Below are 72,089 nucleotides of genomic sequence, written 5' to 3'. Positions count from 1 at the left end.
CTTTTATTTAAATTATTCGTTCCGTTTTCATTTATTTTCCTTTACTCATCCCTTCTTTCCGTTTATATTTCTAGAAGTTTTAAACCCACCCAATTAGGACATGTCATTCAATTGGCCAAATTATATGCATCTATATATATATATATATATATATATATATATAGCCACTTGACGACTTGCATATATATTCGATTGAACATTTATTTTTAAGTTCGACTGAATTTTATTTAATTTGCTTTGTAATGTCAGATTTGATAGAAATACATGTGAAGTACATGTAACAAATCGTTTTGTTCAAAACAGAATGTAATAAGACATATAAAGAGAAAGTGATGATCAATTTAAGTTTGTAAGCTTTAATTAGTTAAAAAATAAGCTATAAAATATAACAAAAATGTATATGTACAATAAATTTGTTAAATTTGACACTTCTTGTGAAGGGCATGCATACAATGAGGGGGGTTTCAACAATAAGCATAGTTCATACCGCATAATCAGCTATAAAAGGCACCGAAATGACAATGTAAAACAATTCAAACGAGGAAACTAACGGCCTAATTTATGTACAAAAAATGAACGAAAACAAATAAGTAACACATAACAAACGACAACCACTGAATAACAGGCTCCTGGCTTGAGAGAGGTACATACATACAACATAAAGCGAGATTAAACATGTTAGTGTGATCCCCACCCTTCCCCTAACCGGGGACAATGCTTATTACCACAAAACACAAAATCAAATTTGAAATTTGGTAGCGTCACTCTTACCGTTCATGAGGTATCATGCCCCTTTATAAACATAGAAAATGCTGAATTTTCGTTTCCGTTCAATATTGGGTGGCGTCACTTTTACTGTTCATGAGTTGTTAGATGTAAGAAGATGTGGTACGAGTACCAATGATACAAATGTCAACACGGGGCCTTAAGATAGGAAAAATGTTAAATCTGTTGCTTCCGTTATCTAACTTTGATTTGCCTCAACCAAATGTTATGAAACTTATACACAATGCTTATGGTCACAAAACGGTCAAAACTACGTGAATCCTGCATCTATACATATATGTGGAAGATTATTCATGTTTTTTTTTCACACTCGGGGGCATCTGTGGCCAATAGACATATACTACATTTCTTAACTTCTATTGAATTCTATTTCTAATAGAACTAACTTATATAAAAAAAAATCATGATCTCAATACGGTTGGTAACAGACAGTGATATTTCAAGTTTCATATGACCAGCATAACAAAGTGTGTCACTAGATTGAACTCTCTGTCTAAGTGTACTTTAAAGGTTCTTTGCACTGAGTTCAGTATATTGACATGCGTATACCTTCTGTGTGTCACAGTGATTTTTTTAAAAAGACGTAGAAGCAGACTATCCATATCTACATATCTATGAAATGAAAAGTAAAGTAAAATGATTGAAACATTTTGCATTATCTATCACAACTGGCAGCACATGGTACTACTGAAGCAATACATTTCTCTGTAATTTTTCACATAAATTAAAGGATTTACTTTTCATTTGAAACCAGCATTCTTAAACATTGAGAATCGAAATGTAGAAAGTGTTAAAGCGATAGTTACTTGACAAAAGAGCAGAAAGCAGTCGTAGGCCACCAATGGGTATTAAACAAAGAGAGAAAATCCCTCACCCGGAGATGGGCTTCAGATTGCCCCTAAACAAAATTTGTACTAGTTAAAACTCCAAAACATAAAAATGAACTTACGATTAAGAACATACAAGACTTTTAACAAGAGTGCACACGCTAAAATGTCTCGTATTCTTTACTAATCATTGGTATTATGTTGATAGTCCTAAATACAAAGCTTCACTACAACTATCACATAAACTTAACATTAACCAAGAAAACTAAACATTGACCAATGAACCATGAACCATGAAAACGAGGTCAAGGTCAGATGAACCATGCCAGGCAGATATGTATAGCTAACAATTTTTCCATACAACAAATACAGTTGACCTATAGTTTAAGAAAAACAGACCAAAACACAAAACATTACCACTGAGCATTAAACCTTAAAAATGAGGCCAAGGTCAAATAAAACATGAGCGACTGACATATATAGATCATAAAATATTTCCATGGTCCGTGTAACACTTATCAGTTCAAAGTTTTAAAAAGATTTGAAATTTTAGATTTTTGGAATTTTTATCAAAGTTTTAAAATATCAAAATTTCAAATTGTGTAAAATTTTGAAAATTTATCCAAATTATTAAAATATTAAAATATTAAAATTCTAAATATCGTTTATAAATTTGATAGTTTAGAAATTTGATCAAACTTTTAAAAATACTAAACCTTACGTGCAATTTTGATTATTTCACTTTTTGAAGTTTGATTTTTTAAATTTTTGATTAAGATATCAAAGATAGAAAAGGGGCGAAAAGAGGGGTTACCGTACCTGTAAACACTGATGTAAACACGGCTCTGATAACAATCATTCTAAGTTATAAATAAATAGCACGAAATACATCAAATAATTTTTAGCTCACCTGGCCCGAAGGGCGCAAGTGAGCTTTTCTTTTCACTTTGCGTCCGGCGTCCGCCGTCCGGCGTCCGCCGTCCGTCGTCCACGTCTTCGTCTTCGTCGTCGTCGTCGTCTGTCGTCGTTAACTTTTACAAAAAACTTTTATTTAAGTTCGATCTAAACGTTTACTTTATTTGGCCTTTTTAATTTTATATGACGAGTGTATGTAGATACATTGTAACAGTATTTTGGCTCCAATCTACTAATATTTGATCTTAGTACTCTTAATTTCAGCGTAAATAAGATATATATATATATATATATATATATCAAAAACCTCCCACATTGTAGACTAGCATAACCTTAATTGGGACACCATGCATTCAGTATTCCTACCGTACCAAAAACATATCAACTAAAATCATTGATACAAGGCAATATAATTATGATCGTCAAACAACCGATAAAAGTGAAAACATAACGTTAAAAGTTACGACCAAAGCGCTTTTCTGGATCGACCTTCTTAGGGAACGATGAAAGCTGAATATTTCGGGCCAACAACTTACAAAGAATAGATTAAAACGTTAAAGATGATCGTTCATAGTGTACATGGAATGATAAATTCTTTATACAACGTGATTGCAGAAAGTAAGAAGTCGTAGAGCAAAACAGAAAATGTGAAATCAAAAGAGATAATACACCGAGTACTGAGCCCTTTTATTGCTTAGAGTTCAGTAGAAAATATATATACATGCTCAACCTAACCATACTATTTGACCTACTGCGAGTTGTTCAGTTTTTACTGTTACTCCTGTTTCTCTTAAAATATGGGTGGTAGAAAAACCAGCAAGTAAAATGGCCAATATCAGAGCCGTATATCAGATTTATTATGGTTTATTTAAATATATTAAAAAATCAACTTCACAAAAGTAAAAAAATATATATTCGAACACTTATTAGTGCATTAAAAACAAATTCACATATAACATTCATAATGATTAAATTCGATCCCTATTATGCTTGACCACCAGCCTTATAGAGATATACTTTAAAAATCAGCACATGCATACCTATTAAAAATATTCAATTATCAAGGCAAAACTAAATTGACTTTTTGACATGCCATTTAAACCATTGAAGTTACACACGAATTGTTTAATCGCTAAGTTCACATCATTACACGTGGGCGCTGGTTTTAAAATAGAAATGAAAAGAGAGAATGTTAATGACGCAACCCCGCTGAGTTACCAAAGAGAAGTTCGTGTCTGTAGGTTTGGAACTAATGATATTCTAAATTATTTACAAACTTATTATCTACATGTTTTATTTTTACATCGTAAATTCGAAATGATACGGATCATTAAAAAGACATCCGCCGTTATGTATTAAAGTGCAGTAAACATGGTAAAGGTGGTACGCTAACGGTAGTATTTACATTCCGAAATTTAAGTTGCTCTTATACAACATTTCTTTCAGTCAGATTAACTAGAAATAGAGTTGGCAATTCAAACATTCCTCCTCAATCGACATGTTTTACTTTTTGCTGCTTTGAAACATTATATATTTGTTTTGTATTAACCTTAAGTAAAAGTGGTATGATGAAAAAAAGTGAAAATCTGCCAGCTGGGGTAGGGGTATATTCTTTAAATTTTGTTTGTAAAAGACTAGTATTCTTTATTGTAATATGTTTCCTATTAAGAAGTCTATGCATCATAGGTGTCATGACTGTTTTCAAGTTTGTGATGTCTTGGTTAAGGTGGCACGGTAGTATTCGGAATTTAGGTTGCTCTTTTGAAGCTGCTCGTATTATTACTGGTCTTCGACGTACAACTTCTCTTAAAAAATATACACTGAAATAGGTCTTGAAAAATTATCAGACAGAAGGAAGAAGCATAAACTTACTACATATAAATGTGAAGACAATCAACATTATTTTTTTGATTGTCCATCATACACTTTTAACGGGATCACACTCCTTAATAAACTGTCTGCTTATGGAGTTGATATTGATTTAAAGTTGATACTATTTGGCGATCAATCTATGAAGACAATGTGCAGATAGTTAAATCAGAGAGATTTGTATAATGAAATGTATTTTATAGTCTAAAACCAAATTAACTTTTACTTTGTATGTCTGTATTTTATATCCTAGACCCAAACCAGCTGAAAAATGATTAAAATTCAAACAAAAGTTAATAATGAAATTCAAATTATTAAAGTAAAAAGCTAATAAATGCACCTTTATTTCTATATCATTCATATATTCAATTTGTATATCTTTAAGTTCTTAAATCTATTTTTTTTTCTCTCTCTTCTTATTATTAACATTCTAAATTCTTTTTATATTATTATAATTCTTTAATGTATCAATATAGTTACTACTCGCTGTCGTTTTTCTTCAGGTGGAATAATTTAGTAAAAATAAGTACATGATATTAAACATGTTGTTTTAAAAATGAGTTATTAAGTTTATTATTTTAAATAGCTGACTGGATACCATTAAATTTAATGTGATACCTCTAAATCAATGCTGGAGCTTATCACCTAGAATATTAAAACTTTTTTCATAATTTATTTTTTCTTATTTTTGTGAGTTAACATTTGAAGCATTTTAAAAATAGTCATACTGTTGATCTGAGTTAACTATTTGAAACATCATTCCAGTCACCTAGGAGGTATTACATAGGCTATGCATGTTGCCCAATCCAATTCAATGTATTTGAATAAAATATTGTTTAAACTAAACGAAGCTACTGAAAAATGACCAAAGTGTTTGACCTGCCCATTTAAAATATTGCCGTCCATATCTCTATTTAGCTGTACGAATTTCCACGTTCATGTATTGCCATAAAGCAACACCATAAACAGAAAAAAGTTTAGACACCATCATTTGCAATGACCATACTAAATTCCATCAACATTTATTGTAGAAAAAAATCAGAAAAAAAGAAGCGTTTTAAAATTTCACCCAAGTTTAAATAAGCTGATTTGATTTTTTTTAATGTAGATACATATAGAACGAAATTCATAACAGTGTGGTCGACAGTAAAACGATTATTAGTAATTGTACTGAAAAGTTTACCTTTAACTTGTTTGTCGTGGGCGATGATTTTATGCTCACTCAGTCTATCGGAGGCCTTCAAGTGGGGATTTAAATAATCATTTGTTACACATTTTGATACATAAAATGAAACTTTCTTTTCACATATCATTTAAGGAATTTATTTTAAATAATTGTTATACCATCACTTACAACAGTTTCACTTTTAAGAATATTAATGTCCAGAGCTGATATCAATAAATAATAATAAAAAAAAAGAAGTTTATTCATGGTAAAAAAAAATACAATAAAACTTTTAAGTTAATAGGGACCCGCGTTATTTCAGAAAATATCTTATTGATTAAGAGAACAAAAACTTCTACGTTGTGATCATTTAAGAGTGTCCTTCTATTTATTCAATGCTAACCATGTGGGCTTTTTTTTTATATACCATAAATCGATTCGTTCATTCAGATATTTGTCAGTTTGCCTTGGCTCTTCAAGTCCAACACACAACTTCTCACGAAATTGGTATTTTTCTTAGAAAAATTACATCCATGTGATGTATTCTTTTCATGGAGAATGAATGTTGCAACTTATTTTATTTGTTATCGTTTTTTTTGTGTGTGTATCATTGACGTATAAGACAACCTGAATCTTCTTTATTCAAATTTGAAACATACGAGATGGCAATTATGACGCAAAATAACTAAATTAAACTTACAGCAGAAGAAAGATAATGAACATCGCTTTTATAGTCTTCTAAATATCGAAGACGCGTGGTCTTTTTAAAAATGATGTAAATTTATAAAGGAAACAACAAACAAAATAGTTCGAATATTTATATTGGAAAAAGTAACGGTGTGTAAATCATAACAATTATTTTATTTCAATGAAAATCAAACTGTTGATTTTTTTCCGCTGCGAGCAAATTTTTAATTTTGGTCGCATTTTGAAAATCAATAAATCTTGTATTCTTGTTGGAAGCTGCACTGTGTAGTTTATACCCGTTTTTTTTCAATGCCACACAAATCCAACACAGACAAAAAAAAAATGATAGGTTCAAGAAATAATTTATGCAAACTATACTTTATTGTAGTTTTAACATGGGTAGGCATTATATTCGTGATTATTTTTGCCCGAGCAATATCGAAAAACTATTATAAAAAGTGTCCTAGTTCAGTGAAAATGTACGTCATACTTATTTCCTAAACAAATAAATAAACAAACATTAATTAACATACAACACCACCAAAGGCCAGAGACTCCTTACTTGTATGATTTTGTAAAAAAATGCATCTTTTTAAAACAGTCGAAAACAAAATTGTCTGTCCAATGGAAAAGTCGAAGCCCAAAAAAGATGAACAGTGCATTATAGAAACATAGAAGCTGGTTGCAAAAGTTGACGACAAGATCTATTTTATAACTTGAGTATGGCCTAATACTATTAACCCGAAATAAATATATTTATAGCAATTCCCTTGATACGAAAGATCTACATGTTGCCTTGGGCTTTTTTTTTCTTTTTTTTTTTTTTGCTCTTTGGTTGGGTTTTTGTCTCAATGACAATTCAATTTTCATTCTTATCATAGATATAACTGCATGTTAAAATAAGAATATGAAGTGTGATAGGCAATCAGACACATTCTTTCCAGGGACCAACAGGCGCTATCAAGCTATAGGTCCCCGTATGGCCTTCGACCATTAGCAAAATACACACTTTATAGAATGAAAGCTCCAAGAGGTCTTGGGATAAAAAAAAAAAAAAACAAACGTAAATGATGAGCAAAAAAAAATCGGGATACCGCATGGAAATTGGAAAATGGTCCGCAATATCAATTTAGTCAACTCACTTTGTTGAAATTAAAGACCTGGCGAATTTTAGCCTTTTGCAATGGATGTGATGTTTAAAAAAAAATCATGGTTTGTTTGGACATTTTTATAAATCAAGTCTTGTTTTTAAATTATTTGCAAGTAAGTTTTAAGTCATGAACAAATAATCACTCACAGAAAGACGTCAAATCCATCAACAAAAGAAAAAAATTAATAGACGACCGACAACGCATAGAATATCATGTATGTGTTCCGGACCATATGAGTATTTGGACCATACGCATATATCATGACCATAAGGGTAAACTAATATGGTCCAACCATACACGTATGGTCCAAATACTCATAAGGTCCGGAACATATTTTATTTGCGATCACAAATGCACGAAGACGTCCATTTCTATGTAAATTGGGTCGATTTTTTTATATAGATAAGATGAATGCGTTTCTGTTGCCAAGTGTTTTTTCACAAGTATAGTAGCAGTATAGCAGAACGGTTTAAGTTTCCTATATACACCAAATTATAAATTTTGCAAATACAATAACGTAAATGCATGCAAATTTCACAAGGTTTAATCCAAATAGCTTTCTTACTATCCAATAACTTTCAAGTACGAAAAAGACAGGGCAGAAGTATATTTTGTCTTTATGTTTCGTATTTGCACAACTTTTGAAAGTGGATTATGCATTCGTTCTAAAATAAAATTAGACCAGATACAAGTTAAAAGATTACATAACTCGACAATCGCAATTGTTAAATCCGAAAAAGATAATCAATCAATATATGCATTCAGTAAGTCATTCTTTTTTTCTGAAAGAACATGGCTTTGCGATATCTTATTATGAAAATTGATTGTCGAAACATAACAAAAACACAAGTAAAGGACGTTTAATTAATCAATATAAATCAAAACACAAATTCCTGATTAGTATTTCGAATTATTTTATATAGGCGTTGAGAACCTTTGGTGACCCCACGGTTTAAATGTTTATATTAAGGACGTCGTGAGCAATGGGCGTTATAGACGAACGTTCACCTAATCTGTCCCAGTCAATGGGATATTAAAGTGCGCCAATCAATGTCCATAGCCACACTGTTATGAATTCGATACTACATCTACGACTATTAAAAATAATGTTTTAAAATTCTCCAGCCAATGACACAGTAAAGTTTCTGGAGTGTATCAATAATATATATATATATATAATATATATATATATATATATATATATATATATATATATATATATATATATATATATATATATATATATATATATATATATATATATATATATATAGATAAACTATATATATTAAAGTAACACGTAGCTGTACTCACATTTTTAACGTGACATATTCCGAAAAAAATATACTTGTGTTAAAACACTAGCCTTTTGAATTAAAAAAAAATGAAAATTTATTTTTCTCTTCTTTGTGCGTACTTGTTCTATTCGGTTTTTGGTTTTAGAAGATCAGATTATAGAGATGGAGAATTTACTGATAGGATAGTATTCACAACATCAAGAGAAGACGATCCAAAAATATGGTTTAATAAGGAACATCCAGGATTTGAGTATATTGACCAGGTAGGATACAATGTAATTTTTAAATGATAAAATTACTATATTTCTTATGGCAGGGTTGGATTACAATGTATGTATATGAGAATAAAGACGGGTGTTTGAAAAATATCAAGCAGTCACAATTACTTTATAAATGACGTGAGAAATTAGCGAAAAATAAAAGAGTATTTCTGGTAATGGAAATGATATGGATCAATCGTATTGTCCATATATCATGATTATTATGATGCAATTATCTAAAGTAATTAATTAATTTCAACTCTCATATCGATTATAAAAATGTATTTAGAAATTTGAAACATTTAGATCAAAGAAATATTCTATAAACATAATATGCAACATATTATTCGAAGTAATACTAGCTATAAAGAGGACTAAAATATAAAACAGTTTAAGAAAAAATCTGCAACGAATTGATAATTTATATGCTACATTAAATAAATATGAATAATTAATATTGAACTTTTGTAAATTAAATTAACTTTTTTCATCCACTTTTGTTGCGAGAAGGGGGGGGGGGGGGGGGGGGGGGGGGGGGGGAGGCATGTTTATTTTCGATACATTATTTGATTCTAAATTTAAATTTAGAGATAAATTGAAAAAAAAGTTTTGTTTCCATTGAAAACTAGGGATTAATAATACCAACGTTTAGTTAACAAACAAAAACTTCTTGTTTCTATATATGTTGTTGAAAAAATATTTTGTTTTTGATTAAAATCTTCCCCGAGGTTAAAAAAAAGGAAAAAAAAAAAAAAAAATGACCCACACAAAGTTTGAATGGTAGGTGCCTAACTGAGAATAAACTCATCATAGATACCAGGACTAAATTTTTTTTATATACGCCAGACGCGCGTTTCGTCTACAAAAGACTCATCAGTGACGCTCGAATCAAAAAAAGTAAAAAAGGCCAAATAAAGTACGAAGTTGAAGAACATTGAAGACCAAAATTCCTAAAAGTTTTGCCAAATCCAGCTAAGGTAATCTATGCCTGAGGTAGAAAAGCCTTAGTATTTCAAAAATGCAAAATTTTGTAAACAGTTAATTTATAAATATAACCATATCAATGATAATTCATGTCAGCACAAAAAGTGCTGACTACTGGGCTGGTGATACCCTCGGGGAAATAAATCTCCACTAGCAGTGGCATCGACCCAGTGGTTGTAGAAAACATACCATTTAAAAATCAAATAAAACTTTTTAAGCACTTCTCAACAAGAAGAGCTTCCTACAGAATAATTATAAATTCACTCTTGAAAAGCTGTTTACGATTTATCAGTGGTCAATCAACAGCTATAGATCTATCCATTAATAGACCTTTTCAACATCTCTCGACACCGACTAATGACACCTACAGTTTACAGGTAAAATGGATGGGTCGTCTCAAAGACAAAAACCATCATGATTATCATTACGTAACATATTGGATTGGCGGTTTTATACTGTTTTGACTATATAGTTTAAGAATATATATCAACCAAATAAATAAATGAATATATGTATGGAGGCCGGATTCGGCCATCTATTTCGCCTTTTCGCGTTTTCGTGACTTCTACTTTCATTTTGCAAACGCGAAATTGGGAATTCGAGAAATCGAGAAATTGAGAAATCGAGAAATAGGGAAATCAAGAAATTGGGAAATAGATAAGATCGGGAAATCGAGAAATCGAGAAATCAATAAAGCAAAAACGCCAAAACACGAAAGAGAAAACGAGAAATGAATTCTTGATTTTGCGTTTTTGCTTTTTCTATTTCTCGATTTCCCAATTTCTTGACCCCTCGTTTCAATGTTACAACATTTAAGTGATTGGTGAAAACAGAATTCAAGTGGAATACCAAATTGGTGAATTGAAATGAAACAAAGTATTGAGTACATTATGGAGGCATCCAAGGCCAAAACTAACAGACATGTACCGCCCTTGTCAACCGACATAATCATTGTTTAATTAAATATCAACTACAATAAAACATGATTTGTTCTTTTCGTTTTCCAAATTCAACCAGGACAGCCAGAAGCTAAAAGTCTAAAACGATGAAATGTGACTTAAAGTCTATCATTTTCTTTATAATAAATTAAAAAAAAAACATGTCATTTGGACTCTGTAGGAAAGTTTTATCATTGACAATGATTGAAAGCAATAAAATCAATAATTATCTCATTTTTTTTTAATTTTTGAGACGACCCTTCACATTTTACCTGTCGTAGTCGTTCTCAACTGTAGGTGTCGAGAGATGTTGAAAAGGTCTAATAGTTATCCCACAAGGACGCGGTGTGTCAGTGTAAGATCACCCCGATGGCCGGAGGCCAGAGGGTTATCTAACACTGACACACCAAGTCCGAATGGGATAACTATTTTACATTCCAGCTGTTTTAGATTAGACAGAAAACCATTTACAATTCATAAAATCTAGTTTAGAATGCCACACAACCATTACAATATACTTTATATATTACTATATGATGTATACCCTTAATGACCCTCAAACACGATGAGTAGATATCAAATAATGTCAACTCGCCACACTTGCCAATCGGCCGACACTATATCGCCACTTCATAAAAAAAATCGCCCCACTCTTGTTTGCCGACTCGCCCCACTTTTGAAAAAGTGTAAAATCAAATTGAACAATCAGTCTGAAAACTCACTTATTCTTGTTATTAACGAGAAAGGTTTAAATCCCCTGAATGAAGGTTTGACAACTCGTCCCACTTATAAAAAGATCTTGCTTCCTTTAAGTATGTCAAATTACTATAAATTCGTATCCAGTCGTCCTGGTGTAGTGGTATGTGTCGTGGCTTAATATGCTAAAGGTCTTGAGTTCGAATCCCAGCATTTACACTGGATTTTTTCTACCTGAGTTTTGATAGCTTTTTCCGTATAATTAATTATAAGTTTTATAGTGGAATTGACATTCCCGCCAAAATGTTACAGAACAAAGGAAAGCATGCCTAACGAAGAAACTCAAACTGGGGTGATCTGATAAGGGTGATCCGGCTCAGATCACCCCTGTTAGAACAAAGGAGCTGGGATGTAACTCTTTTTATAAATCAAAAGGTCGGAGAAAGGTAATTAATTCTCATCAAGATCTATTATAATAGTAAATTTTATAGATTCATATAGGTCATTGCTTATATCGTTTAGTTGATTTAGATCCTCCATATTTGTATTCCGAAAGATCACACTCGTTAAAGAAGCGCTTTCAGTTTTCCATGAGGTATATCCTGAACTTTTCGTCAAATGAAATTTATAATTTAGATTATACGGTTTTCTAGATGTCCCCAACTACTATAACTAAAATTGTGTAAGATATACTGTTTTCTGTATATCATCAACTATTATAAAGTTGAGTTAACTATACGGTTTGTCTTTTTTTTTTAAATTAATATAATATATATGAAACTAATTGAGGCAACATCGGTGTTCACATATCGTTAATTAATTTTGTAGTGACAAATCAAGATAAAAAATTAATTAATGGTATAATTTAAAGATTAACCCAATGCATACTGATTGCATAAACATATTAGAAGCACACCTCCAAAGGGATTGATTGTTTTTGAAAAGTACGACCTTGTGAAATGGCAAAATAAAACAAACGACAGGATGCAGGGATTTATAGTTTTGATAAAAAAATTAATATGACGTTCTTCAAACGCTTTGAGTACACACCCGTGGTAAAATATGAATATATTGCTTTGGGTGTTCCGATCATTCTCCCACGGCATATGCTTTTTAACCGGATTTTTGTGTTATTATTATTATTATTATTGATTTGGGGATGTATGGCGGTCGGTCGGGCGACCGGGCAGTCGTGCGGTCGGTCGGGCGGGCGGCAACCAAATGTTGTCAGTGCATTTACTCATGAACCGTTCAACCAAAGCTTTTAAATTTTAATATGTTGTTACTGACAACAAAATGAAGGTCAAGTTCAATAATGACGATTTTGACTTTTACCGTTCAGGAGTTATGGTTCTTGGAAAATTGAAAAATGGCATTTCCAGTCGTGTCCGTGCATTTACGCATGAACTGTTCAACCAAAGCTTCCCAAATTTTAATATGTTGTAAATGATGACAAAATGGAGGTCAAGTACAATAATGTCGATTTTGAATTTTACCGTTCAGGAGTTATGGTTCTTGAAAGATCGAAAAATGGCGTTTCCATTCATGTTGTTGCATTTACTCATGAACCATTCAACCTAAGCAATTCAAATTTTAATATGTTGATACTGATGACAAAATTTAGGTCAAATTTGATATTGACAATTTTCACTTTCACCGTTCATCAGTTATGGTTTTTGTGATATTGGCAGGACACAAATAAATGTAAATAAATCCGGTTTTCTGTCGTTGTGACAGCCTCTTGTTTATAAATGAACTACCCGACGTCATTGCACGAGGACGTAAGAATATAAGCAATTTACGAGAAAATGCACGGTTGTGAAACGGAAAATCATCACAACAAGGAAACGTTTACATATATGTAAAATTATCATTCAAATTCATCCAAACCTATCTAAATACGTTCTTGTGAATGGTTTAAGCATGCCACTAGTCCAGTTTGCTCCGTTCTTTTACGTCAATGTAATAGTGCGTTTATTTACGGGAACGGCAAATATTTTTGCCTTCAACTAGAGCGCTTCGATCCAAAAGAATTGCCATATTTGTCCTATTAGAATAGAAATAATTCATGGAGGCTTGAATTTATACCGCTCTCGCTCGTGGTAAAATATTTAGCATAAAGGACCAACCCGTGGTAAAATCAGTATAACTTCAAGCCCACATGAATTATTTCTTAAATATACTGGAGTCAAAATGAATAATACATTTCGCGAAATACTGGTGAATTCTTAATCCATATTATTCGTTGGCAAAAAAGGACTTTACTGCCATAACAACTAAAACGTACAATACATGCATGATCCGTGTAAACTCATCGAACCTTTAACCTTTTCGCTTTTTCCCCCCAAACTTGTTAGTAAATGTTATCTTACCAATGTTGTAATTAGATCTTTGAATATAGTTTACATTGGCACAAATATCGATTTTGTCATCAGCAAATTCAAACATAACTAAATTTGTATTCTTTTCAAACGGTTTTTTTTCTGGATGTATAAATATACATCCATGATCACCCTATCTATGTATAGAATAATACATATTTATTAAAAGGTTAACTCCTAACTTATCTACTACCTGTCGATACTTTCATTTTGACATTGCACAGGTCATGTCTTCTTTGACTGTCCATGACATTAAAAAATTAAATCCCTGGGATGTGTTTTAGTTGATTTTAGTCTCTGATGCATGATTTTTTGTTTATTAATTGTTGTTGGCTTTTAACTAGCTTTCAGTAACTGCGAGAATTCTCAAATCGTACTTTCGTGTTAATTTGACCTGTTGACACAATTTGTAATGCATTTTTGTTATTTTTTAATGTTTACTTATTTAGTGTTATATATCATGTATATCTCGTCTCACTATTTTTATTATATATATACCATCATTGGTAAGTGTTTAGTATGACGATAAATTTTCACTTCTGTTTTCGTACTATGAACAACACAATTATTTATTTTGTAAAGAATATTTCCGTACTGCATGTATACCTTACAACAAAATTAATTTAATTTAACTGTGTACGTTATTTTATTTGGCGGCATTATGTCCAAGATTATGGTTGTCTTTCTGATATTGTTTTACATCTAACCCCCCATTTTTTTGTATTAATTTTGCACTTACATTGAGTCATAGATCAAATTTATTCGTTCAGTGTATGTTCACTTGTTTTTGTTAATATGTCTTTTGATTGAGTTAAGCCATTGCAATGAATTTTGTTTAGTGTGTCTTTCTAAGCTGTGATGTTACTCTATTGTTTCAGGTTAGGGTGAGGGTTGGCGCCTATTAAAATGTTTAAACCCGCTGCATTTGTTTTCACCTGTCCTTAGTCGGGAACCTTATGTTCAATGGTTGTCGTTTATTGATGTGGATCATAAGTGTTTCTCGTTTTTTATATAGATTAGACCGTTTGTTTTTCTGTTTGAATGGTTTTTAACTAGTCATTTTTGGGGCCCTTTATAGTTTGCTGTTCGGTATGAGCCAAGGCTCCGTGTTGAAGGCCGTACTTTGACCTATAATGGTTTGCTTTTGAAGGTTGTGACTTGGATGGAGAGTTGTCTTATTGGCACTCATACCACATCTTCTTATATCTAATTAATAAACAATGATTTTTACTTTAAGTCGAATATATAAAATAGTATTAATTTAGCTATTTACAAAATTTAGAATTTTTTGAATTACTAAGAAGTTTCTACCCCGGTGTATTTGTCAAAACCTTTCGAAATTTTGGGTCCTCAATGCTCTTTAACTCCGTATTTTATTAGTCCTTTTAACTTTTTGATTCGAGGCGACACTAATGAGTCTTTTGTAGGCTTAACGCCCGTCTGGCGTACACAATTTTAACCCTGGCAATGAGTTTATAGCATATAGATGATCATACCAAACACAGGTCTTACATAATTCAATAGATATTTTTTTTTAATCTCATTAAACTGTTTAACAAAGAACACACATATATTTGCAATTTCACTTGTTTGCGTAATAAATTAATCAAATCGTTACAAATTAATAAAAAAAAGTTTGTCTTATCCTTAAATTATAAGGTACGCGATTATTATGGGTTTAAAATAAATGAAATTGATATTATTTCAGAATGCCCGAATGTCGATTGATGTTCACTCATTTTTTTCGACTTATTTCAGTTTCGGATAGGACAAGAGGTATATATCAAAGCACGGATCAGACAGACAAGAACAAAAGAAAAACTGAGTACTCTAAGAGAAGACACTGATGTAGATCTATTAAGACGAAGTCCAGGGGTAAGACTATTTATGTATTATAGTGCTGTTATATTTCCTTTATCACGTGATTACATTTACTACCCATGATGATGCGGTTCCATATTCACGGCCGACACTCGGCTAACCGAGGGATTGGTCGGTTAATCTATATTGAGTATGCGGCTATATCGGCGGTTGGTCTGTTAATCGGGTTGGCTAAAGTCTGTTAATCAGGTGTTATCGAGAAAATCATTGAAAACTCAGCATGTTTTATTGTATTACCTTTTAAATATATTTTTATCATAAAAAATATTTATGTCTAACAAAACTATTCAATGTACTGAATTCAGTGGTGTAATTATTATTTTTCTAGCTTCTATGTACGATCTATAAAATAAAAAGGCAAGTTACTCATCAATAAATTTATACACATTTTACACACACAAAATGTACACAAAATGACACTTTGGTTGAATTTACTTGCATGCAATATTTTAAACATCGACAAAAGACAGGCATTATGTGTGTTAACCAAATTGATATCATTGTGTGAAAAATCTACACGTAAATCTGTATTTTGGTGACATAAATCAATCTTTATTTAAAACCTGGTCTGTTAATGGGTCGGATGTATAAAACCCGGTCTGTTAATTGGTCTGTTAAGAGTTATGAATGACAATAAAAGTATAATTTTATTACTTTATGGTGTGTTAATTTGACGACGAGCGGCTAAAATATACGGAAACAACACTTGAGCAATGGAACATAAAATATATACGGAAACAAAACATGAGCAATGGAATATAAAATATACGGAAACAAAACACATGAACAATAATTAACAATTTAGGCAATGGATATGGAAAATTGATAAAAATGGTTTCAAAAAGGTGTTAAATTAAAGTAAATTTGATTTTATCCGAGAATGGTCGCATATATCATGTGGATTCTGTTTAATTGTCATGAATGACACCAATTTGTCATCTACATTGGTAACCAGTATTAAAGTCGTAATGTAACTAAACATCAGTAAGTAAAATATATTGGAATGCCTAAACATAAAGAATAGAGAAAAAATAATGAGTAAGATAAATAAAATGTAGAGAAAAGTAACATAACAATTTAAAGAATACAGAAATAATCAACACCCCCAATCCGAACCCTCATGGTATACACGAGAATCTGGATGGAGATACAGAATATAAATAAAAGATAAGTAGAGAATAAACTCATCATAGATACCAGGACTAAATTTAGTATATACGCCAGACGCGCGTTTCGTCTTCAAAAGACTCATCAGTGACGCTCGAATCCATGTGATGCATTGCTAAAAAAGAGAGAGAAAAAAAAATAATTGTTGAAGACATGAAACCCCCTGGGTGTTGAAACAGTAACGGATTGCGATGTACTCATATTGGTGACAAATGCTTGAAGTTTACATGTGGACAACTACAGTTCTCCTCTGCACATATGTAGAAAAGGAACTAAACGGAATAAAATGAATTAAAACTTAATACAACCAAATGTAGCTGCATTCGCTCCTTTCCATTTACTTTTTTTATAATTATTTGTAAACAACAGATGATCAAGTAATAGAAGAAAAGAACTAAATGGATGATGCTGACGAATTAGGGTTAAACGTCCAGTGACAAATATCATGTGCATATGAGAACGACAACACGTTATACTGTACCCTGTGTTGTATTAGAATTACACGTTCAGTCGGATTTGAGAACATGCTACTTTGAGCAGACACAAAAATTAAGGCCGATTGAAATCGTTAATAATAAATTCATGCATATTCCAGCGAACAACCCAGATCACGCTATATTGAAGTGACACACTCTTCAATAAAATGCAAAGAACGACAAAATAAAAATGCTTTTACTCAAGAACATCCCATTCTTAACTTTTTCATAAAGGTAGCAAAACTATTTTCGTGGCTAAATAACTCTTAACTGACACAATTTCAATTGTCCAACCCATTAACAGACTTTATTGCCATAATTTTCACTAAAACGTGGTATTACTCACGTTATTTTACAATTATGAAATATTTACTAATGTCAATTATATTTAAGAACCAAAGTAGTATTTTGTGTCTTTTAAATGATATCTAAAATTGTTTGTTTCGCCTTTTATTAAAAAAATTGCTATGCGTGTAATCATAAATACTACATACTTGCGCGACGCCTTTTACTTTTGCCGAAAACTGCGCAGACTATGAAATGTTTTTAAAGGTGGAAAATGTTCTATGATAGATATCATTTTGTCAGACACTTATCTTTTTTTGATTTGATTCTTATAATATGCCAAAAATCTGTATATTTGATAGAGTTTAACATTAAATTGTGCGTTTTACTCTTACCAGACGTATAGCCAACCCGATTAACAGACCAATCGCCCATATAGCCGCATACTCAATATAGATTAACCGACCAATCTCTCGGTTAGCCGAGTGTCGACCGTGATATTACATATATCGAGGAGCATATATATCTGCACTGTTCACAACGTTGCTGTGTTAAATTGATGTTTCTTCAATCTGATTAAAATACAGAACCTGTGTTCACGCTTTCCTTAAACATTTTTACAACGCTCCATTCTATTTCTGTTTTGATAATCTTTATACATGTAGTTTGTATACCAGTCAATAAAAAAAATTCAGCCTTAAGATTTTTAAAGGTGTGTATCATTTGGACAACACCAGAGACTCTAACAAGGTCTTTAAAACAGAAATGAGAACGAAGCGTTGTAAGATACCTGCATGTAAGGTATGCATGGACGCATGGTATGTATTTCAATCAGATAAGAACGTCTTTAAAGCGTTATCAGAACAATTTAAACTACTCGGCCATTCGCGAGAATAACCGTTTATTAAAACACAGAAATGTTTGTTTGTTCGATCTTGATTATACTAAGTAATTGGGTTAATGCATATGAGGAGTTCTTCCATGCATTAACACTGATACTCCAAAATGACTACGTTCGTATTTTAACATTCAATTTGGTTTATATTTAATTGTAGATTAAATGGGTTCAACAAGAAATAGGCCATGTCAGAGTACCAAAAACTGTGGATACAGAGTGGAGTAATCTTTGGTATTTGGTAGGTTCTTCAATTACAAATGTCGCAGGCAAACTATTTGTGCAAAACTACTTTTTAAATTCAGATATAAAAGCATTTTGTTTTCGATGTCTTATGGAAAAAAGTACAAAGGCCAAACAGTCAACGTAATGTCATATTTAAAATATTAGCGTCAAATTCTTACTTGGTACAATGTAGGTTGTAAATCTGGTTTCTTTGATTTTTGTTGAACCAAATAGAAAAATTAACAAATAGTGAGACATTGCGTTTCCATTTAGGAATTTACTTTTGTATAGTTTCTTTTGCAAATGAGAACATTGGTCCGTTTCTGTGTGTGTTACATTGTAGTGTTGTGTCGTTGTTCTTCTCTTATAGTTATGCGTTTCCCTCAGTTTTAGTTTGTTACCCCGATTTTGTTTTTTGTCTCAATTATAAATTGTGAGGAACGTTCATATCAAACATTATCACAGCATGTGCTTTATTGACATTCTAAGTTATCAACTTATTTGAAGTCGCTATCGAAAATATTAAGCTTCCTTCTGTCGCAAAAGTTTTATATTTTCCTTTTTTTTACTATAAAAAAAAAAGAAGAAGGAAATTGTCACTGTATCTCTCGAAATACGAGATTTGGAATGATCAAATGTAATTGAATATTTGCATGCCATGTAATGAGTCTTTCTAAACTGTGATGACTGTCTCTGGTGAATAGGCTCTACCTATGGTTAGACATCACGTTTAGAGGAGATATGCAATTACGGTGTTCGAATTATGTGTATCCAAACGATGCAATAAAAATTAGATTAAGAGTTCTCTCAATAAAAAAGGAGAGATGAACAATATATTTATATACACTGTGTATGTGTGTGTAGTCTTTCTGCACTCAGAGAGTTGAAATGTTAATGTTATAAGATTTGTTATTTGCTGGTTAAGAATGATAATCTCGTCTTTTAAGGAATATAGCATCTACCAAGGAATAACAGTACTTAAAGTTCGGGGCTAGTCTGGTAAATGACGATCGCAAAATTAATACATATAGGTTCTACAAGTGGTCTTTTTCTGTTTCTTGTTAAATTTTTGCTTTTAAGGTTAATTGTCAGTAATTTTGAATCACTTGGCGTCCATCTGCGTCGTTTACTTTCAGAAAGATATTTTCTTCTGAAACTGTTGGGCCAAATTTAACCAAACCTGGCCCCAATCATGATGGGGTATCTAGCTAGTATCTAGAAAAATGTGTCCGGTGACCGCTTGTCAACCAAAGGGGCCAACATGTTAAAACATAGAGCATAAGGATAAAATGCAAGAGTTGTTTATTATGTTTAAAAATGGCTATAAGATAAAACAAAATATGACAAGGTCAAACATTTTCAGAATGTTTAGATCTACCTTATGTGGTTCGTTTATCTCAAATTTCCTTTTATTATATCAAACTCGTGTTAGAATACTTAAATGTTTTCCCTCTACACTTATATTAATTAAAGAAGTTAATAAACGTGAAAGATAACTTAAATGTGTTCTCACTACACATATATTAAGTAAATAGGTGTATATATACATAGATTCTTTTAAATTTAATTTTGTCTAATTTAAAAAAAAAAATGTATTTTTTGAAGCTTGCTGAGCATTTTAGAAAATTCATATTTCAAAATATCATTATATGGAAAAAAAGTGGTAAAACCATTATCGTATAGTTTATTGAAAGACCCTGATAATATTATTCGGATATTATTTTTCGGGAAATCATATCCAAAATTTAATCAACGTACGTTCTTGAAAAAAAAGTGTCACGAATCGGTTAAATGCACAAAAAGTTAAAAAAATGAGAATCGCAATTATCATTTTTAGAATGACGATGTTACTCCAACAATGAAAGTCAGTAACGCCTGGTCAGCAGGTTACACTGGTGCTGGTATCGTCATTGCAGTATTGGACGATGGATTACAAACCGACCATCCTGATCTTGCTGCTAATGTTGTAAGTATCAAATATGACATTTATTATAACAAAACCAAAAAAATGTAAAAATATAAACACGTATCTTATTTATATCCTATCCGTATCAAGACGAAACCTCAATTTAATCCCGAGAAGTCTGCTCGTGGCATTACATCGGTCGAGGGCTGAGGGGTGTTTTTGAAGAAAAGTTATTATGATACCATGAAATCTTTATTATACTTGAAACAGACATATTTCTGATTTATGTAATTGATGTAGCTTTGTGACCATAACTGATATGGATATCTTCACGGATGGCTGATAAAGAACGATTGCCATTGATTCTATTACACCTATAATTCACTTGTAAAACTTACTAATAAGTTTTTTAAAATTATATATTTCATCCTCAGCATAGTCAAGGCTTTTCGTGATCAATTAGCCAAGTAAGGGGAAACAATGACAATTTAAATATTGCTGGCTTACTCGCCTTTTGCTTTGCTTTAAAAGTCAAGAAAAAACAACATACATGTACTTATTAAGTTAGGTTTTATATTGACAAGTTCATTTACCAATCGCTTTCTGAAACAATGTATTGCATTCAGCACTTTATCATTCATAAGGACACCATTTTATGTAAATCATGTATTCTATAAATATATACAATAACACTCGAACTGAACAATCATTTTATGCTGAAATTCTAATAATATCTCCAACCTCAATGACATACAAATCGTTTGTGTTAAACTGCACGAAACCCTTCCAATAATGCAGTGTTTCCTGTAAAATTTAAAAAGGGCATCCATGAGTTTGCTCTGCAACACAATTTTAACGCGAAGAAATAAAGTTCTTTCCAAGAAAACCAATTTTGTTAAATTTATTATTTAGGACCGCTAAGTATAACTTGAAAAATTATTTAAAAAATTGTAATGCTTTTCATGTATAAAGAAGGTGAGAACCTTTATCTTTACTCAGATTTTGATACTCAAAAGTTACCTTAAATCTGAATCCACAGTTTTCAACAATAAGCATGTGTTTAATAAATAAAGGCAACAGTAGTATACCGCTGTTAAAACTGTTTAACAAGTTATGATCCCCTGGAAGTCAACCAATTTGCAGCATATTAAACAGAAACATGCCAGATGTTGTTAGTGTGTTGCTTTCTTTTAATTAAATACAAGCAATGTTGTCAGACATGCGAGTCAAGGATTTCTAAGATATATCCCAAATCATGTGGAGATTCCTAACATAAATATGGTATATTCATTAATGAAAACTTTTGTGTTTCAGGATACTGCCAATGACAAAGACATTTATGGTTATGATAATGATCCATATTCAAGTGCTGGTAATAGGTAATAATTAGCATTCATATATGTTGTACGATATACAGAAGATCACCTCGAATGTCCCAAATTGATAAAGTATTAATATCTATATTTGATGTCACAGTACTCTGTTGAACATTTATGAATACTGCAGATTACTGCAACATCAATTGTTGAGACCGTTTAGAAGCATGTACGAAAACACAGGAAGCTGTACTTTTTCATTGTTTTTATCATCTAAAAAAAATAACACGAATATCGAACAACAAGGTATATTAAAAAAAGGGGGGAGTCCATTAAAATTAACAAAACCAAAGGTAATCAACCAACGGAACGGGTGATTTTTTTGTGAAGATTCAAACGACCATCGTTAGTCCTCATTAAAGACTTTTGATAGATTACACTAACAAAGCTTTTATGTCCCCATGGTTATGCATAATTACTACGGATAACCAAAATTGGGGCGAAATGACCAAGGGCGAACACTTATCAGTGCAAAATTCCCTTAGATTGCGAATAAGAATAGGGTCAAACTGCCTAGTTCCATTAAAGTAAATGCAGTGTATACGTCAATGAAATGACATCCCGACTATACTAAAAAGACAACACCTCAAGAATCCTTATTCTGTGCAAAATTAATATTATTTTGTGTAGTTAAAACAGTATCAGTATCATAATGGGGGGAAGGTTGTTAATTCAAAACAAAATAATTTATACTCATAGCTATAACTTTTAAAATATTTAGCTATTTTGGTGCATTTGTATCAAACGGAAGCTTAATGCCTAGGACTACTGTATAACCCTTTTTGAGTGCTTACTTTGAATAATAAAAAGTTATATAAAATTGAAATAGGCGGGCTTAAAGTTCATCATAACAAATCGACAAAAATAGCTGCATTTCCACCTCAAAAACTACTCTGTACTCAGCGTAGTTTTTGAGGTGTAAATACAGCCATTTTTGTCAATTGGTTATGATCAGCCTTAATTTGCCTGTTTCTCAGATCCTGTTTTTGTACAACCGAAATTCCGGAAATCAGTCCGCTCTTATATGCAATTAAAGATGTGCTGATTTTTCCATCACAAGTCACCAAAAGGTTTGGAGTGGAAAGAGTTTCACTTAACTTGACATGATTTTGATGTTCCTGCAATTTGAGAAATCGACCGAAAGCTTTGTCCCAGCAATAACATTAAAATCGAAACGGAAAGGAACTGGCATTTGTAAGATATCTGATGAGTATTTTACAATTACACGGAATACAAAAGGATCTGGAAGAGAAATTGCACATATTTCTTGTGTGTATATGGTTTAAATATAATTTTATCAATGTTACGCAAAAATTTGAAATTTTTGTCATTTTATTAGCATAGATGTGAGGGAATTCTATCGAATGTTCGATACATTTTCAGGGAATGTAACTTTTTATGCGACTATCAGCGTTTAATGTCCCGCTTTTGACCAGATTTATAATAATAATAAAATCTTTAGGATAAAATCTTATCACTTGCGACTGGACATAGCTTATCAACTGATAAACATATATTATTGAGTAAAAGTGAATTACCCGTAAAATATGAAACGACAACTAGTAACATACATTTTTGTAGGAACTTCTTTCAATGATTTCAGTAAAACAAGCTAGGTAAAATTATGCTTTATATAGAATTATCAATAACAATATATTAAATGTAGATGTCCGAAAAATTTGCTCTATTATTTGTTGAAAAAAAAAAATAAATACCAAAAATATCGAACTCAAAGGAAAATTCTAAACGGAAAGTCCTTTATGAAATGGCAAAATCAAAAGCTCAAACACATTAAACAAAGAAAAACAAAATTAATTCATAAACAAAATGGACGCTCTATAGACTATTGTTATGAACTCTTTATCGGGTCCAACTTGTCAAACGTTCCTAAATAATTTTCGTTCATGTCATGTGCATTGAACACACACAAAAAAAAAAACAACATTTAAGTATTTCAAACTCTACTATGTAATCTGATTTCATATTATAACATATTTTATTTCAGTCATGTTACACAAATCAACATGACTTATCTTACCTACTATACATTTCTAGGAATATAATTGGTTAAAAACAACCGCGTGAAGGCCGTGCATATTAGGTTAGTAGGCGGGGCTTATTTCAATACACGATTAGTAGTGGTGTAATGTACCTTAATAAAAACGAAACGGTACCTTAAAGGTTTCTACAGACGAAGGAATTGATTAGATGATGAACGGTTGAAATAGGTTCATAAAACACATTTAAAGCTAACAAGTTATTATTGTACAGACCAATGGAAGTCGTTTCTTAGTGCTAATGGTTTTGAACAATTGATCACTTTGATAGGTCACTAGTCTAAATACCACATGTTTTAAAAGATAGTCGGTAAGATACATTCGTTACATAATGTGCTAGTGACCTAATACGATATATATGGGGTCAATAAAATATATATCGTATTTGGTCACTAGCACGCTATGAAACCAATATTATTATTTTTCAGTCATGGTACGCAAGTTATCATACCATATAATATTTCAGTCATGGTACACAAGTTATCATAAACAAGTTATCATGTAATATTATATTTCAATCATGATACAAAAGTTATCATGACATATTATATTTCAGTCATGATACAAAAGTTATCATGACATATTATATTTCAGTCATGGTACAGAAGTAAGTGGATTAATTGCAGCGGTGAAAGATAACAATATCTGTGTAGTTGGTGTCGCATTTAGTTCCACCATCATTGGTGAGTATGAAAATATAGGTTATAACACCAATCATGCCAACAATTCCTCTCACAAAATTCCGGTGGACCCCCTATGGCACCCATTCGAAGTTAAATATTTGATTTCAACAAATTAATTTATGACCTGCATGTACGTGTCCCTTAGAACACGGTCATATACCAAATTGTCAATATTTATTATCCGTGTAATTTGCTCTATGGGATGTTTGCAAAATTTCAACGGAGGAAATTTCATGGCTGGCATGTTTCAAGAAATATTGGCATGGACATATAAGGGGGAATTCTTAATTGATATAAAATTTGGTTTTAAAGCATATGTTAAAGTTAAAGGCACTTTTAAAATTACTTTAAATTATTGGTGAAAACAAAAATAAATACAGATCTTATTCGGAAAAGTTATTCTAACAACTCAAGCATGAAAATAAGATAAAGGTCATTCAATTATTATATCAGCTTATAGGCTAGATTTCACGCCACCCCTGTTACACAATGTTATAGGTAAAATAAAAACGAAGCATACAGTTTTTATATATATCGCGTGTTATTGGAACACGTTGTATGCCCGAAACCGACAGTCTGGACATCGCAGTGGCAACTTTAGTTTTAGTACACATTTTATTATTGAAAAGATATAGACAAAATGTATCATTTAGAAACTGGCTACTTTAGTTGTATCAATACCTTCAGAGACTGATAATCTGCCAGAAGTAGTACCGACCTAATCGAAGTATATAACATATGATATAGATTACATTGTGCATGGCACGTGTTTCTGGAATAAACTTAATCAGATATGCTCTTGACAGAAAGTTTTGTGAAAAACGTTTAGCATTATAGTTTCATTTAAAAGATTTAAAATGGGGTGTTAGGTCATTAATCGGAAACCCTTTGAATAGAAGTACACCAATAAATGATAATTCGGAAAGTTTGCGAGTGATTTCTATGCAGAAGGACAAGATATATAATCGTTCAAACAATCATTGTCTACAGCCATGTGAATGAGTGAATATGTATTGCTGTAAAGAGGAACCAACAAGATACTCAAAATGAAATTAAAGGAAAACGAGAAATATCAGAAAATAAGGAAATTGCAGATTGGTTTAGAAAAAAACAATAGAGAAATTTAAGAAATAGTTCATGCAAGCAACGGCCTAGGCCATGTGAAAATGATGACAAATTATGGCTTGCATGAACTATTTCAATTCTATTAGGACAAATACGGTAATTCAAAAAACTGAAACGAAGGTAAGATTGTCGTGTGTACTGCATGTACTGATTTTGTGTCCTGGATTGGCACCACATATCCTCTGTTTTACTATATATTGCATAGTAATGATACCTAAACTGTTATTGTGATGGACAGTAACGTAATCAAAGTAAAGTTTTGCAACGCCAACGCATATTAGAGATTTCCAATAAAATGACATACGTACGTAACTCGACGTACGGACCTAATTGGACTTGTTATTGCCATCTATTGAATTTGGTTAAATTCGTCGCTCAAGTTTAAACCAAGTATTCCAAGACTATTAAAACCCATACACTGTAATTTTCGTCCATATCAAATAATGTTTACGGGATATAAAATGAAAGAAATCAGGTATTTCTTATATATCACAGGGTTCTCCAGATTCCCACCTGAATTTTCTCTGATATAAGATCACGTAAAGACACGTATCACTTACCTATTATATTCCATCGATTTGAGTTATCTTTCATGGTTTTGATACTGAGATTTATTTTGTAATAAACATTGCAGATGAACGCTCCATTATTCTTTATATTTAAAATCCAAACTGTTTTGGTTATCCGATGTTCTATCTTTTGTCTTTATCCATTTATTTATATTTTGTGGGTAAAATATGTTTTAGAAGGCCGATATTTTGTTGACAAGTTCAGAAATATCGAAATCATTGTTTGTCTGATTTGTCGATGATTGATTGAAGTTGAAAATTAAGATAAAGTATTGCTTCCAATTCATTTCTAAGTTTAAAGTATTTTCCATTTTATTATAAAATTAATAAATGAAAAATTTCCTATAGAGTTTAAACTTCAGGAGATGCGCTCGATTAAGGATTGTTATGTGTTGTCTTATTTAACGGGAGCGACAGTTTAAAATGCTGTACGAATCAAATACAATAGACAAAAGAAAAAATATTTTATATCCCTCGGAATTCCTTCACTTATAGTATTTTATCCATTTATTGATAAACAACTTATAGAGTGTCAGCGTTTTTTTAACTGCACAAAGCATTGTAGTGCATGAACCATAAGTCAAACAAAAAGAAAAAAGATGATATGATTTCGATCGCAATGCAGTCCAAATGCACGCTAATATTTTCCTTTTCGGTGTTTTTGCTCCCAATGCAGTTTAGTAGATCACAACTTTGCGCAACGCTAAAATATAAGTATCAACAGGATGTTGGACAATAAGTGTTCATTGTATATGTAGTTTGAATATGCATATTCAGGAGGAGAAAATGAATTTGAACCCGACTTTGTACTAGACCTACACGCTGGTCCAAATTATTTAACATGCTAGTTCACAGGGTCCACAAGATGACATGACACTCTACCCGAACACATAATTCTGACTATACCATATATTGCGTGAAGCCAATCTTAGATTTGAACCAGTCGAGTATCGAATCCAGGACCTCCCGCACCCGCGGCGAGCAAGCCACTACAGGACCACAGACTGAGGCGGTTATGAATATTGAAGATATACGTACATGTGTGCCCCCTGTCATTATCACATTTCCATGTTCAGAAAACCACTTAATTAGATTAAACCCTTATTTGGCATATTTAGTTTATAACAGTACAAAAAACACAACATAGATACATTGTAACCAAAGACTGAGCAACAAGGGCCCCTCCAGAAACTGAGGGTGATCTGAGATGCTCCGAAGGGTAAGCAAATCCTGCTCCACACAAGTTGGTAATAAAGATAAAAGAATCCTACTCAACAAAACTACAACAAAAAATTCCATACATGTCTATGTCCGTTTTTCAGACGTATTTGTTTAAGTTGCACACCAAACATTTCACAAAAATAATTTGTGAGTAATGACGTTAAGTTATACCCATGCATCTTTAAAAAAAGAAGGGCAAAAAATACTGATTTAGTAAAGTGTAATCATGTTTTTCTTGAAGATGCATTTCAATAAATTCCATATTTCATTTTATAAAATTCTACAGAAAGATGCCAAAGTGTTGTCAGATAGACGCATCTGTTATCTGTATTTTTGAGTCGGACAAAAGTATCTTGAAATAAATTACAGAATTATGTTAGAATAAAAAATAAAAAGTTATTCGTGTACACCTTTTACAATCCGGCGTGTTTGAAACTCTTATTTTAACATCATAACTTATAAATCAAAAATGAGAATATCATCTCGCTTCAGATTTTATAATTTTTATAATTTCAAACTTTAGTGGTTTTGAAAAATCCTCATTTGAGAACTAAATATATGGGTCAAATGAAATGACGCAGTAATGATCGGTTTATTTGATTCCAGTAACTGGATTGTTTATTCCCTTAAAGGTTGTTGTCAATAAAATCTTCCACAATTTGGTAACAACATGTTAGCATTCAAAATAGCAGATTGGGTTAATTTTGGAATAACATCTATTCTAACATAATATGTGTATTCAACGAGCAAAAATATCATGCAGTCTATGCTCCCCTCTGTCATGCTTCACTGCAATAGGCCGAGATACGTTCAGATTTGTTATGTAGAGCTATGTCATTTTATTGGAAATATCTGTTAACAGCAACCTCTTCAGTGTTCCTAAGTGTTATTCATCACTTTGGAAGTATCATTGCAGAGTAAATTGTGAGATTATTTTACACATTTTTTTCTAAAGCGAATGATATATAGTGATGGTTAGTTAGACTAACCGTCCACATGTCCCGTCGTTCGTCCGTCCGTTTGCCTGTTTGTTTGTCACTTTGCTTCTCCTATACCCCTAATCATAGATAAACGAAACTTTCTCAGAATCTTAACCATACAATATCATTGTGCACCTCCTATTATGTTTTCTGTCCAAGTTATTTTCGGGGTTTCCCATACCAAACATGAACTTTGTCCTTGTTTGATTTAGGGTGTACTCATTTTGTATCCGCAATTACTTCCTAACCTCTTATCAAAATGTACTAAAATGTTCGCACAATCTTGAACTTTCTAAATTCGATTTTTGACCAAAATCATTTTGGAGTTTCCCTCACAAAAGCACTTTGCTATTGCTTTACTTAGGGGGGACCAATTTTGTTCCGAAACTCTACATAAACCCCTATTTACAATTAATGCTATTGTGCACCTTCTCTTGTTTAAAAAAAAATCAGAATCACTTGTAGGATTTCGCTAATTAAATCATTGACTTCGTCATTGCCTTTTAATTGTACCCATTGTGTATCCGAAACTCCTTCTAAACCCCGTGTTACAATATATGGAAACTTTCTCACAACAATAATTATATAATTGTATGTATGACCAGCATTGCTACAAATACCTGTATCATGGTTGTGATGCTATCTGTTTTTGTAGTATCTTATTTTATATCTAGCAGGTCACCAATGTATGTCCGATGTATATCTGGTGTTCTGTGTCTAGTACTACTTTGATCTGGTTTCAAAATAAACTAAAACGTTGTTAGTCTTCTTTTCTTTGAGTCCAGTTTGCCTTATTATGACTCCCTGTTTTCCTCTATAAATGTGTTACTTGTGCTATTCAAGTACGGTATTTTCCATTTAGTAAAATTGAGAATGAAAATGGGGAATGTGTCAGAGACAACAACCCGACCAAATAAAAACAACAGCAGAGGGTCACCAACAGGTCTTCAATGTAGCGAGAAATTCCCGCACCCGGAGGCGTCCTTCAGCTGGCCCCTGAACAAATATATACTAGTCCAGTGATAATGAACGCCATACTAATTTCCAAATTGTACACAAGAAACTAAAATTAAAATAATACAAGACTAACAAAGGCCAGAGGCTCCTGACTTGGGACAGTAGTTAATATATTTGATATGGTGTAGTTATACATCAATGTATTAAGTTTTGACCGAGTCCCAGCTACAATAGGTGTAGAAACATTGATTTTAGAAAATTTATGATATTGAACAAATATGACAACTTGGTTGTCGACTATGCCATTTTCATATTTGGTGTTTCTAATGAGGTTAACATTGGTGATAACACTAAAATTATACATAATCTGAAATACTTTTTCCTTGTGATGGTGCTAATGATAGTTTATGATTAATTGTTATAGTATTTTTAATATTCGTACTTTTTTCATCCATTTGATGTCTTAAGCTTGGGTTTTCAAAATATTCGTTCAATATAACATTTAATAATGTCTTGTTTACAACTTTTTCACCATGCTATTTTACTGTTTGTTTCTAACTTTGTTTCTCCTGAAGTAACACTGTCTTTATGTACAGCATACATTGATCTTTTGCCTTCGAGGCGTTTGTGGAAAATTTCTCTCTAACTTTATTCTCCCTAGCGTTTTAAAAGACTGACAAACTCAGAACTACAAACAACTGTCATACAATTGGGATGTTTAGGTATCTATAGAACCACGTTTAACCAACTGTATTTTCTTTGGACAATGCATGTACCAAATAGATAATATGCCAATTGACCGTTTCAGAATCTAAAGCATCATGGGTAATTTTATTGTTCGTACTCCAAAATGAAAATAACGCCACGTCATTGGTTAAATTTCCATTGTTTATGACATTTTCAACCAATCAGGACGTTTTGGTGTACACTTTTGAAAATATTACCCAGGATGCATTAGATTCTGAAACGGCCAATTGTTTTCTATTTGTACGGTTGGTTGATATAGTCCAGCGTTTGATTTTGTTAGGTTTTCATGACTTTTTGTTTTTTAAATTTACACTGAATTCCGTTTTTTCGTTAATACTATTTTACACACAAATGTGCCTCTTTAACTCTGTTTAAAGATTACCGAAAAATACATCAGTATCAGATAAAATAAGAAAAAAATAGTCAAAAGATGCAGCGAACGAAATGCATGATTAACGTTTTCTTTTTAGCCCCCTCTTAAAATCAAATAGTTGCTCCCTATTATGGACAATAGACAATTGTATGATAATTCAGATAAATCACCATTCTAGCTTAAGAGTATACCACTATGGTCTCAAGACAGTAAGTTGTGAATTACCTCGATTACTTACTCGTAAGTTGAAAATGGTCTAAATATCCGGAAACGACGTCCTTCAGTTGTTGATGCCAGTAACATAATATGATATCATATCACAAATAGTGAAAAACACTGATTTGATATTTATTTACGTCTAACAAAGGTGTTATATCAAATAGTCGCTCATCCTACCTCGTTTGCAAGCCCCGGATGACGTTTGGTAGTTACCATTAAATTATGCACCAAATATTTGAAGTATCGCATTAAAAAACCCACAAAAGCTAAGTCAGATATATCAATTAAATCTTGATCTCACTTCAATTTCAACCCAGTCAAAAGTATTTCTCGCTGTCATTGCATATTCATGTATCAATAGATATGTTATGCTTTACAAACACTGTACAGCCTAAGAGACACGATTCATTTCTTTTAAAAGGAATTCGGATATTGGGAAAATACCCTATAACAGATTCAGAGGAAGCCCAAGGTCTTTCTCACTATCTGTCAAATGTTGATATATACAGCAATAGTTGGGGAGCTACTGACGGTACTGGTTTTACTGGCCCTGGTTCAGTGACAAAGGCAGCATTGCTGGATGGAGTGACGAATGTAAGTAGCCATTTTGTTCTTTTTTGTGTCGTTTGGTTATGCCTAATTGACATATTGTTCCGGTTTAAGTAGAGTACAGATTATGAATCTACAAAATTTTACTCGCTGGCGTTGGAAATATACTTATCGCATTGACACATTTAGCCTCATTTTTCTTTTTATCTTCTGCATCTCTTCAGATATATATCAAATCAAAATTTCGAGGTTTTGAGCGTAATAGGATTATAAGAAAAGATATTCGGTAAAAGTCGAAATACAACAACATAGCTACAAAAATAACCTAACGACATCTAGAGGACAACGTATAGCCTGCACAATAGACAGGTGTAAAAAGATTTAACTGAAACAATCAAAGATCTGTCATTAACAGTCAATTCTCCAATTGACGAAAAAAAAATTCAGATACGATAACTACGGACGAGGTTCCAAACTGAGGACAGTCACATGCAAATGTGGCTCGGTTATATACTAGCTGTGAGATCTCAACCTTATCCATTTTATTGATCTATATTTGCAGATCAACAAAAGTAAAATTCAGAACAGTACAAGAATTCAATCCACTTTTACTGGTTACACACGTTAAAGCTGTAACATTGCAACTCTATTTCATTATATATTCTACCTATTTCATTTCTTCAACTACATGTCAAAGCATGGAATAATATCAAACGAACCGGATTAACACGATATTTTTACAGTTCGAAATTCACCAATTTTACCTCAAGTTGAATTTTTAATGTTTTCAAAGCTATACAAACACTGTTGACAACAGATAAAGAAAGCTATCTTGAAACTGTCAGTGAAATTACTTTTACGGGACTTCTATTTAAATTAACTTTAAATCAGACTTATGAAGGAAAATTCGACACAATAATAGTATCTTTCAATTTACAATGCAGTTCTCAATCTGTTTGAAATCTAAAGTATCGACATACTTTTTTTTTCTCTCTAAACAATTGTTCTATTGCTTATAGTACTACTATTACTTTTAGACATGTTACGAAAGGGTATATTGTCGTCGCTGAGGTTGACAAATTGGACTTTAATTAGGGGACTCAAGTCGAAGACAAACTGAGTTCAATTTGTCGTTCCATTTCTTTTTTTACATTTTTTTCTCTTTGCTCATGGTGTATCTCATAGTTTTTTCCCGAATGAAATTGGTATAACAGAAATTTCGATTTGCCTTAAAGTTTTCTTTAAAAAAGACGAAGTTATAAGCAAACTAAAAACGAAAATGACAGGGTATCCCCATATAGCATGTTACATGTGGATACAAACGTTCTGCAATGTTTAAAAGTTGAAAATAGTTTGAGGAGTTTATGATGCAAAATAGGCACCGTCTTTTCCCGATAGAAAGCACGTTTAACCAAAAACGTAAAAAGAATAAATAAAAATACTACGTACATGTATATAATAATTTGTAGTTCTATATTTTTGAGGAAGATGGAGAAAAGGGGGTGGGGGTTCTTTCGTGTCGTACTCTTTTTTCTCGGCTTTCCTTCTCTCTTTTCTCCTAGATCTATTTCCGTTATGTAATACCCTAATCCTTATCAGTGAACTATTATGGAATTTATATTAAATATTCATTTCTCACGGAATAAATGTTATGGAATATTCGTTTCATAATCAATATTTATAATGAAATTGTCAATAATAATGTTTCCAAAGGGACATCTGAAATAAGGAACAACTGTACGTTGACATTTAATAATGTTCAGTTTAAACATAAGGTCCAATTGGTACACAGGAAATTGAAAGCTTTAAATCAATTTTATTTTTTAATACGATATATCCACTGTTTGCAACAGCATTAATTGTTCTAGATAAAAAGGATGTTCTTATCCCAAGCATAAAAACATAGCCGTATTTGACCCAACCTTTTTCAACTTTTGATCTTTAGTGCTGTACAACTTTGTTCTTTTTTTTTTCGCTTTCGATCTTTTATATCTGGGCGTCACTGGTGAGTCTTGTGTAAACAAGGCGCGTTTTTGGCGTATTGAATTTTAAACCTGATTCTTTTTGTTATTCATTAATCATGTGTTTCTTTGTCTAATACGTTCTGCTATTTATTTGTATTGTAGTCCTGTAATATTATGTTGTCATTTCAATGTTATATTTAACATTGCCATTAAAGTGCGAGGTTTGGCATGCCACAAAACCAGGGTCAACCCACCATTTTTTCCTTTAAAAATGTCCTGTACTAAGTCAGGAATATGGCCATTGTTATATTATAGTTCGTTTCTGTGTGTGTTACAATTTAACGTTGCGTCGTTTGTTTTCTCTTATTTTTGAGTGTAAATTGACATTGCGATAAGACGTGTAACGGTACTTGTCTATCCCAAATTCTTGTATTTGGTTTTGATGTTATATTTGTTATTCTCGTGGGATTTTGTCTGATGCTTGGTCCGTTTCTGTGTGTGTTACATTGTAGTGTTGTGTCGTTGTTCTCCTCTTATATTTATGCGTTTCCCTCAGTTTTAGTTTGTTACCCCGATTTTGTTTTTTGTCCATGGATTTATGAGTTTGAACAGCGGTATACTACTGTTGCCTTTATTTAAATATATATTTGTCAACCTCAGCATCGGATATCTACCATTTCGTACCACGTCTATTTATAATAATAATCAAATTCTTTATAATACAAAAATTTCTCAAAATCCGAATTTGCAGAGAGCATGCACTCATCGATATGTTCTATTTTTATAATACACGCGAAGTTTCAGTTTTAACCACCGGACCACGATTTTAAATCTAAATATTGTTTTTCCAAAAAATAGCAGACGGAATAGAAGACACCTGTTTATTTTCTTCGCAAAATATATATCGTCGTGGAGTTGAATATAACTGGTGCTTATTCGGAGGTGAATAAAGTTAGATTCGGAGAGATAAAGAAAGTTCATATATATATTCATGAAATGAAATTGTACATTCGCGATATTTTCGCTGTAATACTTATTATTATTATACTAAGTCTTATAGTTTGTTCTTGCTGTGTCGCGCCAAAAGCGTCAGAACGCTTTATAATTTTGTTAAGTTGCACAATGCTTGTAATACAAAGAGCTTATATGTTTAATCCATGTCATGTAATAACGGAGTCTAATTCCCCTAAATCACTAACATATATTTATCCTTGTTACATTGTCACAATTGAATAATAACCGGATAAAACCTCACAAATAATTTTTTAACAAACCAACAGCACCCAATAAAAAAATAAAATAAAACACTGAGCCGCCGATTCTTTGACATATTTAATGTTATAAGCTATAATGTGTCAGATTAAATTTTACATAAACCTTGTTTCGGTAGGGGAAGAGAAAATAATGTAATTATCAGTATCCGTTTTGTTTTGATCTTAATCACGTTTATTATTGTATTCTGTTAACTACACTTAGCGCACAAAATATCATGGAAATGTAAGAAATATAATCTAAAGATAATTTCTATGTAAGCCTGAAGCAATCATCATTCAAGATTTTATAACAAATTATATTTAAATCTCTATTTTCGATGATGAAATACACATGGTAATTGGCATACATGTCATATCTTTTAAAGTTCTCATTTTGTACTCATTGATTGATTAATTATTGATTGTTCACCATCTAGTGGCAAGTATTTCATGCAATATTAAAGGAAAGGGCTTATTAACAATATATCCGTTAATATGTAGGTTCTACAAAGTAAATAGACCGAGACGAAGGGAACTAAATTGAGTTTGCCATTGTGAAAGGCTGATATGTTGGATCGATAAGAAATCATAGTTTGCCTCTCACCGGGGTACCAACCACGTCCCCGTTTTGATCAAATGAATATTTTAATATTATTGCTTCCATGATAAAAAAAGTATAATATTTATTGAAAATATCGTATGGCAATACACGTATATCGTTTAACATGTGTGTACCTTAAAAAAACTTACATAGTCCATCGCGGCGATGTGATTCAGGTCTATATTTTAAAAGTATTTAAATCCTTTAAATGAAGCCTGTATTGTGAATATTTAACTAAATTTATAACCAATGATAAAAGGTTTATCATCTAAATAGATGAATCGAAACGTGCTAACAGGTGTTAGAGAAATTGACAACTTTGTTGAATGTGTAAGACACTCGAAATCAAAAATTGTGTGTTTATCCAATCGATATCGTATTTATTTGTTCAAAGTCCGAAACTCGGCGAGAATAATCATCCGGTTATCGACATTAGATAATTTAGATAATCCACGAGTAACTATGAAAGAACATTTAATGATTATCAAATAAATTCCCACTGGTACCAATTTTAGAATCTACATGGATACTAGTATCTAGTAACATCAGGACTGTTAACAGTGAATAAATTGTCTGAAAACATGACCTCCACCTCATTCGTTATGAGCCTGCCCCAAGTCAGGAGTGTATAGTTCGGTGGATGTTGTTGGTTTGATGTCTGGCATATTTGTTTTTCGTAAACTGTTTTATTATAAATAATGCTGTTAGTTTATTAATTTTTTACTTGTTTCAAATTTTTCATGTCGGGTTACTTTATAGCTGACTATACGGTATGGGTTTTTCTCAATGTTGAAGGCCTTACATCCACTTTATTTGAACTTTGAAGGATAATTGTCTTATTGACAATCCTACCACATCTCCTTATTTTAATATTGCAAAACAAAATCTACAATAATGTTTATATGACTGAAACCATCAAATGACTCGATATGCAGTTATTGCACTATACAAAATTTTAACGAACTTTGATGTTTTTGTACATCATCTTGAAAACAGTAATGGATAGAGAGATACTGTAAACAGTCGGAAAGCTGACCCCGGTTTGACCCCATTTCCTCAAAGTGAACATTCTTGAGTATATAAGAAATATATTACTCAACTCATTTATGGATTAAACTCATTTTTTTCTCTCAAAATGTGTCTTCAAAGTCAAGGTGTTGACGAAAAAAATTGGTCACAGAAAATTAAAATCGTAATTTTCTTTCTTAACTTCTCGGGAAGCTATGCTGAATTTAAATTATGTTATGTAACATAACTTGGACTATAATATGTAAAATTTGTGCCAGTTGATATGCTAAGATACGCAAATGTGCCAGTTAGATGTTTCGATATTTCTGACGAATCGGGGCCGACGGTAATTCATGAGTTACGTCCCTTTGTTTGACACTTTCATGAACAAACTATTGTTATATCAAGCACTATATGCTGTTATTTACATGTGGATATTATTAAAATAATCTTATTAAATATATTTTGATACTGTAAACATGTGCCAAAAAAATAGAGAAACACATTTTATCACTTTTCAGAACTCAGTCCAAGTGAAATACGTGTCCCTATGTGCCATAATAGGGTTAATAATTGTAAAATATTAATTTAATATTCCAAGAGTTAATTTAATATTCATGTTTTGGTAAGTATTTTTACTGCTGCTACCAAATTATTTTGACACAGAAATAAATATCTACTTAATTTATACAAGGGGTAGTCTAAATATTCATGAATAATGGATCAAGACAGTATTAACATGATAAAAAACAGGAATTCCTTTTCATTACTGACACTTGCAAGTTGGTCCTACCTTTTTCATTTAAACTTAAAAGAGATCATAATGAAAGTATCTGAATGTAAATCTTCATCATTTTAAATTTATAAAGGGAAAATTAGTTTGCAATCCTTGTATGAACAAACTAAATATAACAATACATGTTGTCTCATTGATTTCATGCAAGTTATAGTTCTATAGTGCCTAACAAGATTTTGTGAGGGAATTCGATGTTTGCTATACCACTGTTCAATTAAACGCACTTTATGACAATACTACTATACCAATTGTAATGAAAATGTTTGCAGTGTTTTGAGAAATGATTTTACTTTGTAGTCACGTATTGGTTGTGAAACATTTTATGTTTTAAAAGGACGAATTTCCTGTATAAAGTCAATAATTATGTGGACTTTTGAAGCCCAAACTTTGTATTGCCTTAAATACATACATGAAAGTTCCGAAAACTGTACCAACACACAACGACATGTTTATGAAATGATAGCAAAACTTTGGTTTGACAAATTTTTATTCGTTATTGCAAAAAAATAAACTTTGAATATCTTACATTTTCTCCCTACCCAGTTTACCCCTATTACTTATTCTGATGTGGACCGGTCATTGTTATTGAAAATTACGGAATTTGATTGGATTAAATTATTACTAGTTTACCTTCAAACTGTTTATGCTTTTCGTACATGACTATTGGTTAAATCAGAACGTGCATGAATGTGACAGTAAGTAAAATGACCTTCAAACTGGACACTGGATGAGTCCATGTTATGTTTTATCAATGGAAGTATAGGTACGGAAGGTAAGAATTGCCAATTCTCCTATTTTCACAATTTTCTCCAAATACACAGTAGATAGATTATTTTTTAATAGGCAATTGCGGAGAAAAACAGAAAAAAGTTTAGAAATAAGAAGTTTTATTCCAATCAACAAGTCATTTTTTGAAGAGAAATGCCAACATACATTTTACGCACGGCTACGCCAGGTAAACATATTATAATCTTACAAAAAAAATATCATTTTTCAGTCTCATAGGAACATACTAATTACAATAAATCCCAAACTAAAGAAGTCATTATATAACGTCAAAATATGTCCGATCTACCTATGTTGGGACCCAAAAAGTCAACACGATCGTTTTAAGGTCAATTTCGTCTACCTCACAAAATCTTATTAGGCACTATAATGAATGGACTCAAATTATAAAAGTAACACTAAACCAATAAATAAATGGTGCTTATCATGAACTTGAAAATGAATAAGCAAAATAGACTCAGTAATATTTTTCTTTTTCTATTTAAAAAAATAATAATAACATTAAAAAAACTATGCATTTTTACATTTGTATAAAAGTATTTCAGAGTAGTTTCTGGGGGCTAAGTCAACAATTATGTTTTAGATCACCAGTCAAAATTAAGTCACACTTCATGTCAGTATGATAATGCTTTGAAGATTGATTAAAATGATACTCTGAAAGAGATTGTTTGAAGGCAGCAAACATTTGTTTTCAGGGAGGGGGGGAACTATGCATTTTTTCCAGACAAGTTAAAAACAATTCTTCTCTTTCAATTTTAGCATTTCATTTAATGGCAGCTGAGGGTAAAACAAACATTTTTTTTCTCAGGTTCGAAAAAAAATTATTTTTTATCCAAAAATTGGAAACAAACTTTTTTTTTCAAAACAATCAATAGCCACCACCCCTACCCCCACCAGAAAATCAAATGGTTGTTGGCTGTCTAAGTTCTAATTTAGGACAATACTTTCTCATTTACTTTTGCAGGATTCCTTTATCACAAAAAAAAAATATATTATTATAAACGACGAATGTGTTTTATGTCAGTCATCTAAAGCAGTTAAGGTTGTGCAAAGACAGTATAAGATTTCCTTACCTTGTTTTAGTTAAGTCATACATTTCACTGACTTAAAGAGAATAATTAATCCAGTCAAATATTCACAGCTGATATCGCCATTATTTTTTCAAACAAACATACTAAATGTGTGTACATTGACTGTGTTCAGATGCCAGGTGACATCGATGTGTAAGACCGAAAAACTACAATGTCAAAAAATGTCTTTCTTTTGGAATTTAGTTCAAACGGGGTTTCCCAAGGGGTAATAGAACGTTATACTTGATGCTTTTTTTTTAATTTTGAGATACGTATTATTAATATTGTTTGTATAGTACATATAGTATATATGTTAATCTGTGAAAAATAGAAGAAAATAATTTTAAACGACGATCAACGGCATTACGGGATCGTTAAAAGACGGCCAATTTGACATGTTTGAGATTTTTTTTCCTTTTGATAATAAACTCCATGCTTAACAAATCGAAATAAATCTATTTCAGACCCAAATGGCAAGTAGGAAACTGAAAAAAAGATAAACTTCCAAATTGGCGCCAAAAAAAAAAATTCCGCGAAATTAACGCAATTTCAGAATGGCGGGTTTTAATATCAGTCCCATTGTTGTCTTAAGAAAGTAGCAACAACGGTCGTTTCTAAGGGCTTGCTTTCCGACTGTAAACCTTGAAATAAGTAAAGAAAAACGTGGGATTTACAAATAATTTATTGTGGTCTTTGGTATCATAGTTACTCTTCTTAGTGAATTCTTACTCAAGGTGGTACCCAACACTACAGGGAGATAACTCTGTAAAATCAGCTTAACGTTTTAATCATATTGTATTAATGTTTAGAAAATATTAAGCTTCTCAATGATCAAATTAGTGTTTGTCAAACTGTTATATGTCCAATGATTTTTTTCTGAGGAAACGCTTGGTTCAAGTTTTTTGATTTTTTTTATATTTTTGTCAAAGGGTCAAAGTAAATATTTTGACAAAGTTTTATGAAAATTAAACGCGCCAAATTAGTCAAGGTGTTAGGTACCACCTTAAATCGACAAAAAAGAAACAAATCAAGGTGCATCGGAAAGGTAATCGTTGCTTCTGTTAAATGTTATGATAAGTCAAAACAATATAAGTCAACTAATCATACTAATGTCACTTTGAATCTTTGGTGGAATACCTGAAAAAGAAGATATTCAAGTGTGTGTTGTTTGTGCAACTCAATGTTTGCCGAACGATAAGCGTTTCATCAGAAAAAAAAAGAATTCACAGAGCTGAATGTGTCATGGTCCTGTTTTTATCAAATGTGGTTTTAGTGCTAAGACCAGATTTCACTCCAGACAATGTATTAGCAAAAAATCAGGCCAAATGTGCAACAGAACCTGATACCCATACATTTTGTTTAATAAAACACAATTGTCGATTTCAGTGCATGTTGGAAATTTCAAACACTTCAGTAAATTTTATTTTTGATTGTTAAAGTTCTTGAAATGCAAGCTTTTTTTTGTAAAATGCCTGAAAAAATTCGTTAATATCTTACACAGACATGTTAGAGAAGGCCTATAAAGTTTTCAGGCATTTCACAAAATACAACATTTAAAAAAGAAAACTGGTAACATAATTATATTAACTTATTAGAAGTTTGCCGTTTTAGTGTCTGAAAGGATTCGTTGTTCCAACACAAATATACTTTGGTTGAGTCGTGTAAACCACTCGTACTAGTGGGATATACTAGTTATTTAAGGAATGACTGTAATATTTTTTCTGTCTATGAAGAAATAACATAAAAAATTTGGTGCACACTGAACAACGCGCGTAGCGGGTTATTTAACAGTGTGCACCACATTTTTTATGTTATTTCGTAGAAAACAATGGAAAAACGTTGATGACGTCACGGTCACATGACTAAATTATGTCTATGGGCTCATAACAAAATAACGTCAGCCAATCAGAAGACGCGTTGCATCCAAAATTAAATTATAAAACATTACATAGAAAGAGTTTGATTATGAAACATTGAAGGAAGATGCATTCAGTCATTAATCGATTAAAAATACCGGTTATTATGCTGAATACAAATAGATATTTTATATTCATAACATATTATATATCTACCTAAAACATACTGAAAATGATCGGTTTTGACGTTGGCATCAATGTATGTTCGTACTGATGTAATATTATATTGTTTCATTGCTTGTATGATTGAGATATATAGATAAGAAGCTTTTAAAGATGTGGTATGAGTGCCAATGAGACAACTATTTATCCAAGTCTCAATGTGCAAGTAAACAGTTATAGGTCAAAGTACGACCTTCACCGCGGAGCCTTTAAGTTCAACTTGAACTTGGCTCACATCAGCAAGTTTATATTAAGAGCCCAAAAAAGACTAGTGTAAAACAATTAAAACAGAAAAACCAACGGTCTGCATTTTGTAGTAATTTAAAACGTGCATGTTTAATAAAGAAATGCACTTTATTTTACATTTTTTAGGAATTTGCAGATCTGTTTGATTAGAAGAAAGATAGCTGACTCAATCTTCAGATCTTTCCTTAATCATACCCTTCTTAACACACAAGAATGCTAGCTAATCGTACTTCTGGTCAACTCTGAATGCAATGCAATGTCTTTCAAAATCCAGTATTAGGACGACTATTTACTCGAAAATTTAAACTGAATCAACATATTTTATAAAGTTTGAGAGTGGTCATCGTTTACCGTAGGAATCGGGATAGTTGTTTAGCGATAAAAACCTTTGAGAGCTTCTTGTCATATAAGGTATCTATTGCAACACTTAACACATTGCAGGGAAGGAATGGCAAAGGTGCTATTTACATATGGGCAGCAGGTAATGGACAAACTAATGACAACTGTAATGGTGACGGATATGTTAACAGTATATATACTGTAGCCATTTCTAGTGCACAGATTGGTCAAAATGCATGGTACTCAGAAGTATGTGCTCCTGCCTTAGCTGTAGCATATGGTGGCAGCGAGGATGACAGATATTTAGTAAGTCTAATATTTTCCATGATAAAACCTTTGGAGGAAATCTATATTGTGCAAGCTATCTGTTATACGCGTACATTTTTGTTGTTGTGTTTGTTTAGAGGAAGATAATTATTTTGTAAATCAATAAACTTATTAAAGCAGTTAATAGAAAAGGAGTAGAATTTAAGAATGAAAACTTGTAGGTTTTTTTTTAAATTCCTGTTCCCAATATTTATCTATTTCATTACAAAAATATTTATATTAGGTATTTGATTTCATTGATTTATTGGAACTCCTGATGACAATTTTCCAACTTTCAATTGATTTTGATATTCATTATAACATTTATAATGAATATATCCAATTGCAAATTCGGTACTGATCTGTGTTGACCGACACATTAACGTTCTTATTCCTACGTATAGTATTTTAATTTGCATGTCCTCTCTCTTTATAGTGCGTTTAAGAATTTTATACAATGGGCAACCTTTACACGTACGTACTTTACACGTACTTATGTTATTGAGTACAAACTATTTAATTTTTCCGTGAATAACTTTCACTAACTTAAAGCAACTTAAAGCATCTTTAGGACTATAAATATTAGATACCATATATACAAAACATGTGGCAGCAATGAAAAATGCTCTTGCTTATCTCAGAATAGAATGGCATTTATTCACTCTCGGCTGTAAATTTTAAATCGGCGAGCCTTGCGTTTTTAATTTGGAAATTTAACTGTCACGAGTGGAGTGGATAAATATCGTATTACAGTCAATAAGTGGAAGAATCTATTTATACTGCAACTAGTTGTGTTTATGTCCATAGCTATACTTTGTATAATGTCAATTTCATCTTGGAATACTTTCTCCACAATCAGGGATTCATTAAAGGATGAAATTAAGTTTGACATTATTTTGTGTTACGATTTATCAAGGTATTAATTTAGTATTAAAAATATTATAAAAATAATATTAGGTCAATGTCATCAAAATATAAACTGTTTTGTACTCGGCGCAAAACTGGGGAAGGGCTCGGTAGAACCTCGCCCTTCCCCAGCCTCATACAAAAAAAACTATATTTTTCTGACATTGACATATATGTATGAGATTCTCTACGATAGATCAGTCGGAAACCCGGTTGAAATAGAACAAAAAAATCGAAGCTCTTTGTTAGAGAAGGCGATAAATGTGTACTGTATTGTTTACTATAGTGACAAAAATTTTAAAAGTTAATAGAAACAAAGAAAATTACAATTTTCTTCTCAATTACGAGGTGTTTTATTTTAAAAACACCATTTGCATATGTTTTCAATTTATCTAGTACATAGTTAAGCAGAACAATTAGATTTCAAGTCGACGACATGGGTATCTTTCAAGTTGGATAAAGAAAATGCTTAACCTCCGATTTTTTTGAAAAAATTACCACGGACCTATAACATATCAATCTATTAGTTCAAAAATTTTCGTGTCTGCCCTTCCATTATGTTACTCAAGAAAAAATTCCTTAAAATGGGTAACAATTGTATCGAAAAGAGAAAATCGAGTGCACCTTTTTATGTTAGGGCGTGTTTGAGTTGAATATTTAGTCTTGATATCGTACAAAGTAAGATTATTTCATACATGTATATATCAAAGCTACAGATTGACTTTATAACACAAAAAAATAACAGTACTAAAAGATGAAATATATGGGTCAAGTGAAATATCTATCTAATGAGTCACAAAAAACAGAGAAGGTGTGTTCGAATAGTTATTTTTTAATGAAAGTACTTGACGACATTCTTTCAAGTTGGATGATGAAAATGCATATCTTTGAAAAAATATAATTTTTTGTGTGTGAAAACTAGGGTTTATAGTCTTTATACACTAAAAAAATCTAGTCTGCCCTTCCACGAAATTTTTAATTAGAATTTTTTTAAATGTTTATGAATTTTCGAAAATTCCACATGACAACCGTTCAGACAATAGTTTTAAGTTGAATCAATGCAGACAAGATCATTAACTGATGCTCATTAGCTCGTTGATACATTTGTCTTTTAAAATACAACTGATATATAAGGATCGTAATGGTGCAATGTGGATAAATTTATCGGTTTCCATGAGCAAAATTGGTAGCGCGTTATCCCTACAATGGCTTCCATTTCTACGATTGTAAAAGAAATGAACTGGCGTAATGGGGAGATAATTCTGACGAAGTAGGATCCTGACTGAGATAATTCAGCTGATCAGTAAAATTCCACCTTCATGCCTTATATATCATGTACTGTGTTACGACACTAAAAAAGACCATGGAGGAAAGTTAACACCCAATGCTTTATTTTTGTAAAGGCCAGGAAAGAAAAAAAAATTGCTTCGGCAACTTTTCAAATCTAACATTGTTTGGCTGATATTAAGACGAATTAAATATACAAAATATGTTGTCAGCCTTGTATCACAATCACTGGTGATCCGATCGAAAACATCTGTCGTAGTACTGTCACTGATATTTATATATATATATATATATATAATATTTGTATATATGTAATATTTATAATATAACTAGAACACACCCGTGATATCGCGGGTGCGTGACTGAATTAAAGTATATAACTTTGCGTAAGCCTTATTTTAGTATTTGGATTGTCATTTGATAAAGTCATGCCGATTATAAGATGCACAGTTTTCTCTGCTTTCAAAATCGTTCTGTTTGAACCCGTCGACCTGGAACTTATCAATTATTGGTAATATTAATTATTTGGAAAACAAAAGGTCCTGGAATGGAGTATTTTCTTAATCAACAGCATTGTCCTATATTTATTAATTTAGTTATAAATAAAGTTGAATTCTTTGATTCATTGTTTTATGTCATGCCCGCTAACACATTGAAAAACTGTACCTATATGTCTTATTTTAAGTCCAGATTTTTAGTATTTGTATTGTTATCTTAGAAAGTCTTACTGCTGTAAAAACTGCAATAGGGAACAATTTGACAGTGATTGAATTTAGTAGTGTCAACCCTGTGATTATAACTCGTGTATATAGCAAAATCCAAAATACACCAGTTGGTGGTGCGCCTGTCCGATGAAAAACGTACAGATAAGGTAATAGGTTACAGGTGAATATACTATTGGTATCGGTATCGGAATCGACCCGGATCTTGTTAATTATTGGCAATATTAATTATGTGTAAAACAAAAGGGTCTGGAGTGGTGTAAATTTTAATCAACATCATTGTCCTATATTGAATATATATAAAATTGAATTCTTTGATTTGTTGTTTTTACCCCATGACGGCTGACAAATTGGACCTCGTTATTTTAGTATTATAGATATATTAGTATTTGCCAAATTTGGTCTGTATAAATCTTGGTCAAATCGATTGCAAAGGTTACTGTGATTAGATATATAACCCTAGCTTATTCCATCTTCCATTAAGATCCATACTGTCGTAGAGTCTGCATGTTTGCGGGATATATACAGTAAATATGTAGTCACGTCCTTTTTGATAGAGAACGTAAAATGCTCGAATACCCGAAATATTTGCTGCTGGACGTTAAGTTATCAACAATATAGGTACAAGCAATATTGTGATTCATTAAATAAATTTTAAATGGTTTCTAGAACTGTAACGGATAATTATAAAAATATTGTCACTTAGAATTGATTTTTTTCACCGTTAACTATATGTACACTCGAAAATTGCCGTTATAAATTTCTGTGTGTAAAATCCCACGTGAATAATTTTATTCTTGATTTCTAAAGTTATTTTTTTCAAAAAGAAACACAAAAGACATCAATAACTTAGATAAACCTCTTTTTTTCTGAAGATATTACATATCAGAATTAAAAAAGAAGGTTGAAATGATTTTGTTTAATTTACCAGCACAATAGCCACCAGGCATCCTCGGAATAGAAACACGATATGTTAAACACCCTGTTATCACCATTGGACTGCAGATGCAATACGCACCACATATTAAAATCTGCTATAAACGAATGAAAATACACTGTATTGCAGTGGCAATCGGAAACACGGACAATAGCATTTAATAGAAATCGGAAACACAGATAATAGCTATTAATAGAAATCGGGAACACAGAATCCATTGCATATGCCGTGTCGTTAGCTGGAAATAGGGTGTTTGGTAACTAGTGTAGTTTAAATAAAACCTGATGTCTGTTCGTCAAAAATATGCAATTATCATTAAATCCTTCAATAAATCGTAGATAAATTAGTTACTTTCCCAAACTGAAGCCAGTATTTAGACAATATGAGGCTATAGTCCTATTCTAAGTAACAAAGACCTAAACGCGTAAGCCAAAATTCTTCTCGTAATTTGGAGACTAAAAGATATAAATACCAATCGGACATACTATGTATGTTAGCATTACTTTGGGTCCTTATTTCGTAGGCAGATAAATATTTTTTACGGTTTTATTTTCGTATCTCTTAGCTTTTACATGCCTCATTTTCTGCCCCTTTAATTAATAATTATACATATAATTATATAATAAAACCTATAAAACAAATTCCCATACATTTCGGTCATTACGGCCTTCTTCATTGGAATAAATTACAACATTGAAACAACAATTACATCGCTTGGATACATTACGTTATAATAACTTATATGACGTTCATTTGCCGCGTGATGTCTTTTTTAATATACATATTTTTATTATCGCTCATATATTGTATTGAGTCCTTCAAGTTCTAAAGTTTTTTATTTTTTTTTATCCAAAAGGCTTCTTTAGTTTTTTTGTAAATTTCTGTTCCAAAAACTCTTTCTATGGCGGTAACTTTTAATTTTTCCATCGAATGCTTGTGCTAAATGAAGTGGTTGGTTACCGGATCTTCTATTTTGTTTGTTCGTATTTTTGAAAAGTCCAATAGCATACGTTGATATAGTGTATCACCCGTTTGTCCTACATATATAACTTTTTCACATTTTGTGCAATTAATAGCATATACTACGCCTACGGTTTTACAATCTGTCACTGAAAGGTATATTCTTTCCCGGTGTTGTCACAAAATACCTTGGTTTGATTTTAAGTGTGAGCATAATGCACATGCATATGTTTACCACATGGTCCACATCTATTTGTTTGTTTATAAAATAGTAAATTATGCTGTCTGTGCACTAAGATGTATTTTATGTTGTTATCGCGCTTAAATTCCACGACAGGTTGGATCGGGAAATATTTTCTATAGCCTGTTAGTTTGTGGAGAATTTTAAGATTTTTTTCTTAGAATCGAATGTATAATATATTAACAACTTAACATATCCAGTTAACTAAGACGTCTAATGATATATAATCAATAACAATGGCTTTTGTAACAAAAATATCGAAGGAAAATCAAATCAAAATATGTTAATTTCAGACAACTACTACAATAGGATCAGAATGCAAAAGTGCTATACAGGGGACGTCGTACTCAGCACCTTTAGTGTCTGGTATAGTTGCTCTAACACTGGAGGCAAAGTAAGTGTTTTAGTTACCTCTGTTTATTTTTCTAAATGTGGGGGCAAATTAAATTCTTTTAGTCACTACTTTGGATTTCTCGTAACAATGGAGGAAAAGTTAGTTCTTTCATAGATATAGGAAGATGTGGTGTGAGTGCCAATGAGACAACTCTCCATCCAAATAACAATTTACAAAAAGTAAACCATTATAGGTCAATGTACGGCCTTCAACACGGAGCCTTGGCTCACACCGAACAACAAGCTATTAAGGGCCCCAAAATAACTAGTGTAAAACCATTCAAACGGGAAAAACCAACGGTCTAATCTATATAAGAAAAAAAAAACGAAAACCGAGAAACACGTATAAATTACATAAACAAACGACAACTACTGTACATCAGATACCTGACTTAGGACAGGTGCAAACATTTGCAGCAGGATTAAACGTTTTAATGGACCCAAGCCTTCTCCCTTTTTCTGAAACAATAGCATAACATCACCATTTCAATAATATCTCTCACACTGGAGGCAAAGTAAGTATTTCTTTATACTGGAGACAAAGTGAGTTCTGTTAGTCATTGCTTTTCGTGTCTCTAACACTTGAGACACAGTAAGTTCTTTTGGTCAATTCTATTGATTTCCCAAACACTAGAATGAAAGTTATTCTGTTATTTCAGTCACTATTATTGGTTTCTTTAACACTGGAGATAAAGTAAGTTCTTTAAGTCAATTCTATTGATTCCCTAACACTAGAGGCAAAGTTATTAAGTTCTTTTAGTCACTACTATTGGTTTCTATAACACTGGAGATAAAGTAAGTTCTGTTAGTCACTTCTACTGATTTCTCTAACAATGGAGATAAAGTAAGTTCTTTAAGTCACTTCTATTGAATTCTTTAACACTAGAGGCAAAGTAAGTTCTTTTAGTCACTACTATTGGTTTCTTTAACACTGGTGATAAAGTAAGTTCTTTCGGTGATTCTACTGATTTCCCTAACACTAGAGCAAAGTTAGTAAGTTCTTTTAGTAACTACTTTTGGTTTCTATAAAAATGGAGATAAAGTAAGTTCTTTTAGTCACTTCAGTTGATTTTTTAAAACTTGAGACAAAGTAAGTTCGTTTAGTCACTTCTATTGATTTCTCCAACACTGGTGATAAAGTAAGTTCTTTTAATTACTTCTATCGATTTCTTCAACACGAGAGATATGGCACATGTAAACCATATCACCCATGAAAACTAATGGTATAATTTATGTAAAAAATATTGAACGAAAAACAAACAATACGTTTCACAGGAATAACGACTATCACTGAATATTTTGATTAACTAATGCTAGGTTCCCGGTAATACATTTTTTTCCAACTTAAAAACGTTTACATTGCATATTCAGAGTTAACTTTTGTTAATTATATATTTTATTTTATTTTCCATTTTTTAACCCATTAAAGTTCTGACCTAACTTGGAGAGACATCCAGCACCTGATTGTTTTCACATCAAGTAGGAGTGGTTTGAGTGACACCTACTCTAATTGGACAATGAACGGGGCAAATAAAGAATGTGAGTTTTTGAGTGATAAGGATATCAAAAACGGATCTTGGAAGATCCACACGAGTACAACTGCGCACTCGAACAGATCTAGATAACTATATTTTAGCTTTTAGCTTTTTATTCAATTAACACTAACATTAACACGTTGTTTACTGTTGGTAAATAATATTTTTTCATCAAAGCACCACAGTTTCAAATCATGGTATTTCACACCATCAACATTACTGTGCGTGTTTTAATGGAAAATCTTAGATGATGTTTGTTGAATTTGTTTTCAGCTTTTTAAGATTGGGACGATTTACATAGAAAGAACCGGATACATTTTGTAAACATTTGTGTATTATTATAATGACCTCTACATTCTTAAAACGTTGGATTGATTTTATAACAAAGTAGGCCTTAAACATTGTTTCTATATTTTTTTTGCAATTTAACCATTTCTTGACCCATAAAACAGTTAATCAGCGTGTGGTTGCCGATGACCTTAATAAATGATTTTCCGGAGTTAAGAGGTCATAACCTGTATATAATATGAATAAAAAGGAATGTTCAAGGCACTCGAGGATAATATATTTTCATCAAAAATGAAAACTTATTTGATAATCCTTAGAGAAACAGATTCTTACATAGTTACTCGTGGATTATCGGATTCATCCAATCTCAATAGTTTATAAATTTACAAATTTTAAAGTTCCAGCTTTTTTAAAATATTTTAGTAACACATAACACACCATGATAACAATGGGTAAGCTTCAGATGCTCTGGAAGAGTTAGAAATTCCCAGGCCAATTGTGGTACTCGTGGTGTTGCGCAGAACAAATAAAAATCATGGTGAAAACTCAAATTAGACGAAAAGATTCCTACAAACATTGCAGGGGAAAGAATATATAATTATTTCAACAAAAGAAATCTTTCAAATTGTGGAAAAGTATATAGTTTTATTCTTAAAAAAAAAAACTATTTGGAATTTGCCGCACACGGGAACAATTCGAAAACAACGGAACATTTATCTACCAAAGACATGTCAACTTTAAATTATCCATATTGGTAATATCAGTTTGAGCCTGAAATAGGTGGAAAGTTGAATGATGAATACTGATAGCATTATATTTTGTATGTTTAGTCAGTCAGATTCTTGGTTTTGGTTTAATGGACGCTGATGCTATGGTAAGCTATGGTAAAATCTGGGTGACAGTTCCAACACAACAAACGTGCAACACATCTACAAGGTCTCCTTCTTTGTAAGTTTTTATCTTAGATGATATTGATAAATGGGCCTAAAGAATAATATTACAAGTCTGTATGCTTCTAAAAGAAATATTCACAGATGCTTTATATCTAAAAAGTCCAGATAGAAAAAATGGAAATGAGAATTATCGGAATCGCATAAACCCTCATCGCATATCAAGACACATGGTTTTAATATTGCATTTCAGAAAAAAATATATCAAATCTTGACAAAACCACAACTGTGGTATTATAATGTTTATATTTCCACTGCAAACATGTTGGATAATAGACTAATTGGACATTGTGGGTGGTAAGTTGTACCGGAAATGCATTATTTCGTTATTCCGAAATGTGTATTGATTAAAAATTAGATCAGGCAAACTTGCATATGCAGTTGTTGGAACGAATGCAAACAAATTAATTTTCAAATGACAAATTCACCAATCTGTTGCACTGACAATGATTTCAAATTAATTAGATAATATCCAAACAGTCTAAGTAATACATCGACGTACGTTTATCTTGTATTCTGTATGAACAATTATCAGATTAGTCTATGTTAATAAAGTTTTGAAAGCCTAGAACACGTTTATCCCTTTTCCTTCATAGAACACTTCGTTCTTTTTTCCAGGCTAGGCATTGCAAATTTTGTTAGGTAATTCTTAAGTCTTATTTAAAAAAAAAACGATTCCGGCAAAACATTTTGCAATTCATATTAAAATAAGATGTGGTATGATTATCAGTGTGACAAATATCCACAAGAGACAAAAGACCACTTAATGTAAATGTAAGCAAATATAAGTCACCGTACGGCATTTTATTTAAAATGTTAAAAAAGTATCATGTGTACCTTACAGGAGCACCACTACTTCGGCCTCAGATTTCATTATTGTAACATCTGGTGACTGTTCGTCGATAAACTATCTTGAGCACGTGGTCGCTGATATAACATTCTCCTACACAAGTTTCAGAGGTGCAACGAAGTTGTATTTGGTATCTCCATCTGGTACCAAAAGTCATTTGTTGCACTTCAGATATCAGGACGCTGTAGATAATCAAGCAGAAGGGAGTCAAACCTGGGATTTTATGTCAGTTCATTTTTGGAAAGAAAATCCTATTGGAAGCTGGACCCTGGAAATAAGTTCCGAATGGCCGGAAGTAACTGGTAACACAACACAATTTTGTAGTTTTGATATCAAAGCGTAATAAAACATTCTCATACAAATAACACTTAGGTTAAAATTTGGTACGCCAAATGGGCGTTTTGTCTACATAAGACTCACCAATGGCGCTCGAAACAAAACAGTTGGAAGGTAAAATGAAAGACGAAATTACAGAGTATAAAAAGCCATAAAAATTCCTTGTAAATAAAGTGAAACTGATATGCTGTTTCGACGTTTTGTGAATCTGACATTAAATAATTTTCTAATTTTATATTCCACAAACTTTAGAAAATCGATTGTAGTGTAGACGAAACGCGCCTCGGCGTATAAAATTATAATCCTGGTACCTTTGATAACTATTTACACCACTGGGTCGATGCCACTGCTGGTGGACGTTTCGTCCCCGAGGGTATCAGCAGCCCAGTAGTCAGCACTTCGGTGTTGACATGAATATCAATTATATTGTCATTTTTATAAATTTTCTGTTTACAAAACTTTGAAGTTTTCGAAAAACTAAGGATTTTCTTACCCCAGGAGTAGATTACCTTAGCCGTATTTGGCACAACTTTTTGGAATTTTGGGTCCTCAATGCTCTTTAACTTTGTATTTGTTTGGCTTTTTAACTATTTTGATCTGAGCGTCACTGATGAGTCTTATGTAGACGAAACGCGCGTCTGGCGTATAAAATTATAATCCTGGTACCTTTGATAACTATTTAGCTTATCTATGGTCGATTTTTAAAATCGAGGTGGACCAATGGTATTAATTCTAAAGTGTGAAATATATTGCATTGAAAGGGCATGTTTCTTAGAGCAGGTACAAGTCATATGCATTCCAAGTAAAAAGTAAAATCACAAAAATACTGAAATCCGAGAAAAATTCAAAAAGAAAGTCCCTAATCAAATGTCAAAATAAAAAGCTCCAACACATCAAAATAATGGATAACAACTGTCATATTCCTGGCTTGATTTTAAGCTAGCTAAACCTCTCACTTGTATAACATTCGCATCAAATTCCAATATATTGTCAACGATGTTTGAACATAACATACTGTATGTATGTCCCAAGTCAGGAGCCTGTAATTCAGTGGTTGTCGTTTGTTGATGTTTTACGTTTTTGTTTTTCGATCATTTTATCATTTTCAACACACTCTCTTTTATAAACGTTATATTAATGTATTTGGTAATGTTTATCTTTTTCATATGACTTAATTTGTATATGGATTACATATAAAAATATAAAATATATATCTTTTTTTAACCAACATTATATTTCCAGTAACCTTAGACAGCTGGTCCCTTACATTTCACGGAACTACAACAGATCCATGGTCAGGTGGGTATTACTTGATTCCAAATCACCGGCAGTTCAAGTTCCGACCAGCATGCTCCTCTACGCTAATACATGATTATAACTTTTTTTTAACTTAACAAACACTACTTTTTCACTTAGTTACAATATTTTCATACAGTTTTGTAGAAATTTGTCCCCGGCTTAGTATATATCTAGGATTTTGATTGGTTAACGCACAACGTTATAAAACCCATAGCCCCTGGGTGTTGCTAACCCATATCCCGGACGTTGCTAACCATTATCCCGGGGAACTTCACGCAAGTTTTCCTTAGTTCAATGATTGCTCCTTGTGAAGTATTGAATTCTGTAGATTTTCCATGATGTTTGTAATTAAACATTTAATTCATAAACGATTTTGTCCTATTATGCCGATCATTTACACTCATTCCATTAAATGCATCACTTGACTGCCACATTTTCAAGGAATGGGACTACTGACCTAGCTATGCAAATGACCCACGTTGACGTCAAACCATCTATGACGTAACTCTAAATTTGACTCAATCCAGTTTCTCTGTCTCCGTATTTAAAACGTCTTATATTTGACTACCTGTCGGGTTCTACCTAAGGTAGTACCCTACCCCCCGTAGGAACTATGTAAAATTTCCAAATTTCAATAAAACTTTTTTAGATAATGAAGAAAAAACCGTTGTTTTCACGTTACACTTTGTACCAGAATTTCCATAAAACTCGCCCGATTCGGACTAAGACCGGGGATAAATTAGTTATCTACGTTCATATCCGTAGATAACGATATTTAAACACCCTTTAGTACCCTGTACACCCTTCGGCTACGCCTCATGGTGTACTTGGGTACTTCAGGTTAAAATATACAGATCTACGGATATGAACATAGATAACTTATAATATATTAATTACTATATAAGATATTTTTATACACATATAATTACCTTAAATATTAGCACAGCAATGTTTATTCTGCAAGTTTGTGGAAGCAAATGTTTGTTCTTCCATCGACAGCGCTTCAGACAACTCAGCCAACTAGACTGAACTTATGTAAAAAAAAATCAGCTTTCGGTGGCCTAGTGTTACATTTCCTCGTCAGTACAATCTAGAGTTGTAAAACAGTACATGATATATATGACATGAAGATGCAATTGATTGCAGATTAGCAAAATTACCTGTCGTAAAATATCGTAAGATAAAGTCACAGAAATAATTATCTTATAAGGACGTCTAAACAAGCGACAACTCTACATCAGATCCATCTAATGGATCACCAGCGAAATGTGTATACTTACTTGGAAGAAAATTAAAGTTATAAACAAATTTATTGATTAAAAGTTTAATGTGAATATACACTACTACCGTCTATCTCATAAAAGTAATATGATGTAGAATACTAAAATGTCTGCTCCCTTATAACGTATTTTTATATGTTAAACAATCATCAGTCTTTCAATCTTTTGTTATTATATTTACAGCACAAGGAAGTAACGTCGTAACAGCAGAACCAACTACTGACAATGTAACACAACCAAAAAAAACTACTGACACCATAACAAAGGCAACAACTCCTGCTGACGCACCAACAACAAAAACAACTACTTACGATGTAACACCACCAAAAATGACTAATGACACCAAAACAACGAAATCAACAACTCCTGTTGACTTACAAACAACAAAAACAACTACAGTCACAGTACCAACAACAAAAACTACATCCCAAAATAATGTAGAAACTACAGGTAAAACAACACAAAATAATCTTTTTACATCGCCAGTTACATCCATTACTCCGGGTAAGTAGTGAAATATGGATCATAATTTAGTTAGCATAGCATCACGTGACTTTGGAATTACTTCCACCACGTGCGATTGGCACCAACATTTTATAAATAAGTTAAAAGTGTACGGGTAAACATAGTGACCAAAAATTAACGTAAATAACTGTCGAACGCATATTGTACATGAAATATTTCAGTTTAGTTTTTGGTTTAGTGATATCATTAATAAACTGCATAAAAGACTTGTAAGTCTATAGTCAAATAAACCCTCGGGTAGTTACAGCTAACTATGAGAGGTACCGACAAAGATATTTAAATAAATTTTTATTGCTGTTATTTATCTCTAATATGTTAAGAATGTTAATGCTAACTCCTAAGGGATATTAAGAATACCCAAGTGTCGGTTCCCTCATAACGTATTATCATATGTTTAAAAAATCATCAGTCTTCAATCTGCTGTTATTATATTTACAGCCCAAGGAAGTAACGTCGAAACAGCAGATCCAACTACTTACGATGTAACACCACCAAAAATGACTAATGACACCAAAACAACGAAATCAACAACTCCTGTTGACTTACAAACAACAAAAACAACTACAGTCACAGTACCAACAACAAAAACAACTACAGTCACAGTACCAACAACAAAAACAACTACAGTCACAGTACCAACAACAAAAACTACATCCCAAAATAATGTAGAAACTACAGGTAAAACAACACAAAATAATCTTTTTACATCGCCAGTTACATCCATTACTCCGGGTAAGTAGTGAAATATTGATCATAATTTAGTTAGCATAGCATCACGTGACTTTGGAATTACTTCCACCACGTGCGATTGGCACCAACATTTTATAAATGAGTTAAAAGTGTACGGGTAAACATAGTGACCAAAATTAACGTAAATAACTGTCGAACGCATATTCTACATGAAATATTTCAGTTTAGTTTTTGGTTTAGTGATATCATTAATAAACTGCATAAAAGACTTGTAAGTCTATAGTCAAATAAACTCTTGGGTAGTTACAGCTAACTATGAGAGGTACCGACAAAGATATTTAAATAAATTTTTATTGCTGTTATTTATCTCTAATATGTTAAGAATGTTAATGCTAACTCTTAAGGGATATTAAGAATACCCAAGTGTCGGTTCCCTCATAACGTATTATCATATGTTTAAAAAATCATCAGTCTTCAATCTGCTGTTGTTATATTTACAGCCCAAGGAAGTAACGTCGAAACAGCAGATCCAACTACTTACGATGTAACACCACCAAAAATGACTAATGACACCAAAACAACGAAATCAACAACTCCTGTTGACTTACAAACAACAAAAACAACTACAGTCACAGTACCAACAACAAAAACAACTACAGTCACAGTACCAACAACAAAAACAACTACAGTCACAGTACCAACAACAAAAACTACATCCCAAAATAATGTAGAAACTACAGGTAAAACAACACAAAATAATCTTTTTACATCTGCAGTTACATCCATTACTCCGGGTAAGTATTAAAGTATGTATCATAATTTAGTTAGCATGGCACCACGTGACTTGGGAATTACCTCCACCACGTGCGATTGGCACTAACATTTTATAAATGAGTTAAAGTTTACGGGTAAACATAGTGACCGAAAAGTAACGTAAATAACTGTCGTACACATATTCTGCATAAAAGACATTACCTTTAGTTTTTGGTACAATGATATCATTAATAAACTGCATAATAGACTTGTTAGTCTATAATCAAATAAACTCTTGGGTAGTAACAGCTCACGATGAGAGGTATCGACAAAGATACATAAATGAAAGAATCTTTTTTTTTGCTTTATCTCAAATATGTTAAGAATGGTTTTCCTGTTGTTCTAACTGATTTCGCACCTAAGAATAATATTGAATTTTTAAATTTTCCATCAAATAGACAAGAATAAAATCGCACAAAAATCACGGATTCGCATTTATCAAATGAAAGATTAATTTGTTGTTTGATTGTTTAGGTAGCAAAAGAGTAATTCTACGGTGACTTATAGTTGTTAATTTCTTTTTCGTTTGGATTCTTATGGAGATTTGACTTATTGACAATCATACCTGCTCTTCTAATTTTTATTTTAATATTCTGGAGTTATTCAAACCTCTTAACATAAGTTTTAAGATAATCTAGTCTAAAAGCTTAAGTAAAGCTTTGAATTAATGCATCACCTGTCTATGAAACCAGAGTTATTAGTTCTATCGACGTATTACTTGTGTTAGATTAAATTACAAATATGTTTCACTTGAATCCGTTAGTTTGACTGATGAACAAAAAAAAAGCGTGTTATAGAAAAATTAACCTTTTTCTAAAATGATATATGTAATTCGTGATGACACCTACTTCCACTAAAAAAGTGCACGGGTAAATAAACTAAAACTTGATAGTCGTCATATATTTCATGATTTAATTAGGGTAAAAATGTAATCTTAGAAATGACATTTTTATAAGTTTCCTGTTTACAAATGTAAGAACTTTAAGAAATACTAAAGATTTAATTATCCCAGGCATTGATTACCTAACTGTATTTGACACAACGTGTTTTTGAATTTTTGGCCCTCATGCTCTTGAACTTTGTACTTGTTTGGCTTTATTACTGTTTTGATCTGAGTGTCAATGGGGAGTCTTATGCAGACGGAACGCGCGTCTTTCGTATTGAATTATAAGCCTGGTACCTTTGATAACATTTGTTTTTTATACTATGTCAATAATGTATATTCGCGAAATATCTATGTAAACAGTTTATTCGCATCAAAGATTAATTTATAGGTAATCCTTCTTTGGGATATGATTATACAAACTGTACGAATCAGTTGGAAAATGGCATATACGTCCCTAGTCAGGAGCCTTCAAATCAGTGGTTGTCGTTTGTTTCTATGCTACATATTTGTTTTTTGTTTATTATGTTGTACATACATTAGGTTGGGTTTTTTTCGATTCAATTGTTTTACACTTTTCATTTTGCGGCCTTTTCTAGCTGAATTTGCTGTATAAACTTTGCTCATTGGTGATGACCGTACAATGAGCTCATTTGCTCATATGTTTGTAAATTCAAACAACAAAAAACTAACGGTTTGATTTATGTACAAACTAATGAACAGAAACAAATATGATATACAGTTTAAAAGGATAACCACTATATTACAGTCTTTAGCCTGGGGCAGGCATATACATAATGTGGTGGGTAAACCCTGCCCTTACTTTGGAGAGTAGTGTAACAGCATGACACAAAACAAATTATAAATATCAGTTGAACGGGAAAAATTAGCTTATCCGTTGGATACAAATCACAAAACAAAAAAAAAACTGTATAAAAGGACTTAGTACTGATCTTAGAGTACTCGCTGTTACTGAAAGAGAGCTCAAAGCTCGTTGCATCAAATAACATTTTCAAAATTAAAAACTAAAGTATATAGCAGTTCACATCCAACATTCAGTGGAATTAGTTAAAGACGTAATTAATAGCAATTCTCTGTAATTACCAACCAAGTTGCGGCACGCATAGTCTCAGATTTTCTTGAAACTTGGTCTGTTGGTAGCTATCGATAAATTAACAAGAAAAATGTTGACAAAAATTTTGTTTATGCCCTCGTTGCCATGGTTACGGGTCCCCTTGGATTTTGCCTCAAAAATGCACATTTTGAGGATTAAACATGACCCATTTTAAGCAGTTATCATGCATACATTTCAAGTTTTTTGAATATTTTGACTATAATTCATTAAAATATAACACTTTATGAGTAAGATGAAAGATACAATTTATTTCTGACAAAAGGGAAAGAAGGGGGCAGCACTGGTTCAAATAGTGGAATTTTCAATGTATTCAAAAAGGCAAATTATAGGCATTTTGCATAACATAATTTTACACTTTTGCATCCACAACCAATTATACTAAAGTGATAAATGTAAATTATGACTGTTGCCTAGGATTAATTTATCATTAAAGGTTTGGGAAATAGGTTGCTAGGGTGGTTGCTATAGGAACATAAAAGTGTAATTTTTTGGTATTTTGAAGAAAAATTTTGACATTCTTATTTTAAATAGTTTAAAAAGAGTGACAAATACAAAATAAAAATCACTTGGGACATGTTGTGCATTCAATGACCTGAAAGTTGACCTCAAGGGCAAAGGTTATTAATGACCTTGACTTTGACCTTTGGTCTTTTTGTATTTAATTTTGTTGGAAATTTTATCAAATAAACCCCAAAAGTATTTAGAAAAAGTGTTTAGATACAATTTTGCTTACATTTTGCTAGAAAGTAAAATGCCAGAAGTCAAGGTCATGTTAAAAGTTCTTAGCAACGACCCTTACTTGATATAAAAGTACCTAGCAACCATACATAGTTGGGTTCAGATTGATATTAACTATGATATACAAGCTAATTAAAAGTTGAGGGGTCAATATTTTCAATATAAACTTTACCAGCCATTCTCACATAATCAGAAAATGCATAGCAACCATCCTTGTATTGGTGCTTTACTAAAGTTATAATTCATTCTTCCATTTAGACTCTCAAATTTCCTTAAAAAACAGGTATTGTGTTTCTTAAATAATTCACATACATGAGTTTACTCTGTTCTTAATCTTGAATCTTCAACGCATGTAAAAAGGTAATGTAACAAAACATTATTTTTATTAAATCTTATATGGATAAATGAACAATTTCATAATAAAAATTACCAACAAGACTCAATCATTTATCAATCAAAATATTCGAAAATATCATTTTACTCCATATAGGCGTTTTGCCTTTTAATGAATACTAGTACTAAAGGAGAAAAATTCAAATTACAGCATTTTTTCTTGTTTCCTTATCCTAGTTATGTACTCTTTTTTAGTTACTCTTGTAGCTATACTTAGCTTATTCTATATTGATATATATTTATGTTGATACTAAATGACGATAGTTATCCCAAATTGACTTTCAAGGGTATTTACTCTTATTAGGGGTTGTCAAATGAATTTAAAGTAGATTAATGGTATACTGCCATCTAAGATTGCACAATCACAGTACAAATTGGTCTGGTTATTTGCCTAAATCGCAGAGGAGAAGGTACCTATGAAAAGGGGCTTTTTTTGCCCCCTCTCAAAAGAAGTCTTAATTCATACTATTGCTAGACTTATTATAGAATTTAAAAAAAAATGATTTTTTTTTGTTCCGGTAAAAAGAATGTTGCCTAGCAACCATTTTTACTACATAATCTAGCATAATTAGCACATACGAATGGATGTATCTGTACAAATAACCATATTTTCCAGATAAGATGGTTGATTTGAGAACAACTTGAAGTTACAAATGAATAGTCTCTTCAATTTGAGTTCACAAATTGCTTAGCAACTACTTAGCAACAGAAATATTCCTGAGCAACGGTTAATAAAAAGGTGATTTGTGACCACTGAACTATGAATCTAGCAACATCAATTTAATAAAAATGAAACAATTGTCCTTATTTTTTTACTACAGTTTTTCTTTTCAAGTGAGCCATTTAAGAGGAGATAATTCTTTCAATAAAAAACAATATACTGGACTAATAGTGATTTTTTTAAATTATTACTTGTAGCGAGAAAACGAGTTCAGTGATACCATTGTTTCTTTTTATTTTCTTAAAACATATGATGAAACATGTCTTCCTACAATTATGCAAAATTCTATCTCAAAGAATTTTATATGCACACAAGTGTGTTTTTTCAAGAACAATCTAACCAAATATAGGCAATTTTCAATGACTCGTAGCTTGAAAAATAGCAAAAAGTCTATTTAATTCTATTTAATTCTATTTAAATGATATATCTTAACCATGTTACATTATTTGTAATCGTGTCTTGTTGATAGATTCTTTCTGCTATAATATGGTATTTTTGATATTAGGCAAAGACGCACACACATTCTTTATAGGACAATAACTACAATAAAAATCAGCTGACGATTTCGACGAAGAAGATCTAGTGCTGCTGATAATCTATTTTTCTCTATTTCTCTTTAATTGTTTTCAAGATAATAGACAAAAAACATAAATGGGGAATGTATATTTGTGTTAAAGATTTGAACTGATTTGGTCATTACAAATACTTAAATTCAAGTTCAAATATGGAAATAAATCCAATTTGCTATTACAATTCATTTTTAGAATGTTTTCAGTCTAAAATGGAATTTGTCGAATTCATGTCTTGTCTCAACATTAATTTTGTATAAGTAAGTGTTCAATTTCTTAACGCTTGTTTCACTGTGTTGTCAAAGACGACTCATATTTATCTAACACACTTTCTTCTTTCTTATAAATAGCGATAGATTATACTTTTTAAGCAAAGGTTATAATTCTATATTTTGGGACCAAAAGGGGTCCTGATTGGCCTGTTTGATTACTAAATCTCAATTGGAACTGAGACTCTGTTAAAATAACTTTTGCTAAACACACAACGTATTTTTTAATATTTCTTTTACTCTTCCACTGCTGATATACAAAAAAATCAATGCATAGATGCAGGGTAGTTATATTAGTTCGGAAAGAGCATTTTATCTTTTGTGATGAGGATGATGGAAGTTTAACGAAATGAATGTGATAGTGTCTTGATCAGAAGATAAATAATATTGCCCAAAACATGCTAAAAACCAATTTCTGTACATTTAGAAGCACATCTAAAACTATTTAAAATACAAAAACAGTGTGTACGCAATGAAAAAAAAATCGACGAAAAATATGAAATAGTCAAGCCTTATAAGTTATAACGAGTGAAAATGAATATATTGTCTATGCATAACTTCTTTGCTTGAAAGGCCAACTCCAACCAAAATAAACTGGCCGATCTCTTAGCAGTTATATTCATTTTCTGTTCTTCTTGTAGATATAAATAATTTGTCTTTAAATAACATTTGGTTGTCTTCTGTGGAGTTGTCTCATCAGCCGACATCTTTAAAATTGTTGTATATATGTGTAATAAGTCTCATGAAATTAAATTTGCTATATTATTTACTTTTCCGGGTTAGACATGCGTTTTTGATATTATATTTTTCTTTTTTTTTGTCCAAATGAAATCTAAAATAAACTCTTGCTGTGCAGTTTTTCTAAATAATTAATTGGTTGCTATGCACTTTTTCAATATAAATCGATGGTTGCTAGGCATTTTCCTAATAGAAATAAATGGTTGCTAGGCAGTTTTACATTTTACAGGAATGATTGTTTACAACTAATGTGATGACACCCTCTAGACCTTTGAAGTTAGGTCTATTGAAAAGTTTATATAGTTCTGAATGAAAACATGTATGGTACATTTTTGATCAAATAAGGGTTGTTGCTAAGCACTTTTGACATGACCTTGACTCTTTATTTTTCATATGTTGATAAACAGTGACTTAAAAACATCCTGATAATTTTCTCCATGTATAGCAGCCTCTTTCTATTATATTTCCTTTCAGAATTCAATTAATATACACAAGGTCAAAGGTCAAGGTCAGCAATGACCTTTGACCTTTGGACAAATTTATGGTAATTTAATTGCCAATAGTTTGCACATCATAGTCATTCAATACTTATTTCTGTTTGTGGATTATTTTAATAAAATGGCTACATTTTAGTGGTAAAAAGGCAAAAATGACACATTTTTGTTTTCATAGCAACCAACCTAGAACCTTATTTCCCAAACATTTTGTTACAATTTTTTTATTAGAAACATTGATACTTTTTATTCATAACCCCAGGTTAAATGGAGGTGGATGCAAAAATGTCTAATTTGTTCATACAAAATGTGTAAAATTTGTGTTCTGAACTATATTGAAAAATGACCTCTGCTTCTGCGGTTGTGACAATATTCAGCCAAATATTTTTTTATATACAACATTTCTATTTTGTTTGTTAAGTTTCATGTTTCTAAAAAATATTTACAAATATTATTAAATACAACCTAGTTTTGAAAACGAATGACTGCAAAGTAGTTGTTTTTTGGATGCAAAATTCCTCAAAATTTGCAAGAAATCTCATTCACTTGGTTGACATGGCAACCATGACCTAGCAACATTTGGGTGGGCATTTTTCTTACTTTTTTACATGATCACATGTTTTGGCTAAGTTTCATGAAAATCGGTGACTATGCGTGCCACCCCCCTATATAAAATGGTTGGTGGTTACAGAAAATTGCTCTTAACAATTAGAGAAAAAGATTATTGTGCATTGACAAAATATAGAGACTTTTGTTTCCATTTCTTAAGCGATTCTAAATCATGAGCTGAAAAAGATGAAACCCTCGAGACTAGAAATTGGTATCAAATCGTTCTTAGAATTACTATTCTTATTTCGAACCACCACCAAACCAATTTATTTGGATGCCCTTCGAAACATATTTAGAGCCTGAGGTGTGGATAGAGAAAAACAAACTCTTTTTTGTAAATCAAATGATGTTTAAACAGTGGCATTAAATAGTTCTTAAATCAAACAAAGGCAACAATAGTATAAAGCTGTTCAAAAGTACCGGATCAATTAAGATAAAACAAATTCGGGTTAAAAACTAAAATTAAGAAAAACACATCAACACAGATCAGGAAAACAACGAAACAACATTAATCCTGAAGTGCAACAAACAAAAACGACAATGAATGCAACATACATAGACAAAGTAAATTCACAAAAATACCGAACTCTGATGAAAATTCGAAAAGGGAAGTCCCTAATAAAATGGCAAAATTAAAAAATCAAACACATCAAACATATAGGCATCAATTGTCACATTCCTGACTTGGTATATGCATGTTCTTAACATGCTTAAGTAGAAACTTTTCCTAATTGTAGTGTTCTTTTTCAGTGAACAATGATTCAGCTGTTATAGCCGGAACAGTTACAAGTGCTGTTATAGTGCTTGTCGTTGTCGCATTCTTTGTAATACTTTAGGTATGTTTTTATACATATTTTATTCATTAAGATATGAGAAGGATTGAGCAACAGGCACAGCCTATAAAAGATCTCTCCATATTACATTTACAATGTATATTTCAAAGAAGCAACTGTTTTTGAAACAATAAAATATAATGGAACAAGCATGCTTCTTATGGGAACACACTAGCAAATATATGTTTACAGTGCTTTTTGTAATTTTCTTTTTGTAAAGTATATTTAAGTATGTACTAGGCAATTACTCAGTTTTTATTCTTGAAACCTTGAAACATGCAAATATCCTTTATAAATCATTAGAAATATATAGTTTGAGATGTTAAGTTGGTAGACTCCCAAACAACATTTTCTAAGAATAACTTGTGACTTTCATCATGTCGCAATTAAAATCACCATAAAAAGAAAATGGCAAATTACAATCAAACGCTTTATCTACTGACTCACTGAATAAGTCCAATATATGAGAATCAGAGTGTGGAGGCCGGTATAAAAAACAACTTAAATTTGTTCATCTCTACAATTCCTTATTTCAATCCAAAATAATTCAAGATTTATTACTTAAAAATGTCATTCCGTATAATAAAATGTAGACTATTTTTCACATTTTTCACATAAATAGTCACAACTCCGTCATATCTTAATATGTTTTTTTCTATCTAAACTAATAGGTTAATAACACCCATTTAATTTAATTTTGTCATCATTAATTGACCTGTCAAGATGAGATTCTGATATATACTCAAATTCTCATATGCATGTATTAATGAGATCTAACTTAAGAAGTAAACTGCACACATTATTGTTTATTATTTCCAAATTCTTTTTATTACTATGATCAGGACCTAGAGTTTATGCAACAAATTCAAATCAAACCTTCATGGGCGCCATTTTTCTTTTTTTAATTCAGGTTTGTTGTGGTACCGCTGCTGGAACACCTGCCGTACATCCAGCAATCTAGGAAGAAGATTACACTAGACAATGATATTAGTATACACATAATAAAAAAAAAAAACCACTGACATACGGACATTGTCAAACGGATACTTCTTTCTTAATTATAACAAAACATCGAAGCTGTATATCTACATTGATCTAACAATACAAAATGTTCAACGTTTAACTTTAAGAGAGAAAATCGTTATTGTGCTTTGATCTGGTGCAACAATTGGTTGTGTTGTCCAAAAACTAGTGTAAACATTACAAGCTCTTATATTTGTTTTTACTTTGATTGACCTAAAATGTGAAAAAAACTTGCATGCAAAGTACAAATGAAATACATGTACACATAATTTTTTGCAGAGTGATATATTTGCTGTTATTTTCTCTAAGTATTGTTTCCAATAAGACTTGAAATAGTTGCAAATTTGGATTATATTGTGCTGAGAAAATAAGGAGACATACTGTATACTTACTTGTTTTTAACCTTGTTTCATGGGTTTGTGGGTCTCTAATTGGCAATTATGTATCAGATTTTTTTTTGTTTTTATATTGGAACTGTAATTTTATATTTGTTTACTTTTGTTTATTTTTCCATTGATTTATTAGAAATTTGATTGTTATATTAACACGTTTCAACAATGATTTAATTCTCCCAGTTTTAATAAGTTTACTTGCTTGCTCAATTGATTTCAGGCTATAGGTTACTACATTTTAAGCTTATATCTTGTTTTTTAGAAATGGAAAATTCAAATTTTATTGAGCGATAACTGAAAAATAAATCACAGATTCTGATCCCTTTCGAATTGAGAATTCCCTATCTAGCTTTAACATGGGAAAATCAAACTTTTCACATCGAAAATTATTGTATTACATATACATAATTGTACTTACTTTTTATATGTCTTCATAGTTGCAATGTTAACATTTGCATTCTTATGACACACACCAGTTTAAAGGAAATCATTATTACAAATTATAACTTCCTTTTATTCTTCACTAAGGCAAAGTACTTGAAGAAATTGGAGATTTCTAGCATACCGTTTGGATCGGTCTCAAGCAAATGATCTCCCGAAGAATGGCAAATTATCCCTCTGTCCCGTAGTCACAATTGGTCTCCAGCAAATGATCTATCGGATAATGGCAAATTATATCTCCATCCCGTAGTTACAATCGGTCTTCTCCAAATGATTTATCGGGGAATGTCACTTCTAACATGCAAGAATCAAACTCGGTCTCCAGCAAATGATTTATCGGAGAATGGCAAATTATAACTCCATACCGTAGTCACAATCGGTCTCCAGCAAATGATTTCTCTAAGAATGTCAATGTGTCCTAACATGCAAGAATCATACTCGGTCTTCAGCAAACGATCTATCGGATAATTTCACTGTGTTGTTTGCTTCGTTTTAGTTATTTTAAATTTCTAAATAATGTTTAAAAACTTATTTAACACTTTTTGGTCAGTTTCATTCTCTACCCAAACATTTCTACGAATTTTCTTTGATAAGACATTTGGAAAACATGCTTCCATATTTTGTTATACATAAAACTTATGTGATTTTTTTGTAGTTTACTATATCTGGTGATATTCACTTAGTATTATTGTTTATATTTTTTAAATCGTGTTATGTGGTTATGATTTAATACTGTATTGTTTATAATATTTGGCATGGTGTCCAGAATGCATATGTGTTCTTCCATATTCTTGATTTTTATCTATATAAGTTGTTCTGTTATGTCATATGGGAAACAAGGCAAATGCGTATATTATGTATAATTATGTAAATGCAACATAGGAAGAAGTTTAACCGTTCAACTGATACCTGAAAAGATTCAATCGTTACTACTGTCGCAAAACATGCTACCTGATCTAGTTAAGATTGACAGCTGTTTTGCACATGACAATCAGGATTGAGTCAAAGACTTGTTGGCTTGGAAATAAAAAACTATGCCCGAGTACAGTGATTTGCCCTCTTGATTATTACATGTATTACATTACACTCTTAACTACATGTAGGTATCATGCAACAGGAAAAGTACCATTAGTTTTAATCCAAATTATCATGGTATAATGCATATTCTTAAATCAGCAAAACATCTTTGTCATATACTAGTACCTGTAATATTCTCAGCTGTACATTAAAGGAACATCACTATTATGCAGATGCATCTATAATTACAATCTCTTCACCAAACACCAATGCAAATGTCAGTAAGATTTAGTATGCAAAATTCTCAAATTAATCAAACTCTTGACTTTACATCTATACTTCACACACACTACATTCAGAAATTTTGGAGTATAAATGTCTTTGGCATCTAACTTTAGAAAAATAATGCAAATGAGTAAAACGTTTGACGTAACATTTCTGAAGTTATAAAGACCCAATTTTGTGAAAATAAGAAATTCTTCATGTAATGTTTGACGTCTCAAAGGAGTAGGTCCGGTAAGGACCGTTTTTGGCCTCAAATTTCAGGTTCATCTGACGAAAGATTTTGACCTCTTTTTAAACACTTTAGTGTCTATTTCATTTGAATCAATTACTTGATATGAAAGATTTTAACTGATTTAGTCATTAAACACGATCCGATTCAAGCTCAAATATGAAAAATCTACCAAATATGTCGAAAAATGTCACTTTTCAGCTTGTTTTTGTCAAAAATGAAAGTGGCCGCATCCGTGTTTATACAAAACATTTTTATATGTTATGTATTTTCATAAAATACAACTCACAATTCAATATCAAGGATGAACACGAATGCGGCCACTTTCGTTTTACACGAAAACCGTCTAAAATTTAACTAAAATGATAGAATTGTTAAGATTTCAGTAATTTATCGTGACTTAACGGTGCTAGTACTCGATATATGTGCATTGTATTGCCAAAAACAACCAATATTTATGTAGCAGAAGCATTCTACTGTTAAATAAATAACTAAAAGTTTACATTTTAACAATTTTGTAAAACTTCTATATTTTGGGGCCAAAAGGGGCCATACCGGACCTACTACTTTGTGAAATCGAGAGTAGTGCGTATCTTTGATTTTCAATTTTCCTATCTTATTATTTGAAATAATCTTATAATTTGAAATAATCTAGTCTTAGACTTTTGATTTTTGACTATGTGGTTGAAATCTCTTTTGTCAACAATAATGAAAATGTTTTGGTAACATTTGCAGTAATCAATAGAAAATACTTATTAAGATTTCTTTCTGGTGCGTTGTTTGTGTTGGTAAGTGTAAAGTAAAATCACAAAAATACTGAACTCAGAGGAAAATCAATTCGGAAAGTCCATAATCACATGGCAAAATCAAATAATAAAACGCATCAAAAACGAATGGACAAGAACTGTCATATTCCTGACTTGGTACAGGCATTTTCAAATGTAGAAAATGGTGGATTGAACCTGGTTTTATAGCTAGCTAAACCTCTCACTTGTATGACAGTCGCATCAAATTCCATTATATAGTCACCGATGCGTGAACAAAACAAACAGACATAATAGGTAAAAATGTCAAAAATAGGGGTAGAGCGACAACATTGTGTTATCATCTTAATCACTATAAAAACAACAAATGTAACGAAGAAGCACAAAAAAGGCATACATCAAATTAACATCCTCATTTTGATTATATTATACGATTATATTTGTCTATGTAAAATGCACCCATCAAGGAAGGAGGGTATGGGTACTGGTGTAAAATTGCGCGTTTGAAATTCGCACAGGTAGACATGAAATAATTTTGTCGTTCAAAGTATGACGGGATGCATAAATACAGTCACGCAAAATAGATAATAACAAACACTGACTTAGCAGTTAAAGTAATAATAATAAATATAAAATAATAGTGTGGTTCAAAGTATGACGTGATACATAAGTACAGAGTCACGTAAAATGTATATCACAAAAAAAGTTGGTTAACAGTAAAAGTAATATAAAACATTGACATGCTTGAAATAATGTTGAATACATTTTGACACATATATTCTTTTTTAGTATTTTTGTTGTTAAGTGTATACAAATATTGACATGCTTGAAATTATGATGCATAACTTTTTACACATATCTTTTTTTTTATATTTTTAAAACATTACGTTGGTAAAGTAGATATTTTGATATATAAACTTATATGACGATTGCCTTTTAAAAGCATGATTTTTTATATACATTAACTATTACTGGGATAATTGTTTGAAATTGTTTGTTAATAAAACAGTTGAACTATGCAACTACCTAAATAAACTCACCATAGATACCAGTACTAAATTTTGTATATACGCCAGACGCGCGTTTCGTCTAATAAAGACTCATCAGTGACGCTCGAATCGAAAAAAGTTAAAAAAGCCAAATAAAGTACAAAGTTGAAGAGCATTGAGGACCAAAATTTATAAAAGTTTTGCCAAATACAGCTAAGTAATCTATGCCTGAGGTAGAAAAGCCTTAGTATTTCAAACCTTGAAAATTTTGTGAACAGTAAATTTATAATTGTGTTTGCTATAAATCTAAAATAAATCATGACTACCTATATGCGAAGACTTCATGCAGTAGCCAAGAAAGAGATTTTGCCGATTGAGACAGAAACATTTAATATTTGTGTTCCATTAGAAATAAATTGCTCATAGCGACCCATCTACAAGTAAAAAGTAAAAAAAAAAAACAAATATGCGCTTCTTATCTACACTTCTCATAGAGGGTCGAAAGATATCAGAGGGAGAGTCAAATTCATAGATAGAAATATAAACAACGCCATGGCGAAAAAATAAAATGATAAACAGACAAATAATAGTACAGAAAACACAACATAGAGAACTGAAGACTGAGCAACACGAAGAGTAAGAATCTCTTATAAAGAAAATTGTGGATTTAACCTGGTTTTATAGCTAGCTAAACCTGTCACTTGTATGACAGTCGCATCAAATTCCATTATATAATTCAACATTGCGTGAACAAAACAAACAGACACAATAGGTAAAAATGTCAAAAAAAGGGTACAGCAGTCAACATTGTGTTATCATCTTAATCACTATAAAAACAAACAAATGTAACGAAGAAGCACAAAAAGGCATACACCTCATTTTTCTTATATTATACGATTTTATTTATCTATGTAAAATCCACCAATAAAGGATGGAAGGTTTTAAGTACTGGTGTAAAATTGAGCGTTTGAAATTCGCACAGGTAGACATAAAATAATTTTGTCGTTCAAAGCATGACGGGATATATAAATACAGAGTCACGTACAATAGATATCACAAAAAACAGACTTAACAGTATATGTAATAATAATAAATAAAATAATTGTGTGGTTCAAAGTATGACGGGATAAATACGTACAGATTCACGTCAAATCTTGTCGTTTGGTGAGGTGCTACATGCATATATTTGTTTTTCGTTTATTTTTTTATACATAAACTAGGCCGATGTTTTCCTCGTTTGAATTGTTTTACATTTTATCTTTTTTGGGCCTTTTGTAGCTGACTATGCGGTATAAGCTTTGCTCATTGTTAAAGGCTGCACGGTGATTTATAATTTCTGTGTTATTTGTCCCTTTTTGATAGTTGTCTCATTCACAATAATACCACATCTTCATTTTTTTTATAAGAACACAAAACATTACAATAGCAAAATTACTCAATGACGGGATGTACATGAATAAGTACCGAGCCACGTTAAATGAGTATTTCTATAAATGGACTAAACAGTTTTAGTGATAAGTTACAACTACAAATGAAAAAAAAATCACTATAGGTGTAATACCACCAAATCATGGTACGTCACATTCGGTTGCATACGAAAGTAGGCCTAAAAAATATTCCCTTGAATTTGACAGTTGTAAAAAATTAACCCTGCATTTCAATGCACTTAAATTTTTCTGAGTCGTAAATATGTATGTTGGGTGTCTGAAAGCATCATTCTTTTTTTATTTGATGGTCTTATAAAATATTTTGGAACGTTAAGGTTACATAGTTACCAAAGCAGGTAACCAGTAAATAACAGTGTAAAAATTGGGTTGTCTACCCTCGGCGGTGGTTACTTTCCTATATGCAATGAAATGTAGTGTGAAATTTTCTCTGTATCACTGGAAAGGATTGAACTTTACACATGCAAAGTATTTCTTTGGTTGAAATAAAGGTAAATACTGTACGATTTTTTTTAAAAGTGCCAATTTAACAAAGACTAATAGGGAAAAATCAATGGTGGTATTACACCTATAAGACGTTATTACGTATAACGTTAGTTCCTCTATCTACACATCTAGACCATAGTGTAATTTTTGCCAAGTTGGTATGTGTTGATAAGTGGCTGAAAGAACTCAGACTCATAAGAAAATAAGAAGAGGTCTACAAAGTGAGGCGCACAGATCGTTCCCATCGGACAAATGTAAAAATGCCTACAGCTTGTCTACCTCTAAATTCAACAAATATTTTGTTAATACGCGACTCCAATATTACATGTTTACTACTTAGTTCAAGCTTCACAGTATTTCTAGAGAATGGTTTAATTTTTTTTATATAAATTAGCCTAACTAAACGTAAACAAAATTATTTATATGAAAACATAGTGAATTTGGTAAGTACAAACATTCACATATATAAAAAGAAAATTTTGGAATTGGTTAGTACAAACATTAACATGATTATATGAATATATAGTGGATTTGGTGGGTACAACTTCCCTTCGTGCACAAGGCTATCGTAAAAAAAAATCTATTCGTCTTCCAATGATTATTCCAGATATATCCGCACGAAAGATAATTTCAATAGTGATTTGAATGATGCTGGCGGCAAGTTGCCACAGCTACTTATATATTATAAATATCAAAGTGCCAGTGGATATTATCAGGAATCTTTCAATCTAGGACCTTTAATTAGTATAGTGCCTTCAACTCGACAGATAATCCATACATGTTTTATAAGATCTGCGGTCAAGGCTTAATCTATTGGCCCGAGTACACAGTTATTTCGTAGTGCATTTCCTTTAGACAATAAATGGAAATAAAAAAAATCCCACCTGCGCTTTCTCCATAATATTTTTACAGTGTGTTGTACTACTTTTGGGACAAATTATATCAAAATTATAGAAAACTTCATCAGCTCTAACTCAAAATATGGACAATTTTATGTGAAGGGGGCTTGAAATCTTTTGACAGCTTCCGAAATGCAAATTTTTGACCTTTTTCAACTGGACCTAATCACTACTTTACATTATAATTCATGAATCAAATTTTTTTACAGTGTAATTTTATTCCCCTTCTTGCTACTTGAGGCATAAAACATAACTAAATAAATTTGGAAGGGGTATAAAAAAAATTGACAAGTAACACACTGTCCACAGTAGGGACTATATTCGTGGACAACGAAAATCAAGGGACGATAACTGTGTACTCGGACCTATTGTCTAATATGTTAAATCACACAATTATTTTGAAATAAATAGGTTATACTTACCATACTGAGGTCATTTTTTTTATGTACTAAGAAGATTTTCAATAAAATCATGTTTTGCCTAGACGCTCGATTTCATTGTGTTATTTACGTGCGAAACGTGTTGAATAAACCGAGGCTGAAGTCGTATATAGATATAGGAAGATGTGGTGCGAGGGAAAATGAGACAACTCTCCATCCAAATTACAATATAAAAAAAGTAAACCATTAA

The 72,089-nt window shown here is 31.7% G+C and overlaps 1 protein-coding gene across 1 annotated transcript; it reads left to right on the top strand.

Moving 5' to 3' along the window:
• The first annotated feature begins 20,744 nt into the window (after positions 1–20,744).
• On the top strand, positions 20,745–63,492 carry LOC143066818 (furin-1-like). Its single transcript, XM_076239628.1, has 14 exons — positions 20,745–20,852; positions 22,107–22,171; positions 24,820–24,908; positions 31,521–31,693; positions 41,892–42,095; positions 47,442–47,542; positions 48,971–49,080; positions 50,195–50,312; positions 51,336–51,466; positions 52,743–52,799; positions 54,263–54,529; positions 55,043–55,282; positions 55,795–56,034; positions 63,407–63,492. Exons 1-14 carry the CDS (start codon positions 20,745–20,747, stop codon positions 63,490–63,492), a joined length of 1,989 nt encoding a protein of 662 aa, XP_076095743.1.
• The last annotated feature ends 8,597 nt before the right edge of the window (positions 63,493–72,089 follow it).

This window comes from Mytilus galloprovincialis, chromosome 3, assembly GCF_965363235.1.
Source record: "Mytilus galloprovincialis chromosome 3, xbMytGall1.hap1.1, whole genome shotgun sequence".
In the NCBI taxonomy this organism is placed as follows: Eukaryota; Metazoa; Mollusca; class Bivalvia; order Mytilida; family Mytilidae; genus Mytilus; species Mytilus galloprovincialis.
Note: the sequence above shows the minus strand (reverse complement) of the source record. Positions and strands in the feature narration are given on the sequence as shown.

What these genes read in the sequence shown, in the direction of transcription:
- LOC143066818 (XM_076239628.1), top strand. Translation starts at nt 20,745, where the DNA reads ATGAAAGTCAGTAACGCCTGGTCAGCAGGTTACACTGGTGCTGGTATC. An exon ending in GCGAGGATGACAGATATTTA is followed by an intron (nt 42,096 to 47,441) that starts GTAAGTCTAATA and finishes TGTTAATTTCAG; the next exon opens with ACAACTACTACAATAGGATC. An exon ending in TACAACAGATCCATGGTCAG is followed by an intron (nt 52,800 to 54,262) that starts GTGGGTATTACT and finishes TTATATTTACAG; the next exon opens with CACAAGGAAGTAACGTCGTA.